At 54.1% G+C, this 70,383-nt stretch overlaps 1 protein-coding gene across 2 annotated transcripts; it reads right to left on the bottom strand.

Moving 5' to 3' along the window:
* Nucleotides 1-12,417: 12,417 nt before the first annotated feature.
* RALB (RAS like proto-oncogene B) lies at nt 12,418-52,812 on the bottom strand. Of its 2 annotated transcripts, none has more exons than XM_051848758.2 (5): nt 52,629-52,812; nt 31,675-31,825; nt 21,976-22,184; nt 16,219-16,396; nt 12,418-13,761 (listed from the first exon to the last, which is right to left on the bottom strand). In XM_051848758.2, exons 2-5 carry the CDS (start codon nt 31,786-31,788, stop codon nt 13,642-13,644), a joined length of 621 nt encoding a protein of 206 aa, XP_051704718.1. In that variant the 5' UTR covers nt 31,789-31,825; nt 52,629-52,812; the 3' UTR covers nt 12,418-13,641. The 2 variants fall into 2 exon arrangements, with proteins under 2 accessions (XP_051704718.1, XP_069927133.1); XM_070071032.1 differs by lacking the exon at nt 52,629-52,812 and adding an exon at nt 51,969-52,567.
* Nucleotides 52,813-70,383: the final 17,571 nt, after the last annotated feature.

The raw sequence follows: 70,383 nt of genomic DNA, 5'->3' as shown, positions 1-70,383 counted from the left end.
CCAGAAGGCCGGGGCCGCTGTGGACACCAGCGGGAATGTGTGTCAACGTCAAGGTCTCCGTGCTTTTTCGAGGCTCCCGTTGCACGTGGAGGAAGCGGTCGCCTGTGGAGCTCCTGGCTTCCTCTCCGCTTTCCAAAGCCTTTCTCAGTAAACAGAGCTGAGTGTGGGAACGGCTTCCTCTCAATTACAATGCAAATTGATTAATGCCGTAAAAATGCGAGCGAAAACCGCCGGCCCTCCGCAACAGTGGGGCTTATGTTGTCTGCCCAGCTTTGCACGGGGGGAAACTTCCTTAAGAGAGCCTGCATTGTTCACCCTTTTTCTTGGCACACCCACTGCACCCAAAGCCTGTAATAACGCAGGTCATTAAACCAAACAACTGCACTTGGAGCCTTTTCAAGGCAGTGATTCAGGCAAGCGCTGTCCGCACGGAACCGGTTTGCAAGGTGCGATCCATCGGATGCTGCTGCCCTCACCACCCAGGGGGAGACCGGCCCCCACCACATTTGCTAAGCCAAAAAAAAAAAAAAAAAAAAAAAGGCGCTTTCTCGAAGCCGCTAGGTGGCGCTGGGTGTTTACCCAAAAAAGGGCAGGCTGTGCCTGGGCGTAGCTCCGACGTGCTGAAATGCCATTTTCCTGTGCAATGACCCTTTACACCAAAATGAATTGGAGGAGGGGTCTCTGTGCTGAGAAACACCTGAAAGTTTTCGACCTGGGAGAACCCCCTAAAGTGTGGCCAGAGATGCCCGTCTCTCACTTTACAGGAAGCGGTGGGAAGGGGTCAAGCAGTGTGTGTGTGTGTGTGTGTGTGTGTGTGTACGAACTTGGGAAGGGGCGGCCAGAATCCAAAGGGAGAGGTCTGCCTACAGAGCTCAGGAGAAGGGTTAGATGACCCTGAAGCACCTTCCAGCTTAGGAAGCTCTGTTTGCTAAAATGGCATTTACTTATTCTATTTATTTGAAAGGGAGAGGGAGAGAGAGAGAGAGAGAGAGAATCTGCCATCCACTGGTTCCCTCCCCCCAAATGCCCACAACAGCCAGGGCTGGGTCAGGCCAAAGCCAGGAGCCAGGAACTCCATCTGGGTCTCCCACATGGGTGGCAGAGACCCAGGCACTCAAGGCATTGCCCACTGCCTACCGGGGTGCGCATTAGCAGGAAGCCGGCATTGGGAGCAGAGCCGAGACTTGAACCCAGGCCCTCCGACACGAGTTGCAAGCATCCCCAGCAACGCCTTAACCGCTACTGCCAAACACCCACTCGGTTTTCTGGCCTATCTGCCGTGAACTGAAAGAGGAAAGCTAGTGCTTCTGTTCCAGACAAATCATGCAAACGTAAGGAGCGAGAAGTTTATATCAAAGCAGCAGATGTATTTCTAAAAGCAGTCTCCTCTTAAAGGAACCCGCTCCCTGGGTTTAGGCAGCAGCATCCAGCAGCGGGGCCTTTCCAGGGCTAACAGAAACTCCCAGCATGAGCCGCGCCTGCGCACACACACAGCGCTTGCCAAGTACTGTTATCTATAGGGTGTTCACGTCTTGCTTCCATTTTTTTCTTAATTAAAAAAAAAATAAGTTTCCTGTTCTAAGTGCTCAGAAAATGCTGGATTAAAACGCAAATCTTCTGGGGGCAGGCGTTGTGGTGCGGCAGGTTCAGCCACCACTTGTAACACCGGCACCCCCCATGGGGAGTCCCGGGGCAGCTTCGAGTCCCAGCTGCTCTGCCGCCAATCCAGCGCCCCATAACACGCTTGAGAAGCAGCCAGTGCTGGCGCGAGTGTTTGGGTTCCTGCCACCCACACGGAAGCCCGAAGGATGCTCCTGGCTCCTGGCTTCAGTCTGGCTCGGCCCCAGCTGCTGTGGCCATTTGGGGAGTGAACCAGCGGATGGAAGGAAGACCTCTCCCTCTGTCTCTCTGTGACTCTGTCTCTCGAATAAATAAATAAAAATCTTTTTAAAAAGTACATACATACAATGGTCCGATGAGCTCTCTGAACAGCCAAGGGGTGGACTCCGGCCCTCAGTTTCTGGAAAGCCAATTAGCATTTCTGAGAACCAGAGTGTTTGTGAGGAATGCAACATTCCGGCCAGGCCAGCGTTGACTGGAAGTCCCGCAGCCGTCCCGGTGAGTTCCTGGCACTTGGGCAAAAATGGCCAGCCCAGTTTGCTCGCACCCCGAGGGCAGGGGAAGGGCGGGGCCCAGGGGAAGTGCACTGGGGGGCAGGCACTGCCCCAGGCACTGAGCGATCCCCCCCCAGGCTGGTGTTGGGTGCCTGTCCCTGTCCGGCAGCTCTCTCCGAAGCCATAGAGCCACAGAAGCAAGTGCCTCCAACAGAAGGAAGTCTGGACGCTGCAGGAGCCACGCGGCTTGTGAAGGGCTGCGGTGGCACCAGGCGGGGCGGCTCTGCAGTGCTCGCCTGCGTCGCAGCCCCCAAGGCAGAGCCTTCCCCACTGAGGGAGGGGCTGGCGCCTCCCTCCTTTTCTGAGATGAGAAGACCCAGGTGACTCTCCGCTTGAGAGAGGGGCAGAGTCCTCACAGGCGGCGTCAAACTGCCCTTCCTGGTCCGCGTCAACAGGTTCAACTGCAACCTGCGATGCCTGCAACCCATGAGTGCCGGTTCGAGTCCCGGCTGCGCCACTTCCTATCCAGCTCTCTGCTATAGCCTGGGAAAGCAGTGGAAGATGACCCAAGTGCTTGGGCCCCTGCACCCATGTGGGAGACCCAGCTGGAGTTCCAGGCTCCTGGCCTTGGTCTGGCCCAGCCCTGGCCGTTGCAGCCATTTGAGAAATAAACCCAGATAGAAGATCTCTCAATCTCTCTCTCTCTCTCTTTCTCTCCCCCCACCCCTTTCAAATCACTCTGCCTTTTAAATAAATAAATCTTTTTAAAAAATCCTTTTTGTTGCTTCAGAAAACTGAGATGCCAGACATTTTCAAAGAGCTGTCAAAAACTCTTTTCAGGGTTAAATGTTAAAAAACCGGACTGGAAAATCCAGTGACCATTGTGGGGATGGAACCTGAGAAGGTCTGCAGAGCGTGCAAGAACTCCCATGCAGATCGCTGAGCAGGGCGTCCGGGTCCCCATGGGCCAGAGAAGGCGAACCTAAGAGTGGCTCACCACGCTATGGCGCTGACTGCTGTGTGAGATCAAGCTGAGGGCTGTTCCCCTCTGAGCCTCAGGGTCCAGACACCTGAGCCTGCAGCGCCAGGGACCCACCGGAACAAATGCCCAGAGGCTGCCACGCACTCAGCTAGATGACTTTGCCACTTCTGGCCACGGATCAGCCGCCGTGGCCCACGGGTCTGCTGGGCTCGGGAGGGTGACGTAGCCGAAGGCGGTGCTCACGCCTGTTCTGGTGCAGTCCTGGCCCCACCCCCGAGTGTAAGCGGGACCTGTGCCTTGCTACTAACCAATAGGGTCTAGCCATTGGTTGTCACTCCAAGTGACTCCCATTCCACCGTACACCTGCAGGCCTTGGAGACGCCGCAGTGCGAGCTGTCCAGGGAGAGGACCACCTAGCGGGGGACCTGGGCAGCCCTAGACTGTGAATGTAGAGTCTCTGTTCCAGCCAGAAATCCCCGCAGCTCTCACTTTTCCAGCCACAAGGCGGGAATTCTGCCGACAGTGGGGAGGAGCTTGGGAGTGGATTCTGGCGCAGGCGCCACCGTTGAGCGCAGTGGATAACCAGTACGCCCGCCGTGCAATCAGCAACTGGAGAAGTGGTTGGGGGCAGCAGACTGGATGAGAGCGAGGGGCTGCTGAGGGGAGGGCGGCGCCAGCCCTGCCCACCTCCCGGGGGTCTCTGTCGCCAGAGGCAGCTCACCAGCCTTGTGATCACCCACAGCGGGAACTTGGAGGACAAGGCCAATCCGTCTTCTTCACCCCTTCCCCCCTTCCCTGCGGCTGTCACAGGGTACCCGAGGCTGGGTGACTTAAAGAACAGAGGTTTATTTTGGTTCATGTGACTGGGCACTGGCCAGCCTAAGAGCACGGTGCCAGCTTCTCCAGCTCTCTGCAGAAAGCAGAAGGAAAAGTGCGGAGGAGACAAAACACTAGGGTGGCAGACTTGCTTTGTGCAAACCCCTTGCGGTAACTGACCCAGGCCCACAGGAGCGGCGTTAATCCTCTCAAAGGCCCCACCCCGCTCGCTGCACCGTCACAATGGCCCTCGGTTTTCAGGATGAGACTTGGCAGAGATAAACCACAGTCAAGCCAAACCACAGCAGCCCCGATCCAACACCATCTTTCTGATTTGCCTCTTTTTTAAAAAGATTATTTATTTGAAAGGCAGAGAGAGAGAGAGAGAGAGAGAGAATCTTCCATCAGCTGGTTCACTCCCAGATGGCCACATCGACTGGACCTGGGCCGATCCAAAGCCAGGAGCCAGGAGCTTCTTCCAGGTCTACCATGCGTGTGCAGGGGCCCAAGGCCTTGGGCCATCTTCCACTGCTTTCTCAGGCCATAGCAGAGAGCTGGATTGGAAGTGGAGCAGCTGGGACTTGAACTGGCACCCATATGGGATGCCAGCACTGCAGGCGGATGCTTTGCCTGCTACACCACAGCACCGGCCCCTGCTTTTACCTCTTAAAATTGTCTCAAATTCAAACTCTTCTCCATCAGCCACTGCTTTTCCAGGATGGCAGTGAGCTCCCTGCCTCCATCTCACTTCCTTTTACATCCTGCTGATGAGCACGGACGTCATCGGGGCCGTTTGTCCCCGTGTCTGCTGTAAGCTCAACACGAATCTTTCCCAAGACTCCTAGAAAGAAAAGTGCTGTCCCGACCCGAAGCTGTGCTATTCAGCACCTGTGTTCTTGTTTACCCCGCCCCCAGATACAAGCCATTCTCACCGCCTGGCCCAGCAGCTCTGGAAGTCCACCCTTAGGATGGAGCCGTGCCAGTGGGTGGTGGCTGGAAGAGGGATGGGGACTGCAGGGCTTGTCACCAGTGCCCCACTGTATGTGGCCTACTTCAGACCCAGAGGCATCTCAAAACAGGGGAGTCCCCAGGGGCCAGTACTAAAGCCACCGTCTGCAGCACCAGCAGCTCAGATGGGCAGTGGTTCAAGTCCCGGCTGCTCCTTTCCCATCCAGCTCCCTCCTGCTAATGGCCTGGAAAAAGCAGCAGAAGATGGCCCAAGTCTTTGAGCCACTGCACTCATGTGGGAGACCTGGATGAAGCTCCTCACTCCTGGCTTTGGTCTGGCCCAGCCCTGGTCATTGTGGCCATTTGGGGGGTGAACCAGCAGAAGGAAAATCCTTTTGTCTCTCCTCTCTATATACCTCTTTCAAATAAACAAATATTTTTTAAAAACCAGGGGAGTCTGCCACAGGGCGGCCTCCTGCAGAGGCTCCCAGCTACCCACCTCCCCATTTTCCCCGGGGTCAATGCAGTCACTTGTAGCTGCCTGTACACAGCAGACTGTTTCACTGTTTCTTTCATTTTGCTCGTATGCTGCCTCTGTCTCGAACACACTTTCTCCATTGGTTTGCCTCGCCCTTTCCTTTCTCATCCTTCAAGGCTCATCGCCTCATCACCTCCTCCAGGAAGCCTTCCTGAGCAGTCCAGACGGCCTTCCTCCCTTGCAGGGATGCCCACAGCCAGAGCAGTGCATTACCGCACGGTGTCACATGGTGGCGCTAGCATGGCGTATCCCTGCCGCTGCAGCTCTCACCTGTGTGCGTGATGCTGGGACTGTGTTTGCATGTCCCCCCACCCCGTGCTCAGCCCAAAGCTGGGGGGACAGAGCAGGAAGTAGTGCAATTGATGGCTTCTGCCCGTGAACTCACTGTCCACGGCTGCCGCGCCAGGAACTAGAAAGTTGATTAAAAACATAGCTCAGGGTGGGTGTTGGGTACAGCACAGAAGTCACCACTTGGGGCGCCCACATGCCACATCCGAGTGCCTGGTTAGAGTCCTGGCTCCTCTGCTTTGGGCCCAGCTTCCTGTTAATGCGCCTGGAAGGCAGCACAAGATGACCCAAGTACCTGGACCCCTGCCACGCTATGTGCGAGACCCGGATGGAGCTCCTGGCTCCTAGCTTTGACCTGGCCCAACCCCGGTTTTAGTGGGAACCAACAGATGGAAGTGCACTCACTTGCTCTCTCTCTCCCTCCCTCATCCCCCGCCATTCAAACAAAATAAAAATAAATTAGAAAGCAATAAGCAAAGCTCACGCTTCCTTATGTGTCGCTCACGTGAGCACCCACGTGGCACAGGAGCTGCCACGAGTCACCACCGGAGAAATCTCAGTTGCATGGCTGACTCTACTTCCCCGGGAGCTGGCCGGGCTCCTGGTCTCCCTTCCAGTGAAGGGGAGTCCACAAGTGTCCCTGCAGCCCCGAGCACCTCCACACCTGCTCCTCTTGCTGTGGAGCTGGGGGCCCATCCTCTGCTGCTTTCCCAGGCACATTAGCAGGGAGCTGGATTGGAAGGGAAGCAGCGCTCCGACGTGGGACGCCGGCATTGCAAGCAGCGGATTAACCCACGGAGCCACAACACAAGCCCCATAGCATGGATTCTAAGAGGAGGAGACAACACCCAGAGCAGGGACACCCAAAAAGACGCTGGAGCACTTGGGCTGGCCAGGTGGGCGCAGGCTGCCGTGCACAGTGCATGGCCACATCTGGCCAGAGGGAAGAGGATCCTTGCAGGATGGAGGCCTTGAAAGGATGGGGTTGGGGGGGACTTGGTGAGAACCTGGAATAGCAGCAGAATGAATCATAGGAGAACAGAGTGCAGAGGGGCAAGGGAAGGGCCCTGCTGAGCACCTGTCCCGCCCCCACCCCACCCCCCACGTGCCCCGCCACAAGGTGTCCGGGGCCACAGCCAAATCCATACAGAGGTGCACGTGAGCCCCAGGCGGGAGCCCCCTATCCACAGGTGCTGCGGCAGAAGAGCAGGGTGCAGGTCCAGGGGACGGAAGGTCACAGGGTAGTGACAGGGGTGCCCCAGAACCCCCAGGAACAGCCGGGGGGCTCAGTTGAAGCTGAGTTCTCATGGTGCCAGTGTACTGCAGCTTTAACTTGGGGTGTGTTTATTTGAGGCAGGGCTGCCGCCTGCTTGGAGACCAGTGACCTGCTTTGTGCTGACGTCTGCAGCCTACAGGGACGGCGCCATCTGGAGGGCGCTGGAAGCCAGCTGCAGGGGCAGCAGTGCCTACAGTGGATGGTGGGGGTGGGGGGTGGGGGTGGGAACCACCAGGACCACCACAGCCTGGCAGAAAGCTCACAAGGAAGAGGAACAGAGCCGCCTCTGGGTTTAGAGAAATAGAACTAAGCCAGACTTCTAAGGTAACCGAGAGAACTTTGAAAAAAAAATTATTTATTTATTTGAGAGGCAGAGGCAGATAGAGGTCTCCCATCACTGGTTCACTCCCCAAATGGCTGCAACAGCTGGAGCTGTGCCGATCCGAAGCCAGGAGCCAGGAGCTTCCTCTGGGTCTCCCACGCAGGTGCAGGGGCCCAAGGACTTGGGCCATCTACTACTGCTTTCCCAGGCCATTAGCAGGGAGCTGGATCAGAAGAGGAGCAGCTGGGACTCGAGCCAACACCCATATGGGATGCTGGCACTGCAGGTGGCAGCTTTGCCCACTACGCCACAGCACCGGCCCCAAGAGAGAACTTCTCAATTTGCTCCGACAGCAGCCTGGACTGGGAGGTGGGTCCCTGTACCCTGACAATGAACCAGCAGACTCAGCTGCTGCCCAGAGAAGGAAGCACCACTTTGATGGAGCTGACAACCAGCCCACATGCATTACCATCCAGTGCCAGGCGCCTGCCAGGGTAAATGAACTTCCCACTGGAGCAACGTAATTTGGTTTAGCAAAGCACTTGGACAACCCTGCAATGAGCCCCAAATGCTATCGGGCCCTGGAGACAGAGGGCGCACGCTCCTATGGGACAGGACTGTGACTGCACCCCAATTTCAAGTGACCCCTGCGTGAGGTCAGAGCGATGGGTTCCCTCTACCCTTCATCCAACAGTGATTTGCCAAGAAAAGGAAGGATTTGTGGAAATGAAATCAGGTCAAAATGGAAGACAGACCTCAAATGCAGGTCTCTCCTGAAACTTCCATTAGATAAGTTTGGGAAGCTCCAAGAAGGCAAGAGAATGGGGGGAGCCGTTGGCTATGGCTCAGTCTGGTGCGCTGACGAAAGCTGAGGCCGGGAGAGGCAGCAGATGAGGGAAGGGGCTGCCCAGGGACGGGCTGAGCTGCCAGCAGGGTCCTTCCCTCGAAAGCAAGCAGCCCAGGGGGTGAGGGCCAAGGTGGCCACCTCCCCTGGGTCAGGCCTGAGGGGGGTCCCCCATGCCCCAGCTGATTCTCTACCCACTCACCCCAAAATCAACTGCTGTCCCACAAGCCCCACATGTGCACCTGCAGCTCCTGGTCATTCTGGAGGAAACCTGTGGTTTAGCCCAGAAAGAAGTAAAAATTAATCCGAGGGAACTCTGGGATGCAGTTAGAAAGCCCGGATATTGAGCCGCGACGCCAAGCGCAGTTGCCGTGAAAGGCAGCAGCTGGGTTCGAAGCCCACGCCGACTCCCGGATGAGCAGAAGCTTCCCGAGCGCCAAGGACCTGGTCTGTGCTGCTGTATTTTGAGATCCTACCCTGTGCCTGGCCGGTCACCAGCAGGGGAAGACGGAAAGGGAGGGAAGCAGTGACCGTGAACTCCAGAGATGGAAAACGTGGGCAGTGATGAGGCAGACAGAAACCCGGGAGGGTTCAACGCTGCTAACACTGGTTCTAGAAAGGAAGAGAACTCAGCAAGGAAATTTCAGAACCACATTTTCTAGAACAGAAGAGGCGAGTCTTCCTCACAAGAGCGCCGGAGCAGGATGGCTCATGAAGACCCACGGGCAGACCTGCCACCGTGTCCTCGGCTAAGGAGAGGGTCCTGGGTGACTGGGAGAGAGCGCAGGCCACCAGGACGGTGCCAGTGTGGAGGCGGAAGGGAGGCTGGGGGACACAGGACAAAGCCTTCCAACCAAGCGTGAGGGAAAACGATTTTGGCCTCAAAACTTCTAATCCACGCCAGACCAGACGTCAGACAGAGAGTAGCAGTGGCAACACTCACACACGCCCAGGGACTCTCCAAGCCTGCTCCCTGCGCCCGCTTCCTGAAAATACACCAAGAAAGAGATGTGAACTTGGGCCGGGCTCTGGTGCAGCAGGTGCAGCACTGCTTGGGACGCCAGCATCCCATACAGGAGCGCTGCTTCACGCCCTGGCTTCCCTGCTTCCAATCCAGCTCTCTGCTAACGTGCCTGGGAAAGGTTAGAAAATGACCCACGGCCTTGGGCCCCTGCCACCCATGTGGGAGACCCAGATAGAGTTCCCGGCTCCTGGTTTCAGCCTGGACCAGCCCTGGCTCTTTGCAGCCATCTGGGGAGTGAACCAGGGGATGGAAGATCTCTCTGTCTTTCACTGTCTCTGTCACCTTGCCTTTCAAATCAATATTTTTTGAAAAGAAAAAGCAGTTCAATTTCAAGACCATGGGAGGATAATGTCTAGAAAACAGTCTAAAAATGAAGGAAGCCAAAATGTGGCATGATGGGGCCATCAAAGGAAGAGAGCAGAGCTCAGGGGCACCCTCGGGGCAGAGGGAGACGCAGCGGTGGCACTGTGCTGGGCTCTGCTGAGTCTCATTACGGAAGCTGGAATAATTACATCACTGACTGGTATTCAACTTCTAGCCATCATTTACAGAGAAAACATCAAAGTCTGAGTTATGGTCCCAGAGTGGGATAAACGTGTCACTACCAGGGGACGTCAAAGTACAGGTGTAGCAGAGAAGGAAGATCCCACACAAGCTGGAGATGGCCAAGGCACATCCTCACCTTTCAATGTGGGATAGTGTTGACGCTGATTAAACAGGAAGCGGAAGTTTAAACACATAGCTGTAAAGTATGGGGGCGGGGAGGAGCGGCGCTGTGGCTTAGTGGGTTAAGCATCTGCCTACTTTGCCGGCATCCCATATGGGCGCTGGTTCGAGTCCCGGCTGCTCCACTTCCAATCTAGCTCCCTGTTGATGGCCTGGGAAAGCAGCAGAGGATGACCCAAGTGCCTGGGCTCCTGCACCCACATGGGAGACCCAGAGGAAGCTCCTGGCTTTGGATCCGCTCAGTTTCAGCCATCTGGAGAGTGAATCAGCAGGTGGAAGACCTCTAACTATGCCTCTCAAGTAAATAAATCTTTTTTAAAAAGGAAAAAAAAAAAGGTATAGCAGGGGCCAGCGCTGTGCCACAGGTTAAGCCGCATCTTGGGACAGCCACATCCCATATCAGATAGTTCGAGTCCCGGCTGCTCTGCCTCCGAGCCAGCTCTGCTGATACAGCTGGGAAGGCAGCAGAAGATGGCCCAGGGCCTTGGGCCCCTGCACTCACTTGGGAGACCAGGATGGAGTTGCTGGCTCCTGGCTTTGGGCTGTTGAGGCCATACAGGGTGTGCAACAGCCGATGGAAAATATCTCTGCCTAGCCCTTTGTGTTGCTCTTTCAAGTAAATAAAAATAACCATTTTAACAAATAAAAGAGGTACAGCAGTCACCAAGAAAGCAAGCCATGATTGTGGTGATGGGGGGCGGAGGAGTGAGCAGAGCAAGGGAGCTAAACCCTCGTCGACTCCATCCTGTAGCCACTGGGAATGTTTGAGACTGAAAGCCAAGAACTAGTGGCCTTGGAATATGATTTAGAACCATGGGAGGACCAATGAATGACCTGGGAGTAGAAACAGTGAAATGTGACTTTTGAAGGCGAAGGCTGGAGTAGGGAGGCGCGAGACCACACACTTTTCATTGCAAATACTTCTCGACCATTCCAACTTAAAGGATGGTCACAATGATGGACAGTGTTCATGAGTTTTAACAATCAAATACCAAAGTCGTTGACTAATGTTAACATATTACATAACATCAACCTTTCCACTCTAAGATTTATTTCATCTATTTGAAAGTCAGAGTTAGAGTCAGAGAAAGACAAAGAGATCTTCCACCTGCTGAGCTGGACCAGCTGAAGCCAGGAGCCAGGAGCTTCATCCGGGTTTCCCACATCGGGGGCAGGGGCCCCAACACTTGGACCATCTTCCACTGCTTTTCCCAGACACATTAGCAGGGAGCTGGATTGGAAGTAGAGCAGCCAGGACATGAACCAGTGTCCACATGGGATGTTGGCACTGTAGGCAGTGGCTTTACCTGCTATGCCACAGCGCCAGCCCCAACCTTTCCACTTTTCAAACTTGCCCACCGTGAAGTCCATGGTGCTTTATTAGAGGGTAGCTTCTAGATAACCAGAGTAAACCTTAAAGTCATTGCCATTTAACTGAAATTAAACACCATAATTCACCCATTCTAAAATATACATTTCCCCCCATGTTTTTATGGCATTAATATCAAGGCAGATTAGTTTTTCTGGGCAACTACAAATTGCAAAGCCGTGGTCTTGCAGGCACTGATGGCTTAGAGTCAATACGGCAGGGATACCTACTGTCTATGCTTAGGCATTTCCCCTAGGCCACTGTACGGAATCATGGACTATTGCTTCTTTTCCTAATACTCTTCCAATGCCTCACTGTACTCCAGCCACACGCAGGTCCCTGGGTACACCCCACTCACACCCCTGCTCCCCACCTACTGGCTCTTGCAGGTCCTGCAACCTCAAACGTCACCCCCCTGGAGAGGACGCCCGGTCCAAGCCTCTCCACCAGCGAGAGACGCCTCCTTTATTTTGCTGCCCAGCCTTATTTTCATCAGAGCCCTCACCCTGCTATTTTCACTTAGTTGTCTCTCTCCTCACTGGGGCCTAAGCTCCAGGGCAGTGGAGGAATCGCCTGTACTCGGTGCCTGGAATTGAGCCCAACACCAAGCAGCGACTCAGATGTTTCTAGAATGAACACGCCAGGAAAATGATGCTGAGCTGTGGACATTAACAGTTCATCATTTAGGAAACACTGACACACAGCGCTGCTTCCTGGTTTTCTACAGCAAAGTGCCTCCCAGGCAGAGTACCACAGCACCTTCTTTGGTTGGGAAGGCTTGGTTTCCACTGCGACCCGGCTGAGCATCACGGTAGAGGATCGCAGCGTGCAGCAGTGGCAACTCCTACGACGTACACGCCCATCACACGCACACACTCGCGGCCCACAGCCGCCACGGCAGGCATCAGAGAGGTGGCACAGCCGGGATGAAAACAAGAGGACACTTCAGAAATTCCCGAGTGGTTCCCCACAAGCGACCTCTCCCGAAGGAAAGGTGACGTTGAAAAATCACTGTTGTAATTTACTTCCCCAGCTCCATTCCAAGGCTGAACTGAAGGGAACTGTGCAACATTTGACAAAAGCAGATACTCGGCTGGGGACTCCCTGCATTCTCACATTCTCTGTTCGTGACCAAAGAGTAAAATAAATAGGCGGAAGCCCCCCAAAAAGTATATCTGTCTGCTTTTTATTCCAAAAAAAATAAAAGCCCATGATCCTTTGGGAGGTGATACAAGATTGTTTGGCCACCGGCTCATGATGTCTGCAGTCTCCGGGGCAAGTTCAACGGTCCCCAGGCTTCCCCACCCCCATCCACTTTTGGCACCTGTACACCAAATGGCACTTCTGAAAAACAGGTGATGATGTGCTGAGAGGCCAGGTTTCGCACGGCGTGCCCTTCCCGACTGCCGGGCCTGGGACAGGGTCACCAGGAGAAAGACTAGGGAGAACCTTCCCCTACCTCACCAGGCAGGGCGACTAGATAAGGAATTAGACTAGCCCCAGCAGCCAGTGCTCAGGGGTTGGCAGCCGCGGGTCTCGCTTATCTTTCTCCACGGGTTCCTGATTCTTCTGGGAGGTAGCAGAGTGTGTGGCCCGGGGTTTGGCTCCGTGATTCGGGAATACAACTGTATCTGGTCACGGGGTCCTGGAAGGCTCCTGTGATTTGCTTAAAGAAACAGAAGCAGCAGCTCGGTGAACCTGTGCAGGCAGAGAGAAGCTGAGCAGGAAGGAGGCATGGAGGCCCCGGGGCAGGGAGGAGGTGGGGGCTCAGCCCGATGGGGAAACCGTCTCATCCATGAAGTGTGCCACTCTGCGCACACTGGAAAAAGGGTCCCCGCCCACAAACCAGAGGCTGTCGGAGAAAACCAGCCAGCGGACGCAGCCGCTAGCCGGTCCACGTTGGAGACTGAGGAGGAGTCACAAGCTCGGCGGTCGCCTATCTGGCCTGATTCAAGTTCATTTTCTTGAGCTGCACTCCGGACCTGCCGTGCAGTGCCGGCAAGCTTCTTGGAACACCTCTTGGAAACACCTCCAGGTTTCCCGGAGTGGATTGCTGTCTGATTAGGGGGAGTGGGGAGCCTCACCTCGGCCCCCTCTTCCAAAACCCTCATAAGGCATCTTCATTTCAAAACAAAAGATGCTAATAGTAAAAAATAAAAATTAGAAAAAGAAAAAAAAAAACTAGGGAAAAGATGCTAGGACGCCACTCCACTGCAGGGCAAGGGGGCGCTTCTTCCGGCAGCCACTGCCTCGCCCACGCCAGCATGTTAGGGCAGCACGCGTGGGCGGGCTGGGGAGAGCAGGGAGGGAGCAGGACGAGGAGGGCCACGCTGGTCTCCTGTGCGCAGAGCGCGGAGCCAGCCCGGGGTCCTGTGCGGCGGCTGCGCGCGGCGCTCACAGCAAGCAACACCTCTCTTTAAAGCTCTTCTTGTTCTTGCTGCTTTTCTTGCCGTTCTTCTCCTTGTTTTCCGACATCTTCTTGGCTCGGATCTCTCTCATGAGGTCAAAGAACACCTAGGGAGGGCAGGAAGGGTGCAAGGAACAGGGAGGGGAAAGTCACGTGAGGGTCAGGGGGGAAAACTCGACCAAGCCGGATGTGAGTTAGCGCCGTGGAGGCACGCAGGGAAACTGCTGCGTGGACGTGGGACCTCGGAGAGAAAGCGCCCGGAGCAGGCGAAACAGGTCCTAACTCCAGCAGGCACACGTGTGGCCAAGCCAGGGACAGAGCCCTCGCAGTGTCCCCGCCACACAGCAGCTCATCTCAGACAGTGAAATCTGCTCCCCCAACGGCTGTACTGACGCCACAGCGGCCAGTGCGACAGGCGGCACCAGACTCCGCAGCGTCTCCAACCACCAGGCGAGGGCGGGCTGGTAAGGGCACTGTCTCCTGGTGCTTCGTCACACGTCGGTCTTCAGAACGCTCATGGAAAAGGCGTACCATGGAAAACAAACTCTGCACAGATTTCAAGAACGCTTTGCTCCAAAATAAACCAGGCTTTTCATGCCATCTTCCATGAACTTTTTGAAGACCCTGGGGCCCCCCGTGTGTGTCACTTACACCTTACAGTGGCCCTAGCAAGGCTGGACTATTGCCTTGCTGCATACCAGCAGCCGCGGGAAGGGGGGACGGGGCCCCTGCTCTGGGAAGCTGGGGGCGGGGCGAGATGCCCATGACCACAGCCCTGGCCTCGCAGCCCCCGGACCCCAGAGGTCGGGAGCAAGCTCTCACCCCTGTGAGTCCAGTGGGGAGCGCTATCAGGGGCTGGTGAGCTGGCGAGAGCCGGCCGTGTCATTCAGATAGGGATTATCATGTCACAGTGTTTGGGTTCTGCCCTCTGCTCCCGGCAATCGTGCCAGAGAACTGATTGCACTCCCGCAGACAAAACATGCTCCTACAAGGAGACATCTGAGATGGCATGGAGACAACCGCGGAGATGGGGAGTGGGAGAGCGGGTGCGGGCCTCACCTCGGCACCGCCACACACCCGCCACCAGCTCCCCTCCTGTATTCTCGGTGGCAGGCAAGATCAGTGTTCTGGACCGCTAGGAATCCACCTGCTTTCACCTCCAGCTGCAGGCACAGACAAGGGCCCCCCAGGCTGGCTCGGACTGGCCTACCCAGCCCTGGTGCCACCTCTCAGGGAAGCCTGTGGCCCAGGTGGGCGCCAGCAAGAGCTTGGATGGTGCAGGTGTCTGTCTGCACAGCGCACAGCGAAAGGCCACAGCAAAAGGCCATGATCTTATCAAAAGTCTCCCTCAGGGCAAACTGCTTACAAGAGAATACGATGCTCCCAGTCCTAAGTTTCTACTGCTTTCCTGTGTGGCAGGTCCAGCTGGCCCGAGGAGGAGGGCAGAGGACAACCGTGCCCGGCCCCTTCCCCACCCCACCCGCCTCCTCAAGAAACACACAGGCTGGGGGAGCCTTCCAGGGGTTTCCAAGTGGAGCAGAGGCCTGAATTTCCCATGTGTCTTCCACACACGGCTGGGAAACAGCGTGACGGAGGCGAGCCTGAGTGAACACTGCACACACGGGGTTGGCGGCCGTGTGGCAGCTGCGACTCGACAGACCAGGGTGCAGGTGCACGGGGCGCTTCTCAAATGGAAGCCTGCCTCACGCCAGCCTCCTCCCAGCGCTGCTGCCAGCTCCAGGGAAGCCCAGCTAGGGGTCTCGCCTCGTCAGGTAGGGGGCAAAGGGGAATCATGGCTCCACCGCAAAGACAAGAGGGGACCTGAAGCTTGGGGTGCTGACGCGGCGTGGCATGCTTGGGCAAGAGCGGGCGCCACGCACTAAGGAAAATGAACGGGGTGACGGCAGACGGGGAAGTGCCACCGGCACCGGGGGCTCAGCCTTGGGCACATGGAAGCCTGGAGAGGAGACCGCACCATTGCTGAGGGCACCCTTCCGTTAGCTTCAGAGGTTTGGAGGGGGACGCATGCTGCGGAGGGTGCGAGAGAAGAGACTCAGAGAGGCGAGTCTTGAGAGCATGCAGTAATTAGAGACTAAATTAGAGAGAGAGCACCAGCCCCGCTGCTGGACAGCAAGCTGAGAAGACTAAATGTAGCCAATAACCCAGCGGCAGCAAAAGCAGAAACATTAGGTTTTGTCCAAGGCCATCGCGGGCACCCGGGAAGCAGCCCCCACTCTGCACAGCCTGCCCTGTGTCTCAAGGGTGACAGGGCTGTGGACGAGGGCACCCAGGAAGGGTGTTTCCGGCACGGTCTGCAGACCAGCAGCCGAGTGCTGCCCGGCTTCCAGGTGCTCCCCCCGGCACAGCGCGAGGGCTCCATAGGCACTGAAGTGCGGGGTCAGCCCCCCACCCCCACCCCCCGCAGTGCGTCTCACTTATGATGGCTTAGGCTTCCGGAAAAAATTGGGAGTCCTCATCCAGTCCCCAGAAATGGTTCCCTCCGAAGCACCCAGGGACCCGCACACAGCCCCTTCCCGAGGGACACGTGCAGAGCATGGGCCCACCTTGTCCACATTGGCCCGCGTCTTCGCCGAGGTCTCCACGTACTGCACGCCCCACTCGTCCGCTTTGCTCCGTGCCTCCTCGACGGGCACCTGCCTCCGCTCCTCCAGGTCGGACTTGTTGCCCACCACCAGCAGCGGGATCTTATCTTCTTCCGACTTCACGCGGAGGATCTGTTCCCTGAGGCGCGAGAGACAGGGCGGTTCAGAAAGCCACCAAACCTAATGGCCTCCCCGATGCGGACACAGAAACCACCCACCTACTCGGGCACACAGCTGCCCCAACGGGGCCAGGCGGGCAAAGCCTGCTCCCCTCAGTCCACCTGTCTCAGAACAGCCAGGGCGGCCCGGCACAAGGCAGACGCTGGCCCCCACGGCCCTAACAGAAGCAGGGATCTGGATAGAGCCCTGGATCAGCCTTCCAACAGCGTCCGCAACTTCCACTGATGACAACAACACAAAAAGAAAAAAATGTGCCTTTCCGGGATAAAAACACGCTAAAAGAAGTATTTCCGTAAATACATAATTCCCCTGGGGAAATGACTTGGTTTTTTTCTTATCACCATAAGAGCCTCAAAATCCTGTGCTTTGCACAAGGAGGGTGGCGCCCGTGAGTGGATCATGAAGTCATGCTCAGCAGGGGATTTCCCCCAGTGCAGGAGGACAGGACAGACAGCATAGACCAGAACAGAACAAAAACAGCCAGGGGCCTCTCGGGAAGAAAGGTGAGTCTGCCTTTGTAAAGTGCCGCTTTGATTAGATCTGTGCGTCTGCCGACATCCCCGACACCGTCCAGGATTTCCACACAGAATGCTGGGCGCTAATCACGTCTCAGTGCATATCACCTTTGTATCGTAAAGTGAAATAACAAATAGACAAAAGGAAATGCTCCAAGGCCATGGAAAAGCATTTCTTCTCTGCACAAAACCCGTTACCTGTAGCACCAAAAATTCCACCTCTGCTAAGAATCACTAGAAGCAGGCATCAAAACCAGTGGCAGGCAGTTAGCCAGCGGGGAAGAGCCCACACCCCGCAGCAGAGTCCTGGGCTCGGTTCCCAGCTCCGGCTCCCGACTCCAGCTTCCTGCCAACGCAGAGCCGGGGAGACAGCGGTGAGCTCAGGAGCACTGGGCTCCTGCCACCCACGTGGGAGACGTGAATTGCATTCCCGGGGCCTGGCTACTGCAGGCATCTGGGGAGTGAACCAGACGGTGGGAGCTCTCTCTTTTCTCTGTCTCAAATAAGTAAAAATTTTGAAGTTATGTTAAAAAAATGAAATTGTCTTCAGCCATTATTTTGGTTGAGAGAGACATTTCTAGTTCTATATTCCAAAAAGAGCCCTGTTCAAAAAGTATTTGAGGGAGTTCTGCACTGACAGTTCTACACACCACAATAACGAGAAGAGCTTTTCAAATTTCCAGAGTGTCAATTTAGTACCAGATCTCAAATATCTTATGAAAAATGAAAAGAAAGTAAATGCTTGAGAATGGCCTCTGAGTAGCTGTGTTATCCCCTACATTTAAAAAAAAAAAAAAAGTGTTTTACTTATTTAATGAAAGGCAGCACGAGAGAGACAGAGAGAGAGAGAGAGATCCACCTGCTGCTTCACTCTCCAAATGCCCACAACAGCCAGGGCTGGGCCAGGCCAAGCCAGGAGCCCCAAACTCCATCAGGGTCTCCCTCCCGTGTGGTGGCAGGGACCCCAGTTACTTGGGCCAACATTTGCTGCCTTCAGGCATGTTAGCAGGAAGCTGGATCGGAAGTGGAGTAGGCAGGACTCAGGCTACCACTCTGCTCTGGGACGCTGGCATCATAAGCAGCGACTCAACCTGCTGTGCCACAACATCTACCCCTCCCCTACCTTTTACTAAATGCTTATTTATTCATTTTATCTATCTGAAAGGCAGAGTGACAGAGAGAGAGACAGAGAGAGACAGAGACAGAGACAGAGAAATCTCTTCCATCCATTGGTCCATTCCCCAAATGCCCACATAGTCGGGGCTGGGCCAGGCTGAAGCCAGGAACCAGAACTTCATCCAGGTCTCCCTTGTGGGTGGCAGGTACCCCAGTACTTGAACCACCATCTGCTGCCCCCCAGGTACAGTAGCAGGAAGCTGTATGGGAAGCAGAGGCAGGACTCAAACGCAGACACTCCTATATGGGACACAGGCTTCCAAAACAGAGTTTAACCCACTGGGCCACAAGATCCACCCCATATCCTCTCCTTTGAACAGGGTCAAAGAGCCTGATACATTCGGAAGTCACTTGATTAACACAAACTATGAACAATAAAGACTGGTAGCTTTCTGGCTCATGAGTCTTGCAGAGGTACGTAAAGTCACATCATAAACAAACGTACTGGAGGTAGGAGCTTGGCCTATTTAAGACGCCCCTCGGGACACCCACATCCCATATCAGCGTGGCTGATTTTGAGTCTCGCTCCACTCCTGGTTCCAGCTTCCCGCTAATGCACACCCCAGGAGGCAGCAGGTGATGGTTCAAATACTCGGGTCCCTGCCAACCACTTGGGAGACCTGCACTGAGCTCCAGGTTCAGTCTTGCCCAGCCCTGCCCATGGAGGACACGTGGGGAGTGAACAAGCATATGTAAAATCTCCCTCTCTCATTCTGTCGCACTGCTTTTAGAATGAATGAATCAATGAATGAATGAGTAAAAATAAATCTTTAAAAAATTTCATGGAAGAAAAAGTGTATTAAAAAAATCCAAAGATAGGGCTGGGATTGGGGGGCAGCCGTCTGCAACACCAACATTCTACATCAGAGCACAAGTTCAAGTCCTGGCTGCTCCACCTGTCCCAGTGCCCTGCTAATGTACCTGGGAAGGTCACACAAGATGGTGCAAGTACTGGTCACCTGTGTGGGAGACCTAGGATGGGGCTCCTGGCTCCCGGCTTCAGCCTGGCCCAGCCCTGGCTGCTGCAGGCACTAGGAGAGTGAACCAGCAGATGGGTGCTGTCTCTTACTCTCTGTCACTCTGCCTCTCAAATAAATCTTTTTTAAACATTTCAGAGAAGCTGGTGTATATCAGCATTTATTTTTACGGTGGCGCTTCTCCATCTGGAAGAGAAGTGCAGAAAGGCCATGTGTGAGGGCTGCTGACAAGCATGAAGGCGACTGCGTTCGCCCACAGTGGCCCTGACGACCTAGGAGAGGATTCTGGGTCCAGCGGTTGAGCTGTCGGCTGGCACGCCCACGTCCCACCTCCGAGGGCCTGTGTTCAAGTCCAGCTTCATTTCTGAGTCCAGCTTCCTGCCGATGCGCGTCCTGGCAGGCAGCATGGGATCGGACCCCAAGCACCCGGACGGGAGACCTGGACTGACCCAGCCCCGGGCAATGCGGCCGTGGAGGGAGTGAGGCAGCAGATGGGAGCTCTGTCTGTCTCCCAAACAGAGTTTTAAAACAATACTCTCCTGTTTCCAGTGTCGTAAGACCCCCAGGCAGCTCTGAGACTTGCTCGCCAGTTCAAGTCATCAGGGCCAGCTTCTCCCTTCTGTGGTCGGAATCCACCTCTGTGGCTTCTCCTTAGGGCCCCTGGTCTCACACAAGGACGGAGACCCTTTCCCAAGGCGAGATCACAGGGCTACCCGCTGTGTGCATGCGATAGTCCAGGGCCAGGCCTAGGGCGCCCTGCCTACACTCCGGAGAGGACTCTGCCGCCCAGCACCCCCCATCCTGGGGAGTCACGGGCGATGGGAGATAAAGGGTTCATTCCGGGGAAGAGGACAAGGCAGGCTGTGCCTCTGTCCCGTTTCCCTCTCGAGACGGCAGGAGGACGGGACGGCATGGATGCCACTGTGATGGCGTCCGAGCCTAGGAAGCCCGAGGCATGTCTGAGAGGTCTACGGGTCACTAGTGCTTCTCACAATGTTCCCAGTCATCACTGATGACCACCCGCACACCGCGGTCCCGGAGAGGTGACACGCTCGGCTCCCTTCAGGCCGAATGACCACCGAGGCGCTCCCCTGCGACCTGCCACGCTCGCTGCTGCTTTACCTGCGTTCAGCCCTCGAGAGGCCGCCTGGCTCAAGATTCTTCCTTCCGAGTCTTGGGGGCGACACTTAGCTTCCCCACTGTCACCTCTGCCTGATCAACCTTACTTTCCGATCAGCTTGCTAAAGAATGAAAAAAAAATCCACTTGGTTTTCGGTGTTTTCCTTTTTGACCTCTTTAGTTCCCAATTAGACTGAAAACAGACAAACCTTCAGGACAGATGCGGATTGGCAGGGTAGCTGAAAACTACAGCTGTGTAGGAGTGACGGGAAGGGCAGGGGACGGCGTGCAGAGAAGGTCGTGGAAGACAAGAATTAGGCCACGACCACCCCACCCCCCCGTTTCCTAACCACCAAGTGGACTTCCAGAGTGTTCAGGTGCCACATTTGCACGGCAGTCATGGTGGGGAAGATGCACCTACTCGGACAGTGGGTCAGGGGCACAGGGAGGGGCTGTGGTTCCCACCCCCTACAGAATCCACAGCCTCCTGTGTCCTTGCGTTCCGCTTCTCAGCTCCCAAGTGCACTGACAGAGGAAGAACCCGAGGTACCAGGCTGAGTCTCGCGTCCGCGGTCACTCGGCTGGGAAGCAGCAGGGCAGGCCCATCTGATTACACAGGCAGGTTCTCTCCTGCCCCCATGCTAACGATCCTCCCAGGGGTAGCGAGGGGCTACTCCAATGCATGTCCCTCATTCTCCTGCCCACAGTTCCTAAACCTCAGGTTTTATTATTTATTTATATTTATTTTAGTAAGATGTTAAAAAAAAAAAAGATGATTAGCTGTTTTCAAACCCCATGTTTCAGGATTATCTGAGCAAAATGGCAGGTTTTGGCTGAGCGTCATCTCTTGACAAATAAGATCCTTAACATTATTTTTGACATCAGCAATCGTAAAGCAGGGAGCCCTGGGAGCTCATGATAACAGCAGAATGAAATATCCTAGGGGCCAACGCTGTGGTGCACCAGGTTAATCCTTTGCCTGCGGCCTCGGCATCCCATATGGGCACTGGTTCGAGTCCCAGCTGCTCCTCTTCAGATCCAACTCTCTGCTGTGGCCTGGGAAAGCAGAAGATGGCCCAAGTCCTTGGGCCCCAGGGCGACCTGGAGGAAGCTCCTGGTTCCTGGCTTCGGATGGTCCCAGCTCCGGCCATTGTAGCCAACTGGGGAGTGACCCAGCAGATGAAAGACCTCTCTCTGTCTCTCCCTCTCACTGTTTATAACTTTACCTCTCAAGTAAATACATAAATTCTTCAAAAAAGAAAAAGAGGCCGGCGCCGCGGCTCAATAGGCTAATCCTCCACCTGCGGCACCAGCACCCCGGGTTCTAGTCCCATTTGGGGCGCCGGATTCTGTCCCGGTTGCTCCTCTTCCATTCCAGCTCTCTGCTATGGCCCAGAAGTGCTTGCGCCCTGCACCTGCAAGGGAGAACCAGGAGAGGCATCTGGCTCCTGCCATAGGATCAGCGTGGTGCGCTGGCCACAGTGCACCAGCCGCAGCGGCCATTGGGGGGTGAACCAAAAGAAAAAGGAAGACCTCTCTCTCTGTCTCTCTCTCTCTCTCTCTCTCACTGTCCACTCTGCCTGTCAAAAAATAAAAAATAAAATAAAATAAAGAGAAAAAGAAAAAGAAATGTGCCAAGGTTCAGCAAGGCCCAGAAAATCCTTCAGAAAGAATTCCACCTATCACCAAGCTCAAGCCTCAGCGCAGACGCCAGGCACAAGTGCGAGGTGGTTCCGTCCTGCCCCACGCACCTGAACTCAGCTGTGGCCGTGAAGGACTCGTGCTCGGTGATGGAGAACAGCAGCAGGAAGCCTTCCCCACTCCGGAAGTAGTTGTCTCGAATGGCCGCGTAGTCCTCCTGGCCGGCCGTGTCCAGGATGTCTATCTGCACCTCCTCGCCGTCCAGAACCACTTTCTTCCTGTAGCTGTCGGCCTTCGTGGGCTCGTAGTCTTCCACAAACTGGGGAGATAAACAGCATCGCGAATTGGGACGCAGTGGGGCAAGATCCGCTACAAATGCGCATCGGTGCCTGAGTACTTGGCTTCAAATCAGCCAAGTGTGGGCTGGGTGCCTCTGTCACACGGTGGCTAAGATCCAAGAAAAGGACACGAGACCCTTCGCTTCTCTACTGCTCCATCCTGCCGTGCTCCGTGTTGTCTGTGAGCCACAGAGACAGACAGGCCCAGTCTACAGATGAGAAGACTGAGGACTGAGCAGAACATGTGGCGATATGACTGTCAGCACAGAATCTTAACACGAGCAGTGGAAGGTGAGAGCCAGGTGCCGGCACTCAGGGTTTCCAGGGATTCAAAAACCGCCTGAGAAGTTAGCAAGAGGCCCCAACAGGTTTCAATTACTACATGACGAGATCCACCCCAGATGGGGCAAGGATTCAATGTAGAAAACACAACCGCCCAACCAGCAAAAGGAAAATGGGCGGGGTCCTTTCATTACCTTCACGAAGGGAAGGCCTCTTTAACTACGGCTCAAAATCCAGAAGCCACGTAAGAAAAAACTGATAAATTAGACTACATAAAAAGTACTTTAGCCGGCGCCGCGGCTCACTAGGCTAATCCTCCACCTAGCGGAGCCGGCACACCGGGTTCTAGTCCCGGCTGGGGCGTCGGATTCTGTCCTGGTTGCCCCTCTTCCAGGCCAGCTCTCTGCTGTGGCCCGGGAGTGCAGTGGAGGATGGCCCAAGTGCTTGGGCCCTGCACCCCATGGGAGACCAGGAAAAGCACCTGGCTCCTGCCATCGGATCAGCGCAGTGCGCCGGCCGCAGCGCGCCAGCCGTGGTGGCCATTGGAGGATGAACCAACGGCAAAAGGAAGACCTTTCTCTCTGTCTCTCTCTCTATCCACTCTGCCTGTCAAAAAAAAAAAAAAGTACTTTATATCTTCAGTATGGTATAACAAAGGCAAATGACAAAGAGGAGACACTGGACCCCATTATCGCAAAGAGCCAACCCCTCTAATATCCACAGAGTTCCTAGAAATGGGAGGGGGGCACAGCAGCAATGCAGTGCCGAGGGTGGGCAACACTCATGCACAGAAAAACACAAATGAGCAACGCGAAACACAGAACATATTCAGGCCAGGCACCTGGTCTACCTGTTGAGACGCCCACGTCCCATCTGGGAGTGTCTGACTGCCTCTGACTCCCAGCCCCAGCCTCCTGCTAACGCAGGCCCTGGGAGGCAGCGGTGACGGCTCAAGTAACTGGGGTCCTGCCTCACCCAGGTGGGAGACCTGGATTGCGTTCCCAGCTCCCAGCTTTGGCACCAGCCCAACCACAGCTGTCGAACACAGGGCAAGTGACCCAGCAGATGGGAGCGCTCACTCACTCTCTCTCTCTGCCTCTCAAATTTAAAAAAAAAAAAAAAAAAAAAGAGAGACAGAGAGAGATACTCATCCTCATCAAGAAAATTAAAATTAAAGCTCCACTGGGGTACCATTTTTCACCTGCCAGACTGGCAAAAATCCCACAGTCGGCCAACGCGCCCTGGGGAAGGATACCTGTCCACTGCCTGTGGGAGCAGAGACCAGGACAGTCCCCCTGCGGAGAGGGATTCAGCAGTCCCTTGTCCCAGCTCTCCAGCTCCTGAGAATCTAATCAACAGCAACTCCTGCCCAAGAACAGACCAGGTAACTCACGGAGGCGCTGCGTGTTAACAGCCACAGATCAAAGCCCTGTGTATTTTTTGCACAGGGAAATTAGGGAGAGTAAAGAATAAACTTCTTTATATATGTATGAGTTTGCCAAAAAGACATCAAGAAGAATAGACTTAAAACTTAAAAGCTGTTCAACAGAAAACCCAAAGCAAATGAGGCTAACAATATTACATGGGTAATGAACCCACATAGAAAAAGAATGGAATTGGGGCCAGTGCTGTGGTGTAGTGGGTAAAGCCGCCATCTGCAGCACCGGCATCCCCTATGGGCGCAGGTTCAAGACCCAAGTGCTCCACTTCCGATCCAGCTCCCTGCTAATGTGCCTGGGAAAGCAGCGGAGGATGGCCCAAATCCTTGGGCCCCTGCACCCACATGGAAGACCTGGAGGAAGTTCCTGGCTTCGAATTGGTGCATCTCCGGCCGTTGTGGCCATCTGGGGAGTGAACCAATGGACAGAAGACCTTTCCCTCTCTCTCTCTCTCTCCCTCTCCCTCTCCCTCTCTCTCTGTGTAACTCTTTCAAATAAATAAATTAATCTTTTTTTCTTTTGACAGGCAGAGTTAGACAGTGAGAGAGAGAGACAGAGAGAAAGGTCTTCCTTTCCATTGGTTCACCCCCCAAATGGCCACTACAGCCAACGCGCTGTGCCAATCCAAAGCCAGGGGCCAGGTGCTTCCTCCTGGTCTCCCATGCGGGTACAGGGCCCAAGCACTTGGGCCATCCTCCGCTGCACTCCCGGGCCACAGCAGAGAGCTAGCCTGGAAGAGGAGCAACCGGGACTGAATCCGGTGCCCCAACCAGGACTAGAACCCGAGGTGTCAGCACCGCAGGTGGAGGATTAGCCAAGTGAGCCGCAGCGCCGGCTAATAAATTTATCTTTTCTAAAAAAAAAGAAAAAGAATGGAATCAATTCAGGAGATTGTATTCTCCAGATGGAAAGACTTTTTCTTACTTTTTATTTCTTGTATTTATTTGAGAGGCAGAGAGACAAAGAGCTCTGATCCACAACTGAGATGCTCACAACAGCGGGGGCCAGGCCACAGTGAAGCCAGGAGCTGGGAACCCACCCCAGGTCCCCCAGGCAACACAGGCCCAAACCCCCAAGTCAGCACTGCTGCCCCACAGTGGCGCACATTGGCAGGAAGCTGGACAGGAATGAGGCCAGGACTCAAACCCGGGTACTCCGACAGGATACAGGTGTCCCAACCCGCATCCCATCTACGGGGCCCCACACCCCCACTCAAGAGCTTTCAGAAGAGAAACTTTTCATAGAATGCATCCCACTAGAAAAAGAGGAAGGGCAAAAAAAATTTTTTCTGAAGAAATGTTAAACCCCTTTCAGTAACTGAATTATTTAGAAATAAGGATATTGAAATTTCAGAGCTCTTTGTTATACAGCAAGTAAGAAATGTCAATGATGCTAAAAAATCAAGAAAATCAGAAAAATGGTATGGAAATGACAACACAGCACTACTGAACTGGTGCTGGTACAACTGGATACCTACACATAACAAAATGAAACTCGGGGAGCCGGCACTGTGGGCAGTGGGCTAGGCCTCCACCTGCAGTGCCAGCATCCCATACGGATGCTGGATCGAGTCCCGGCTGCTCCTCTTCTGATCCAGTTCTCTCTGCTTACAGCCTGGGAAAGCAGTGGAAGATGGCCCAAGTGCTTGGGCTCCTGAATCCATGTGGGAGACCCAGAGGAAGCTCCTGGCTCTGAGCTTCAGATTGGCCTACTCCAGCCATTATGGCCATTTGGGGAGTGAATAATTAAATGGAAGACCTCTCTCTCCCTCTATCTCTGTAACTCTGCCTCTCAAATAAATAAATCTTTTTTTTAAAAAGAAAGTGTCCTGATTAAAAAAAAAAAAAAAGAAAGAAAGAAAACTGGATCCATGCTTCACACTAACATACAAAAATGAACTTAAAACAGGTCAAAGACCTAAATGTAAGAGTTTAAAACTAGGGGCCAGCATTGTGGAATAGAGGGTGAAGCCGCCGCCTGCAGTGCCAGCATCCCATATGGGCGCCGGTACAAGTCCCACCTGCTCCACTTCTGATCCAGCTCTCTGCCATGGCCTGGGAAAGCAGTAGAAGATGGCCCAAGTCCATGGACCCCTGCACCTGCATGTGAGACCAGGAGGAGACCCCTGGCTCCTGGCTTCGAATCAGCACAGCTCCAGCTGTTGCACCCATCTGGGGAGTGAACCAGCAGATGGTAGACCTCTCTCTCTCCCTCTGCCTCTCCTTCTTTCTCTGTGTAACTCTGAATTTCAAGTAAGTAAATAAATCTTTAAAAAAAGAAGAGTTTAAACTATAAACTCTTAACCCTTAGAGGAAACAGGCAAGCCTTTATGACCTTAGATTTGGCCATGGGGTCTTAGACATGACAGCACAAGCAACAAGGAAAACACAGATACAGCTAGACGCCATTGAAATGAAAAACTTTAATGCTTCAGAGGCATTTTCAAGCAAGTGAAGAGACCACTCGGCGGATATCTGCATCCATCATGTCTAATAAGGCACTTGTATCCAAGAATATATAAAGAACTCTTAAAATGCGACACGGAAGATACAAACAGGTGCAGGAAGGAGTCTGACCCAGCAGTTAGGACACTCAGGTACCATGCTGGAGTGCTTGGGTCCTCCGCTCCCGACTCCAGCTTCCTGCTACTGCAGATCCATGGGGGCCGTGAGACGGCCGTGAGATGGCCCAAGTGACAGGGTCCCTGCCGCCCACGTGGAAAACCCAGGCTGAGTCCTCAGCTCCGGCTCAGCCTGACCCAGTCTCCACCACTGCCAGTATCTGGGGAGCGAAACAGTCGATGGAAGCTCTCTGTCCACTTCTCAAATACATGGCTTTTTCAAAAGACAAATGATGGAAAACAGACAATTCTCCAAAGACGATATACACAAATGGCCAGTGGGGGAAATGTAAGTCAACACCACACCAGATATCACTTCAACCCCCAGGATGGCTGTCCCTGAGAAGACGGACAGCAGCAAGCGCTAGGAAGGACATGGGGAGCCTAGAGCCCACTGACAGCTGCCTTCCCACCACCCGTGCAGGATACTGGCATTGCGTTCCGGGCTCCTGGCTATGGCTCCCATCCACCCTCCGCCACTGTGGGCAGCTGGGGAATGACCCCATGGGTGGGAGCTCTATTAGTGTCCCCTCTCTCTCTGCCTCTCAAATTAGAGACAAAAAACAAAAATCCGGACGCCTGAACCCCACTACACTGCACAGTGGTGCAGCTACCGTACAAAGCTATCCTTCGGTGCCTCACAGAGTCACACTCAGAATCTCGTGGCCCAGCACTTCCATGCCCAGGTATACAGGACCCAAGAGGACGTGAGACCTGTGTCTGCACAACCACCTCTGTGGAAATCTTTGTCGCAGCTTTATTCATAACAACCAAACAGCAGAAGCAACCCAAATGTCCATCAGCTGATGAATGGAGAATAGAACATGGAGTGTCCAGGCGACTGGAATATTCTTCAGTCATGAAAAGGAATGACGCACTGGTGATGGCGACAATGAGGATGAACCTTGTCAATCTACAGTTAGGTAAACGAAGCCAGGCGCCCAAGGTCATATACCGGCTAAGCCTGTATGTAGGTGAAATATGCGGAAGAGACAAATCTGCAGCTGCCCAGTCTAGCCGGATGAGGCTCAGGAAGTGACTGCTCCTGTGCACAAGGTACTTTTTGGGTGATGAAAATGTTCTGGAATTCCACAGTGCTGAGGGTTGTACAACCTTGTGGATATGCTAAAATCCCGCTCAAAGGTACACTTTCAAAGGGTAAATTTTATGCAAATCCTGTCCATTTTTTCCAAAAGAGAATGAAGCATAGTTCCATGCTCCAACACGGATGAACTTCCTAACACCGTGCTGAGTGAAAGGGAGCCAGGCACGGAGGTCGCACACCGCACGGCCCCATTTCCTGGAAATGGCCAGGACAAAGCCCTAGGAGCAGAAAGCAGCTGCCCGGGGCCAGGGGCGGCGGAGGCAGACACAGGCATGGGGCCCACTGCCAGTATGGGAGTTGTGCTGATTGTTTCAGAGTGATGAAAAGTGAGTGATGGGCCGGTGCTGCAGCTCACTAGGCTAATCCTCTGCCTTGCAGCACCAGCACACCAGGTTCTAGTCCCAGTCGGGGCGCCGGATTCTGTCCCGGTTGCCCCTCTTCCAGGCCAGCTCTCTGCCGTGGCCCGGGAGTGCAGTGGAGGATGGCCCAAGTCCTTGGGCCCTGCACCCCATGGGAGACCAGGAGAAGTACCTGGCTCCTGCCTTTGGGTCCACGAGGTGCGCCAGCCATGGCAGCCATTGGAGGGTGAACCAACGGCAAAGGAAGACCTTTCTCTCTGTCTCTCTCTCTCTCTCTCTCTACTGTCCACTCTGCCTGTAAAAAAAAAAAAAAAAAAAAAAAAAAAAAAAAAAAAAAAAAAAAAAAAAAGAAAGAAAGAAAGAAAGAAAAGAAAAAGAAAAAGAAAAAAGAACATCCCAGCCTGGCAACTTACCCAGGCCTAAACATGGGAAACCACCACAGCCTTCGCATCTGTGCCCCGTGGGATTCCCTCTCAGACGCTCAGGGCAGATGGCTCTAACACACCCTGAACCACAATTTGAGCTGACTCTGCCCGAGACAGAAGTCGCTAGCACTTGCTGCTTTAGAAATCTGCTTTCCCAGGGGCCAGTGCTGTGGTGTAGTGGGCTAAGCCTCTGCCTATAGTACTGGCATCCCACATGGGCACTGGTTCGAGTCCAGGCTGCTCCTCTTCTGATCCAGCTCTCTGCTACGGCCTGGGAAAGCAGTGGAAGATGGCCCAAGTCCTTGGGCCCCTGTACCAGCATGGGAGGCCCAGAGGAAGCTCCTGGTTTTAAATTGGCCCAGCTCTGGCCATTGTGACCATTTGGGGAGTGAATCAGTAGATGGAAGACCTTTCTCTTTGTCTCTCCCTCTTAACCTCTCAAATAAATAAATAAATATCTAAAGAGAAGACGAAGAAAAGAAATCTACTTTCCCAAAGGAGACAAACAGCTAAGTCTCTGAGAGTTGGACCGAAGACAAAAGGATTAAAATTTCTGATCACTGCCCGCACTGGCAACTCCCCCCAGATCTTCTCACAGGCAGAAGTTAGGCATAAACGAAGTCTTCTGTGACCGTGGCTCCCACCTTAACCCAGCATTCCTGGAAATCCCCCATAGAAGCTAACTACGCTGTTAGCCTGCGCGTAATGCAGGGGACCAGGAGCAGAGCTTGACCAGCCCAAGGGATGGTCATGAACAAGCATCCGAGCACGGGACTCAGTTTCCCCTTCTGTGTGGTCGGGCTGGACCAGACAGTCCCTCGGGCAGGAGCTGCTACCCCTGGATGTGTTGGCAGCATCGGGAGTACATGATTCAGCATCGTGAGGACATCAATCATTGTTCCAGAAACGTTACTCAGCAGGTATTTTTCAAAACATTCCCCCAGGAGATTCCATGGTCTCCTGGGTTTGGACATTGTTCTAGGGGCTCTTTAAGCTCCAAAGTTATGGTTCGAGAACCGTCCTGTCCAGTAGAGCGGCCAGTAGCTGCATTCTAGTGCTGGGCAGAACACACGACACCCTCATCACTGCAGAGGGTCCCACAGGGTGGCGCTGTTCCAGAAACCAACTCAGGACAAGCACAGCTACTTCACCCCGTGCCTGCCCCGCCCAACTGCACCTTGCTCTTTCCTCGCAGAGCTGGGCTCTGGGGCTGAACGTGCCCTCGGCTCTGGCATCCTGAGGCCTCGCCATCGTCGCCCCCTCCCCTGATCTGCCAGGGTTCTGCCCCTGCTGTGGTCTGGATGTGGCCCGTGTGGAGAGCTGGCTGCCACTGCACCCAGTGCTGGGAGGTGCTGGGGCCTCCCAGGGCAGCCACCCTCAGCAAGGGGTGGAAGTTCCCGCGAGAGCCAGTTGGTGTTCTGTCTTTGTGCAGATGCCCGCGTGTCCTGTCTGCTGTCCGCTGCGCATGGAACAGCACGGCTGCTGCCGACAGAACACAGCGATGGGGAGCGCCCGCACAATCCCATTTCCTCACACACGAGCCGCCTCCGCACCCACGCGCTCTGCATCTGTGGATTTAACCAGCACGTGGATTAAAAACGCAGTTAGACCAACAATGGCTGCATCTGCATACACGTGCACACTTTCTTGTCATCACTCCAAAACGGTTATAGGACAGCTACTTACGTGGCATTACGCTGTGTGAGGTATCAGAGTAATCTGGAGATGACACAAGCTCTGTAGGAGGATGTGCGCAAGCTTGTGTGCAAACACCACAGCACCTTACGGAAGGGCTTGAGCGCTGTGGAATCTGCAGTGTGCAGGGCACCCCTCCCACGGATAGGCAGGGAGAGACCGCTGGACTACCAAGTTCAGGATGCCTCTATCAGGTTTGCTGTGAAATCTGAAAGAACTGTCTGGATGGCTCTCTAGCTCCCCACATTTCTTCCTTTGTTTTTGTTTGTTTGTTTGTTTTGTTTTGTTTGTTTTTTACAGGCAGAGTGGACAGTGAGAGAGAGAGAGACAGAGAGAGACAGAGAGAGAAAGGTCTTCCTTTGCCGTTGGTTCACCCTCCAATGGCCGCCGCGGCCAACGCGCTGCGACCGGCGCACCGCGCCGATCTGAAGGCAGGAGCCAGGTGCTTCTCCTGGTCTCCCATGGGGTGCAGGGCCCAAGCACTTGGGCCATCCTCTACTGCACTCCCGGGCCACAGCAGAAAGCTGGCCTGGAAGAGGGGCAACCGGGACAAAATCCGGTGCCCCGACCGGGACTAGAACCTGATGTGCCGGTGCCGCTAGGTGGAGAATTAGCCTAGTGAGCCGCGGCGCCAGCCCTTCCTTTGTTTCTTCCCTGTCGCCCCCCACCCCTGCAGTGCCAGGTGCCACAGGAGGCGTTCACGCCTGGATCCACCTGGCCCTGCACATCACAGTGCATTTGAGTCAGCACAGTGGGTGGCAACTTGGCCACACACTAGAGGGACTGCAAACCACATACAGGCACCCAACCACCCCAGGCCAACTCAGCCCCTCATCCTACTTCCCTTGGCTAGATGCCAAAAACGGCCAGGGCCACTCCAATAAAAGAGGAAGCAGGCCCGGGGCAGGGGGAGGGGGAGTCTGGGGGACAGAGATGCGGATCTGCAATCCCACCACGGCTCCGCCTTCTTTGGCAAATGTCCTGAGACATACATCAGTGCAGACATGACGCAAGGGAGACGCCCTGAAGCGTAAGCCCTGACCCAACACTGCCTTGGCTGCGGCAGCAGCTATGGCCGGCCAGCAGGGACCCTGGCTGTCACCGTGGACCCGATGCCAGTCAGTCACATGGCCCACACTCAGTGATGGGACTTCAGGGCAGCGGGGTGCAAGCTCTTCCATGCTGCACGGCGACAGCCTGACGTCACCACCTGGAGAAAGCCTGAGCTCCCCACTCGCTGTGTCCCCAAATGGAGAGTCACAGAGCTGGACAGCTGACGCGTTCCGCACAGACACCCGCACACAGGCCTCTCTCCCCGCCTGTGCCCGGCTCACAAAGCAAGCTCCAAGCCTAACAGTGGAAAGAACACCAGCAGAGACTCCTGGAAACCCCCCCACTCACACCCCACCAGGGCTGAAATTACCACCTGGAATCAGCAATCCAGGTCTTAACGCTGGTTAGCACTCCCCGCTCCCCGCCGAGAAAGCTAAACAGAAACCACTGGACACAGAGCTGGCGGGCGGGCGGGGTGGCTGGCGCCTCTTACCTCGTCGTACATGAACTGAAGCGTCAGGGCCGACTTGCCGACCCCTCCACTGCCGACCATGATCACCTTGTGCAGGGCCAAGGAGCTCTGGCCCTTGCTCTTGTTCGCAGCCATCCTGCCGGTCGTCTGCACAGGAGACCCAGGTGGAGAGCTGTTGACGACAGGGAGGCAAGACTCAGGCTGTGTGCTGGCAGCCCCACTGAAGGCAAGTGTCGTTCCTCCATCGCGCCCGCCAAGTCACACCTCTCAGCCCCTCCCAGCGTGGAGAAAAAGCCCGCCCGCCGAGGCCGAGGCTGGAGAGAAAAGATGGGCGCCCCAGCCCTAGGGAGGGATGAGCGGACACCCCATCACCAACACCCCATCTGCCCCCTACAGGGCCTCACGAGGTACAGGGGCCAAGTAGCTCCCAGGCCCGGCTCTCTACCTCCACCCCGAGCCACCTGGGGCCATGGACACCAGCCCAGAGACCTCAATCTCCAGCTCTCCATTTTCCCGCCCCTCTTTCCCTTGTACCTGTAGCCCCCAACATGCACGCGGGCCCAACCCGCACCCAGGCACGCATGCACACAGCCCTCCCGCAGAGCCAGGAGGCGACCGTCAGGGGGCTGTGTGACTGCATGCTTTGTGATAAGCCCCGCTTTACAAGACATACCAGAGCTAAAAGAGGGAGAAGCAGACAGACTACTTCCCCGGGGTTTAGCCGAAGTAATGAACTTTCCTAAAACCACAGCCTCTCGGTCAAAGCCAGTGAGTACAGCAGCGCTGGCATCGTGGGAGGAGGAGGTACCCTGAGTAAGTGAACTGAACAGACACCCGGCACCTGCTCTAACCGTATGTATGAAGACAGCGTCTCTCCGTATTTCACATACGTCACAGCGGAAGGAGAAAGGGCGGGCAGTGAGCGTCTTGTGGGCCTGGGTCTGATCCCGCCACTTAGGAGTGTGTGACCTAGAGCTAGTCATTGTGTTTCTACCTTGATGTGTGGTCCTGTGCCACAATGAGCGCACGCGGAAGGCCTAAGCGCAACCCATAGCACATAGTAGGACCGCCAGGAAGGCTGGTCTCCTAGCCAATTTTAAGAGGATGTTTTTTCTAATTACCTAATTATATTCTAATTACCTAATTGCTAATTGTAAGGGGCTTCTCCTTCCATTGCTGCTGATAAGGTAACTTGAAGACACACTCAGTGGAAAAAAATAAATATACCCCCCCCACACACACACACACTTGTTGGGTAAAACACGCCACTGTAAGTCAGTGCTTCCCCTCCCCAGCTGCACGTCATGACCCGGGGTGCTTTCCAAGGTTCCCCTTGCAAAGATTCTGATGGGACTGGAATCTGAGCAGCCCTTCCTGTAATCCTGAATGGTTGCTTTCTTATGACTCTACACACACGGCGCTGGGAGACCAGACACCCACCAACGTAGGAGGGAGCGCTGAGACGCCCAAACAGGCCAGAAGACACCTGTCCACCCACAGGGGAAGATGACAACCGTGCTTATTCCCCCGAGTCCTGGCTGTGGGGGAAGGGAAACATCCCCTGAAAATCTGTGACCACAATACTCCTCCAAAACCATTAAAGGAGCAGGCACGGTGGCCCCAGGCTGGCGGAGCAGGAGAGCCCCAGGGTGCCAGGCAGAACATGACACAAACCTCTCAGGGGTCAGCAGGCATGGAGACCGGGCAGGAGTCTCACCGCCCAAGCCCACAATACCAATTCAAGAAACACAGTGGGGCCAGCGTCACGGCATGCCACATAGGACCGCTGGTTACCGCCCTGGCTGCCCCACTTTTGATCCAGTTTCCTGCTAATGTGCCTGGGAAGGCAGCAGGTGATGGTCTAAGTGCTTGGGCCCCTGTACCCACCCACGAGGGAGACCCACATGGAGCTCCTGGCTCCTGACTTCAGGAGCTGTTACACCCATTTGGGGAGCAAACCAGCAAACGAAGCTCTCTCTTTTTAAAAATATTTATTTATTTATTTATTTGAAAGTCAGAGTTACAGAGAGAGGGGGAAAAACAGACAGAGATCAGTCTTCCATCTGCTGGTTCACTCCCCAGACAGCCACAATGGTCAGGGCTGGGCCAGGCCAAAGTCAGGGGCTTCGTTCATGTCTCCCATGCGGGTGGCAGGGGCCCAAGCACGTGGGCCATCTTCTGCGGCCTTCCAGGCCATTAGCAGGGAGCTGGATCAGAAGTGGAGCAGCTGGGACACAAACCAGCAGGGACACAAAAACCAGTACCTCGTATGGGACTTTATAGCGACTTTACCTGCTATGCCACAACATCTGTCCCATTTCAAATAAATAAATCTTAAAATACACACACAGAAAAACTGCCATACATGGCAGTTAGCACTTATAATAAGATTTTTCAGGCTGATCCCAAATTGCACATCTCTTCCCTCTCTTATCCCCACTCTTATATTTAACAGCGATCACTTTTCAGTTAAGTTTCAACACTTAAGAATAACTGTGTATTGATTACAGTATTCAACCAAAAGTATTAAGTAGAACAAACAAAAAAAAATACTAAGAGGGATAACCTATTAAGTTGTTCATCAACAGTCAGGGCAAGGGCTGATCAAGTCACCGTTTCTCATAGTGTTCATTTCACTTTAACAGGTTTCCTTTTTGGTGCTCGGTTAGTTGTCACCGATCAGGGAGAACATATGATATTTATCCCTTTGGGACTGGCTTATTTCACTCAGCATAATGTTTTCCAAATTCCTAATAGGGATCACTTTTCAGTTAAAATTTAAACACCTAAGAATAATTGTGTGTTAATTACAGAGTTCAACCAATAGTACTAGAACAAAAAAAATACTAAAATGGATATAATCAGAGTCGGTGAACTCAAAAGGCTTCCATAGCCTTGGAAACTCATGACAAGAGCCTAGGGTGATTACTGATGCCATAAACAAGAGTGTCAATTTGTTAAGTCAACAACAGGAGTCACTGTGCACTTACTCCTCATGTAGGATCTCTGTCCTTAATGTGCTATACATTGTGATTTAATGCTATAACTAGTACTCAAACAGTATTTTTCACTTTGTGTTTCTATGTGGGTGCAAACTGTTGAAATCTTTACTTTATATATGCTAAACTGATCTGTATATAAAGAGAATTGAAAATGAATCTTGATGTGAATGGAAGGGGAGAGGGAGTGGGAAAGGGGAGGGTTGCGAGTGGGAGGGAAGTTATTGCGGGGGGGAGCCATTGTAATCCATAAGCTGTACTTTGGAAATTTATATTCATTAAATAAAAGTTAAAAAAAAAAGATTTTCAGGCTGGTATCATTAAAAGGATAATTTGGTCCATTTTGGCATGAACAAAAGCAAAATTTGAGAAAAAAAAAGGAGATTATCAAAAGACTTGATGGTGTTGAACAAGGAAGCACTTAATATCCAGAATATTTTAAGTTGATAAAATAAAGTCATGATGCTCAGTAGCACATTTATAAAATACATAAAAACCATCTTTAAAATACACACCCAGCGTCTGTGGCACCTGCGACCCTGCACCTGGGGACAGTCCCTATCCACTGTGTATTTGCTCCCGGTATTTCAATCTGTATCAAGATCATCCTTGTGGAGTTCTGCAAGTGAGCCGTCGTGTGTTCTGTCCTCTGATGCAGCACACACTGAACATGCTCGAGGCTTTGCGTGACAAGCGGAGGGCCAACTGAGGGCGTGCACGTGGGTTCCGTGCCTGGCCCTGGGCTGCTCGCTCCCAGCCCTTACGCCTGACCTGCAGTTCCCCTGCCTACACCAGGCATTCTTTCCACTCCCCTCTGTGCGAATTGCCAGCTTTTTACTCAATGAGCTGAACAATTAACTAGAGGATGAAGTGCCTCTGAACTGGGGCACTGGCGTCGAAGAACTGGGCGGGAGAGGCACAGCCTCTCCGAAAGGCTGCACTTAGGCCCGGGAAGCTCCTCTCAGCCTTGCTTCTGGTGCACAAGTGTTTCCCACAGGGCTGGGGTGGCGAGCGAGGGTGCCCCTCGCAGACAAGCGGCTGTCACGGTTGCTCCTGGGCCGCCTTGCTAGGAAATGCAGAAGTATTTTCCAGGCTGCCGATAAGAACATTGTAACTGCTGACGCCACTGGCAGTCTAGTTACTGCTGTTCGTCCGGTGTTTGCTTGTGTGGAAGGCATCGCAGGAACAGAGCCGCTGCCCTAAAGAAACAGCCTGGTGACTGTGACAGGTTAGTAAGGCCGTAGCTGCGGTCCAGGGCGACTGGGAACACGGAGCAGAGACAAGGTCTGTGGCCATCTCCTGGGGGTGGAAACGCAGTGAACTGAGATGGAAGAGGAAGAGAGATACCAGGAGGAAGAAACCTAATCAGGGAACCACGGCAAGTCACGTTCATGATTCAAGGTTTACAACAGATCCTCTTCTGAAACAATGCAGGTGTCCTCCCCCAAGCACATCACTGTGAAAATCTGCAAGCATTCGGAAAAGTGGGGAGAACTTCATACTCCCCCATGTGGATCCCACAACCAGCATTTGCTCCGCCCACTCCTCCCTCCATCTCTCAATGCACCCGAGTTTTTGATGCATTTCAGCCTACGCTGCAGACATCAGCACACTTCATCAGTTCATTGCCAACTTCAGGACAGGCGTCTGTTTTTCCCAAGTTGCACTCTCCCCACCAGCTTCACCAACAGCCTCAGAACTGTATCCCGGGGCGGAGAGCAGGTGCAAATCTTCTAATCCAGTCACGGAGCTACTTGGGTTCGTAGCCACTCGTGACAGTCAGCACACAGACCTTCCAACCAGAGGAAATGGGACAGAATAGCCATAAAAATGGAAAAAACCCTTTGAAGAGCAAGAGAGGATGATAAGAAAGACGGAAAGACAGATTGGGGCAAATACTGGCTATACATGACAAAGTAATATACCTAATATGTTTATGCATTAAATAAAAGTTTAAAAAAAAAAAGTAATATACCTAATATGTAAAATGCACCTGCAAAGTGATGACAATAACCTAATTTTTTAAGTGGGAAAGAAAAAAACTGCAGTAATTCACAGAGAAAGTGAACACAGATTAGCCAATAGATATATGGAGCCATACCTAATTATTCTAGTAGAAAAGAAATGCAAATAAAACATCTCCTTTTTAAGATTTATTTATTTTGGCCAGCGCCACGGCTCACTAGGCTAATCTTCCGCCTTGCGGTGCCAGCACACCAGGTTCTAGTCCCGGTTGGGGCGCCGGATTCTGTCCCGGTTGTCCCTCTTCCAGGCCAGCTCTCTGCTGTGGCCAGGGAGTACAGTGGAGGATGGCCCAAGTCCTTGGGCCCTGCACCCCACGGGAGACTAGGAGAAGCACCTGGTTCCTGCCATCGGATCAGAGCAGTGCGCCGGCCGCAGCACACCGGCCACGGCGGCCATTGGAGGGTGAACCAACGGCAAAGGAAGACCTTTCTCTCTGTCTCTCTCTCTCTCACTGTCCACTCTGCCTGTCAAAAAAAGAAAAAAAATATTTATTTATTTATTTGAAAGTCAGAGAGGGAGAGACAGAGAGAGAGAGAGATCTCCCACATGCTGGTTCATTCCCCAGATGGCCACAACAGACAGGGCTGGGCCAGGCCAGAGCCAGGAGCTTCTTCAGGGTCTCCCACATGAATGGCAGGGGTCCAAACACTTAAGCCATCTCCTGCTGCTTTCCCCAGGCTGTTAGCAGGGAGCTGGATCAGAAGTGGAACAGGCAGGACACAAACCAGTGCCCATACGTGATGCCAGGCATGCACGTAGCTTTATCTATTATGCGACAACGCCATCCTCTAAAACATCAGCTTGGCCAAAATTTAAATGTGCTATCAAGAGTTTGGGACAACTAATGGTGTTGGTAATATTAAGTGCTATAACTTTCTGGGAAAAAAGTAGACATTGACTAAAAAAATTAAAAATTAAAACATGCATTTATTTTAGGAATTTACTCTGTAACAGTATAAGGATGTACTTACCAGAATGATTTTTTGGTGATTACAGATAGTGCTACAATAATATGAAAAATAAACATCAATAGGAATACTTCCATAAATTACAATAAGATAGATTAGATAGCTTCTGACTTGGAAAACTGTCCAAGATGTATCATTAAGTGGAAATGAAAATCAGGTTGCATAAAACATGATGCTAGGCTGGCGCCGCGGCTCACTAGGCTAATCCTCCGCCTTGCGGCGCCGGCACACCAGGTTCTAGTCCCGGTCGGGGTGCCGGATTCTGTCCCGGTTGCCCCTCTTCCAGGCCAGCTCTCTGCTATGGCCCGGGAGTGCAGTGGAGGATGGCCCAAGTGCTTGGGCCCTGCACCCCATGGGAGACCAGGAGAAGCACCTGGCTCCTGCCTTCGGATAGGTGCGGTGCACCGGCCGCAGCGCGCTGGCCACGGCGGCCATTGGAGGGTGAACCAACGGCAAAGGAAGACCTTTCTCTCTGTCTCTCTCTCACTGTCCACTCTGCCTGTCAAAAAAAATAATAAATAATAAATAAAATATTATAAAAAAACATGATGCTATGTGCAAAAAAATTCTATATGTATAAATATAGAAAAAATCAAGACAGGCTACATGCTATTAATACTGATAACAACAGTCAGATTGCAAGTGGGGTAATCTCCGTTTTACTTACAATTTTATATTACCATGTGTTGCAAGAGGAATTATATAAAATCAATGGAATACTAAAGTTTGACTTAAAAAGTTACAGAATTGGGCATTGTATGAAGTGACCAGGAACTTTGTCCTGACGAGGTCCATAAGGCCAGGCGAGATGAGTTATCACCCATGTTCACGGTCAGGGCTTGGTCTGTGTGGCTGAAGTTCTTGCCACTTGAAGTGGGGCCCAGCAACCACGACCCTGAGCCACACCTTGAAGTAGTAGGAATTGCAGACCCTCCAGCTGTCCCCCTGACCCAGGAACCAGAATCTGTAAGGCAGTCCCGGGCCAGGGCAGTGGGGGTGGGCAACTGCAGAATAAAGTTAAAGCAGCACTATGCCAAGGGCCAAGTCAAATCCCCATTTTTATACCACTTCCTGTGTGCAATCCAAATTAAGAACGCCTCGGTCTTAGTGAGGGCCACGAAGGACTCTCTCAAACAGGAAGTACCCCAGCAAACAGAAGGGCTCCAGGGTTTGCAAATGCTGCATAATTTAATAGTTAGAAATTTCTGTTAGTACAGCACTGAAAATCGACACGGAGTCTGTTTTCTTAACATCTAAAACCAAATTATGAGAGCGTTATCACAGTATGAGCAAACCTGGGGGGCTGCCCCTGTGAGTGTGCAACAGCACGCCCCTCCTTGGCTGGCTCTCTATGGTGTCATCCTGATGACACACCAACTCCTGTCGTGTGAACATCTGTCTTGTGCACTCCCTGGGCATGGATTATAGCTTGCTCATTTCTGAGTCTCCAGGAACTCCAACTCTGACGTACAGGGTGTTAGGAACCCGGGAATGCCCAGAGAATAAATAAAGGGGTGAATGAATGGTGACGTGAAGAGTTACAATAAAAACGAGGACACCTCTCCAGCGATTTTCTGTAACACATGATGCCACATTCCTCACCCACAATCCATTAAGGAAATGCTGCCTGGAGGTAAGCTATTAAAGTAGCAGCCTCCCTTCCAAGTGCTTTGTGTGGTTTTATAGTAACTGCTAATAGCTACGAAAATTTAAAAGCAGCACACGTGCCTACACACCCATGCTCAGAAGCCAACTGGAAGAAGTTGGTGGAAGACAGGCAATTAATAATCGATAAAGTTAACTGCAATGGCTTGGAACACGTCAAATTTGTTTATAATGATATTTCTCAAAGCTCCTCATCAGTCCCCTTTGGAGAACCAGAAAAACAGTGCATTATTTTGAGAACTGGTAAATAAAGGCGAAGAATCAAAGATGTATCTTACTTCCGCTATACAAACCGTACTAATGGGGAGCCAAGTTTCTCTTCCCAGAAATATTCTAACAAACCAAGGGTGGTAGAATTTGGACTCTGACTCTTCTGCATCTTGTCTGAAATTAAGAAATCTAAGCCCCGAGCATCCAGGGCTGCTACCATCACAAGTTGGGGGGGGGGGGACAACCTGACATTATCAGTATCTTGGAAAAGACACGTGACCACCAATGACACAACCTTGCCCGAAAGCATCCAAATCTAACCTGTTGCAGGAGGGACAGGGAACAGAAGGAGGAGACACGGACCATCAGCGACACAGAAACTCTAGGAAGTCCTGTGGAACAAACCACCCTGTGTCTTCAACAAACCAACTCCAAGGAGAACAGAGAGATGGAGGAGGAGCCTGCGCATCACGAGCCATACCAGACCCATCAACCAACGGAATCAGACCCTCCTGTGAACCAACACAATCTGAACGGATAACACAATGGACAATGGAATCCTTGATGTAATTCCTTGGTGATATTGTGTTTCACTTGATAGGATTCTCAGGTAATGTTAAACAGCCTCATGACAACATGGTTAAATGACACGTGAGGTGTGCGCCACAGTGATCAGGGAGGCAGTGTCGAGCAGGGATGAAGGCAAAATAAGGTCGGCCACAGATGGTTGTTGAGGCTGGTGATGGGGACAAGGGAACTTGAAAAAGGGCATGGAAAAAATGGCTTTACAAGGGGAGCTTATTTGGGGGCCTTTTTGAAATCCATGCATAGTTTCTTTCTTTCTTTCTTTCTTTCTTTCTTTCTTTCTTTCTTTTTTTAAATTTATTTGACAGGTAGAGTTACAGACAGTGAAAGAGAGAGACAGAGAGAAAGGTCTTCCCTCTGTTGGTTCACTCCCCAAATGGCCGCTATGGCCAGCACTGCGCCGATCTGAAGCCAGGAGCCAAGTGCCTCCTCCTGGTCTCCCATGGGGTACAGGGGCCCAAGCACTTGGGCCATCCTCCACTGCTCTCCCAGGCCACAGCAGAGAGCTGGACTGGAAGAGGAGCAGCCGGGACTGGAACCCAACGCCCATATGGGATGCTGGCGCCACAGGCAGAGGATTAACCAAGTGAGCCACGGCGCCGGCCCTCATAGTTCCTTCATAACACACGTTTCTCATGAATTCTCTTGAAGATTCCCGGTGCTTCGGGATGTGTTTTCAATTTCCCACTATAAAGAAACAAGGTGAACAAGCTCGGGCCATGCAGGGGATGCGTTGGGGGAACACCAGTGTATGTCACTGGCACAAAGAAGAAAAGGGACGCCACGCCACGGGGCGGCGGCCGGGACGTTGGGGCAGCGGTGAGCGGGCTCTGAAGGCTGCCAAGACCGTCACTGTGTTTCTCCCCACACGCTAGCTCTCTCTGCCCTGCTATACAGAACTAGAGCTGCCAATCTGTAAGACGTGGTGGCCTGCGGACACGCTGTGTCTGCTCACATAGTGCTTAAAAAAACTGATGGAGTTAGGAACATTAAAAAAGGAGATTGCACATAAAGTCCAATTTTCTGGTGTCTTTTGAAAAAAAAAATCCAAAGTCTGATATTCCCAAGGAACTCCTGCAAGGCGCACTCACTGCCCGCAAGGCTGTGGTCAGCCAGCCCTTCTCCTTCCACCTGCTTTGCTCATGCGCAGAACCTGGCCGGCTCCCTGTCCCACAAGGCTCCCAGCCCTCTCAGTCTCGTACCCAGACCCCAGCTTGGGTCAAGTGCTCTGCTCAGTCAACCTCTCTTCTCTTGCATAGCTACTGTGTTATCAGCATCAGACAGGAGTGTTGTGGTATGTGTGTACATGTATGATTCAGTTTCCATGTCTATGAAAATAAGGAAGCTGGGGCCGGCACCGTGGTATAGCAGGTAAAGCCACCACCTGCACTGCCAGCATCCCACCGGTTCGAGTCTCAGCTACTCCGCTTCCGATCCAGCTTTCTGCTATGGCCTGGGAAAGCAGTAGAAGATGGCCCAAATCCTTGGGCCCCTGCACTCGAGTGGGAGACCCGGAAGAAGCTCCTGGCTCTTGGCTTCAGGTGGGTGCAGCTCTGGCCATTGTGGCCATTTGTGGAGTCAACTAGCGCATGGAATACTCTCTCTCTCTCTCTCTCTCTCTCTCTCTCTGCCTCTCCTTCTCTCTCTGTGTAACTGTGACTTTCAAGTAAATTAAATAAATTTTTTAAAAAAAGGAAACTAAGTCAAATGATCTATGTGTCTTTTCAGGTAGAGGCTAATTTTTTTCCTGAACTTAGATCTGCAAAACAAAACAACTCAAGTGAGTGTGCTTCTGTATCTATGGAAATTTGTTTTAGGGATTTCTACTCCCTAATCTGCCTCCCCCACCAAAAAATTTAAAAAAAAAATTCCAACACTAAATTAGCTAACTAAGACACAGAAGGTTGTGACTTCCCTTATCAGAAGCTCCTGGCTTCCGTGTGCACCTCTCTGTACAAGCTCTGCCCCTGGAGAAGGACCCCCTGTAATTTCCCCGGCAGCCATCATAATACTTCCTGCACCCCTCAAGCTGTCCCCAGCGGCCCACTAGCCCAGGCTCAGCAGGCCGCCTGCCAGTCCATCTGCCTCCTGCTGCTGTGGAGGCAACAGGTCATTTGCTCCAAGCTGACCTCTGACCCTCCCACCACACAGCTGCCCATCATCTTCGCATGCCTAGAGAAGCTCAATACTTGGATAAAAACCCCAGAGCCAGCGTTCTCCATCGAGTCCACGAGCCTTCGGGAGACGAGCGGCAAGTGGCAGCTCTGAGACACCCGCTCACCCTCCTGGTTGACTTTCCTGGGCTACGCAGCAACTAAGAAAGGGCCAGGAGTTATTTGCAAGCTCGGATTTTCCGTAGAGTGGCTCTTTCGGACATTCGGTCCTCTCACACAATAAGCCCCCACCCCAGCCCAGGGCTTCTGAGGTTACCAGCCTCACAACTGAAACGCATCCACTCGGGGCCGGCACTGTGGTGCAATGGGCAAAGCCTGCAATGCCAGCATCCCATATGGGTACCGGTTCTAGTCCCAGCTGCTCCACTTCGATTCAGTTCTCTTCTATGGCCTGGGAAAGCAGTAGAGGATGGCCCAAGTCCTTGGGCCCCTGCACCCACATGGGAGACCCAGAAAAAGCTCCTGGCCCCTGGCTTTGGACAGGCCCAGCTCTGGCCATTGCAGCCTTCTGGGGAATGAACCAGTGGATGGAAGACTTCTCTCTCTCCCTCTCTGTAACTCTGCCTTTCAAATAAAGAAATAAATCTAAAAAAAAAAAAAAAAAAAAAGGACAGACAGACATCCACCCTCAAGTTCCTCCGACTGCAAAGGCAGCCGCAGCCTGGGCCACATCCGAGCCACTTCATCTCTCAACAGGTGGAGGTCAAATTTGGAACTGGCACCTGTGTCCCTGTTTTCTGAGTTACTTATCCCAACACTTAAACAGACGCGGCTACTACTTCTACTTACAGCCTCACTAGCACACTGCGTGCATTCAACAGAACCTGTACTGCTTACCCAAGGTCGCCTAACTAGTGGAGGCAGAGCTGGGGTTCGAACCCGCAGCAGCGGCTTTGGAGCCTGTGCTGAGCCACTCACTACCTCTGGCGTGGACCGGGGCGCAGTGGGGAAGATATCAGAGGAGGTGTGAGGGAGCAGGCATCTGAGCTGGTGGTTAAGACACCCGGGACCCCCCGCGGAATACCTGGGTCCAATTCCCAGCTCTGGCTTCCAGCTTCCTGCAGCCCCTGGGAGGCAGTGCCGAAGCTCCGGGGACTAGGGGAGACCTGGATTGTGCTCCCAGCTCCTGGCTTTGGCACAGTCCGAACCTGGCCAGGGTGGGCATTTGGGGGAGCACCAGCCCTTTCCGTCTGTCTCTCTCCCTCTCAGATTTTATAAACAGTGTGAACTACTGAAACTTGTTTCAAGGACATGGACCTACGAATCTGAAAGCTCATTAGATACAGAAAAACGCTTAGGTAACACAGAACACATGTTCTAAGCGAAGACCCTGGAGGACCAGAACAGAAGTAGTGACAGTGTTTATACCCAAAAGAATAGAAAGCAGGGACTCAAGCAGCTATTTGTGCACCCATGTTCATATCAGCATTGTCAATGGGCAAAAGGTGGGAAAAAACTCAAATATCCATCAACATAAATAAAAGGTGGTACATACATGCAATGGAATATTACTCAGCCTGAAAAAGGAAACTGCCACTTGCTCCTATGTGGATGAATCCTGAAAACACCCCACTAAGTGACACAAAAAGCCAATAGCTGTGTGGTTCTGCTGGCATGGGGTACAGGGAACACTCACACTGAGAGAGAGAAGGAAGAACAGAGGTTACCAGGGCCCGGGGAGTTGTTATGTAATGGATACAAAATGTTCACAAGGACCTATGAAAGAGTCAACAGTGTGAATACATTGAAGGCCCCCCAGAAGGGTACAGTGAAAGCAGGTCAAGTTAACATTCTTACTCCACCAGTTTTTACAAGTAGTTACATGGACCGGAAGTGTGCCATCAGGAAGCTAACAGCTTTGTTTGGTGAAACTATTTGACAGCTTCCTGGCGCAGGTCGGCTCTATGAAAACACAGGACAGCTCCATCCGCAGGGCTGCGGGCGAGAGGGAATAAGGAAGCCCCCTCCCACGCTGAGTGGGCACTTACCTTTCTGGACATCACTCTAAAATTCTAGAAAGTCTTGAGAGGAAAACTGGCCGGGGTGCCAAACCTTCGCTACAGCGGGATGGGCCCTGAAGAAGCAAGAGCTGAGGCGAGCGAGATTTCCACGCTCAGAGCGTGCACTGGCAAGGGGGAGGCCTGGCTTCGCGTCCCCACCCAGTCGCTACAGGACAAGGCGAGTCAGACCACTCTCCCTCGGGGCTTCGGCCACCACCCGAAGCTCAGGGCCAGGATCCACCTTGCCTGTCTCACGGGGCAACTGGCCAGATGGGGAAACAGGCGCCAAAGGGCATTTCAACGCGGAAGCCAGCGCAGCACCCTTCCTCTCCATCACCCCAAATCACGGTGTCGCTGGCCTCCAGAAGCTCCATGGTCACGAGGTAGGCCCGCCTTGGCCTAAATCTGCCCACGGCCCCTGAGCTTGCTCTAGGCAGAAGGTGTCTCCCCTCCTGCCTCCAGCCAAGAGGAACAAGATAACAGTCCTTCCTCCCTCCACCGGCACTGGGTGCCTCCCTCTGTCCCCTCCCTCCCTCGACACAAGTCCCATTATGTCAAAGGCTTGGGTTTTCCCTGCCCCTCGCCTTCCTGTCAGCCCCACCGCCCTCATTTACTGAGGACACCTGACACTGGTTCCAGACCCTCCTCGGTGACTTCCATAAGCACGACCCAGCCTCGAGCCCTCTACCCTCACTGCACCAGCACACCCAGAACATGTGCTTCCAGCCTCTGCCTCCACCCTTCTAACTCAATTGCTCAAACCCTTCCCCCGCCCCTCAACCTCCGACTCCCCATGCATCAGGCCCCTGCAGGCCCCACTGCCCTCCCTCACCTGCTGAGATCCCAACTCAGGAAAGCCTTTCTGTAGGTCCGTCACCTCTCCTGCCCCTTTCTCCTTCCTCACACGCACCCCTGGCAAGCGAATGGTGCTGCTGCTGGAAAGAAGTTGTCAGGACCAGGGCTGTGGCGCTGTGGGCTAAGCCTCCACCTACAGCGCCGGCATCCCATGTGGGCGCCAGTTTGTGTCCCGGCTGCTCCACTTCTGATCCAGCTCTCTGCTATGGCCTGGGAAAGCAGCAGAAGATGGCCCAAGTCCTTGGGTCCCTGCACCCGCGTGGGAGACCCAGAAGAAGCTCCTAGCTCCTGATTGGCAGCTCCAGCTGTTGCAGCCATTTGGGGAGTGAATCAGCAGATGGAAGACCTGTCACTGTCTCTCCCTCTCTGTAACTCTGCCTCTCAAATAAATAAATAAGATCTTTAAAAAATAAGTCACCCGGTGCTACGGAATGCTCTTTAGGTGCATTTATGACCACAAACCAGGACTGGAAATCTCACCTTGATGCCCTCCCCATGCTCACTCCTTTCTTATTTTATTTATTTCTACTTATTTGAGAGTCAGAAAAAGGGAGCTCCCACCTGCTGGTTCACTCCCCAAATGCCTGCCAACAGTTGAAGCTGGGCCAGGCCAAAGCCAGGAGCCCAGAACTCCATCCAAGTCTCCCATGTGAGTGGTAGGGACCCAAGTACTTGAGCCATCACCTGCTGCCTCCCAGGGTGCTCGTGGTAGGAAGCTGGAATTAGAAGCGCAGCTGAACCTCAAGCCCAGGCATCCTGAGTGCTGACATAACAGCTACGCCAAATAGGGCCCAGCTAGGATCACTCTTCTTCTTCTTCTTTTTTTTTTTTTTTTTTTTTTTTTTTTTTGACAGGCAGAGTGGACAGTGTGAGAGAGAGACAGAGAGAAAGGTCTTCCTTTGCCGTTGGTTCACCCTACAATGGCCGCCGTGGCCAGCGCGCTGCGACCAGCGCACCGCACTGATCCGAAGGCAGGAGCCAGGTACTTATCCTGGTCTCCCATGGGGTGCAGGGCCCAAGCACTTGGGCCATCCTCCACTGCCCTCCCGGGCCACAGTAGAGAGCTGGCCTGGAAGAGGGGCAACCGGGACAGAATCCGGCGCCCCGACCGGGACTAGAACCCGGTGTGCCAGCGCCGCAAGGTGGAGGATTAGCCCAGTGAGCCGCAGCGCCAGCCAGGATCACTCTTGACTCTTAACTCATTATCCCCCCAAAACCACAGAAGCCATCAGGCTCAAACTCCCACCAGGGCCCTCCACCAAACCACAAGCCTACTAGCATCCACGCCCTCTTCCTGTCTCTGACCACACGGCCACTCCAGACCCCACGCCGCCCAGCCCTCTGTCCAAGAACTCCATTCCTGCCGCTCTCCTTTCCCCGCAGCACTAATCAGTCTCCAGCCCAATCTCCCACACGGTTGGCAGGGACCCAAGCACTTGAGCCTTCATCCACTGCCTCCGAGGGTGCATTAGCAGGAAGCTGGATCAGAAGCAGAGCAGCCAGGACTTGAACCAGCACTCTGATAACAGATGTGGGTGCCAAGCAACGACTCAACCAGCTGGCACCACACCGCCCACCCCTATAATTTGAGACTTTAAAAAGGCTTGACATGGCCGGCGCTGTGGCTCAACAGGCTAATCCTCCGCCTTGCGGCGCCGGCACACCGGGTTCTAGTCCCGGTCGGGGCGCCGGATTCTGTCCCGGTTGCCCCTCTTCCAGGCCAGCTCTCTGCTGTGGCCAGGGAGTGCAGTGGAGGATGGCCCAGGTGCTTGGGCCCTGCACCCCATGGGAGACCAGGATAAGTACCTGGCTCCTGCCATCGGATCAGCGCGGTGCGCCGGCCGCAGCGCGCTGGCCGCGGCGGCCATTGGAGGGTGAACCAATGGCAAAAGGAAGACCTTTCTCTCTGTCTCTCTCTCTCACTGTCCACTCTGCCTGTAAAAAAAAAAAAAAAAAAAAAAAGGCTTGACATGGGCCAGCGTTGTGGCAAAGCAGGTTAAGCCATTGCTTGTGACAGTGGACCCCATATCGGAGCGCAGGTTGAAGTTCCGGCAGCTCCCTGTTAATGTTCCTGGGAAAGCAGCAGGAGATGACCCAAGCGCTTGGGCCCCTGCACCCATGTGGGAGACCCGGAAGAAGCTCCTGGCTCCTGGCTTCGGCCTGGCCCAGCCCCGGCCATTGCAGCCATTTGGGGAGTGACCCAGAAGATGGAAGATCAATCTCTCTCTCTCTCTCTCTCTCGGACTCTCTCTGTCACTCTGCCTTTCAAATAAACAAAAATGAATTTTTTAAGGCTCAATATGTAAGCATTACGAGAGGCATCTCACTGGCTAAAATCATTCCTAACAACCAATGACTGGCCACGAATCCTTCCCGGTGGCAAGAAGGAGGGGGACTTATGGGAGAAGGAGGAGGAAAGAAAAGAAAGAGACTCTACCAGCTCCTAAATCAGGGCAGAGCATGGGAAAAGAGCCAAACACAGGAAGCAGAGGAAATGCAAATTGTGCAGACTTTTCCCTCTGGCTGATGGGGACTCTAACAACCTTCAACTGGCCTGGGATGAACAAAAGCGCTTCTCAGGAGGTTCTCTGAAGTTGCAATTTAGCATGATTAATGGAATCTTTTGCTTCAAAGGGTGTTTGTCACATAAAAATATCAGAACCAAAGAACTTTGGGAGACAAAAGGAAGCTGGGGGGTACTTGGCCAAGCTCCAGAGTCCTGGGCCCTCCTTTCCACCTGCAGACATGTCAGGGCATCCGCGCAGGGGCCTCTGGAGACTGCAAGAACAGCACCCTTCTACCGGGGGGGATTAAAATGCATGAGAATCCTGAGAGCTGAACAACTCATGGGCAAATAAACGCTGCCCAGATTTTAAAATAATGAGGGGGCGGGGGGGAGTTAGGTTCTCTAAAATTGTTTCAGCTACTCTGCCAATGAGTTTCATTTTCTGAGAATTCATAGATCAGTAATGATTAATTTTAAGCTGTTCATCAAGGAGACCGTTTTGGCAATAATTTTTTACCAATTTGTTTTAGGATTAAAAAAAAAAAAAAAAACAACCTCAGCTGTTCCATTTGGTTTAAGGACCAGCAAGATTTAAATTTCTAATTTCCAAAGCTACTGCATATTTGGCTAATTAATTCTAGCATCTGATAATGAAGAACCAGAAGAAAGAACATAAAGTTTCACGCGTAATATTCCGTTTCTGGACTAGTAAAAGCTCCAGCTGCGTTTTAATCCTCTACAACACTACATACTTGTACTTCAGAAAGCATCTGAAACAGATTTTTTTAATAAAGTCTGATCTGAACATTTTTAAGAATCGTCATAGCTTGCCTCCAAGGACATCATCAGCCGCCAACCTCTCCTTGCGTAGTCCCTTCCTGCAAGTTTGGCCTGTGTTCTCACAGCAGCCATGTCACTTCCAAGACGAGACAGCCAGACTCTGCAGCTTGATCACTGTCACCGTCTAAAGTCCTCAACTTTAGAAACCGGGGCCAGTGCTATGGCGTAGCAGGTAAAGCCTCTGCCTGAGGTGCCAGCATCACATATGGGTGCTGGTTCGAGTCCCGGCTGCTCCAATTCCAATCCAGTTCTCTGCTATGGCCTGGGAAAGCAGTAGAAGATGGCCCAAGTCCTTGAGCCCCTGCACTCACGTGGGAGACCAGGAAGAAGCTCCTGGCTCCTGGCTTCGGATCCGCACAGCTCCAGCTGTTGTGGCCATTTGGGGAGTGAACCAGTGGATGGAAGACCTCTCTCCCTCTCTCCCTCTCCCTCTCTCTCTCTCTCTCTCCTCTCTCTGTGTAACTCTGACTTTTAAATAATCTTTTTAAAAAAACTTTAGAGACTGTGAGACAACAAACATCTGTGGTTTAAACTGTGAAATTTGAACAAACCGATCACATGGCAACAAAAATTTCATTCCCAAGGCAAACTTCAGAGCTGGCCAGCTACACACAAGCGTACTAAATGTCCTTCAACACATGCCATGTACTACATACAATTACCTGGCTGGGAGTATATCAACTTGTATCAGGCCTAACTTGACATAGACTGTCAATTCCCAATCTAGTGGGTCTAAAATACGCTACATATAAATGGTCCACAAAGTACTGGCCAACACGGTGACACATTTACATTAATAATTCTCAACTAACAACCTTTTTCTGCATTTTAGATTTCAGGACAGGAAGGGAGCGGAGGGGCGGGGGAGGGGAGGGGAGGGGAGAGGAGTCCCAAAGGAACAACTGGAAAAATGTGACCATAAACCTGAAATTGAGACCTGGCTGGCTGATACAGTTGCCACAGTAACCACACATGCCTCCCCTTCTCAACACTCGGCTTTCACACTCTCTCTTTTCTTCCACTCTCTTGTCTGCCAAAAACTCCAAACCTCTCGCCTAAAGGCCCCTCTACTTTTGGAGTACACATATACGCCCACGTTCACATGCCTACATACCAGGGGAACTGAGCAGTTCAATCAGCCAGCTCATGGGCTAATCACCAAGGACAGACACGGGTCCAGCACTGCTCAGATCAGTGGGTTTGTGCCGAGGCGACAGCTGATGCTCACCGTTAGTTTCCCTCTCCTCCTCACCACATCCTAACCCGTGATTAGGGAAGAGGTTCCTTTTCTCTGGTACTCTGCTGTCTTTGATCTCACCATTCAGACTTCTCAACCACACACATTAGTTGAAAAATCCAAGTGTTTTGCACAGCTACAGCACAGGCTGCTTAGCAGGAACTTGGGCCAATGAAAAGCAGGACTCCTGTATATCTTCTTGAAACAAGTTACACTGCAAACTTCTCCAAGGGTTTCCCCAATATCTCCCAGACCTATAGTTCTAGGCTGGCATGGTCTCCCCAGACTTAAAGTTCAGAAAGTGTCTCCAACTTCCATAAATTAGCTAAGAACCTAGTAACTGGGCAACAGGTGTTTAAGCCTAGTAGTGAAGACAACTTCATCCCACACCAGACAGCCTATGCTCTGAACCTAGTTCAGCCTAGCTCTGACTCCAGCTTCCCACCAATGCAGGGGCAGCGGCGTTCTGCCACTCATGTGGGAGACCTGGATTGAGTTCCTGGCTCCTGGCTGTGTCCCTGACACAGCTCCAGCCGCTGCAGGCATTTGAAGAGCGAACAAGCAAATAGGTACTCCTCCTCTCACATAAACGAAAATTTCCAAATTAGTAGCTGAATGCAGAGAGACACAGTGGGGCTGCGGGATGTGAGGCAGGCATTTGGCCCAGTGGTTAAGACGTCATTACTGGAGTCCCTGCATTGGAGCCCTGGCTCCACTCTGCATTCCGGCTTCCTGCTAATGTGCACTCTGGGAAGCAGCAGGTGAGGGTTCAAGCGGTTGGGTCTCTGCCACGCACATGGGAGACCTAGACTGACTTCCTAGATCCTGGTTTCAACCTGGCCCAGCCCTGACTGTTGCAGGCATTTAGGGAGTGAACTAGTAGATGGAAGATGTGTCTGTCTCTTGGTGCCTTTCAAATAAATTAATAAACTTTTAAATAAAAGATTTTATTTATTTGAGAGGTAGAGTTACAGAAAAAGAGAGGGAGAGAAAGAGAGAGAGGGGTCTCCCATCACTGGTTCAACTCCCCAAATGGCTGCAAAGGCCAGAGCTAGGCTGATCAGAAGCCAGGAGCTTCTGCCAGGTCTCCCATGTGGGTGCATGGGCCCAAGAACTTGAGCCATCTTCTCCTGCTTTCCCAGGCCATAGCAGAGCTGGATCAGAAGAGGAGCAGCCGGGACTTGAACTGGTGCCCAAATGAGATGCGGGCACCACAAGTGGAGGCTTAACCTATTACACTACAGTGCCAGCCCCTTAATAAAAACTTGTTAAAAGAGGATTTGTACAAGTTAGATTTATATTAAAAGTTTGCTTGTTTTTTCATGGAGTCTCAAGTTATCTTCAAGACGAGCATTTAGAACTTTTCCACTTCTCCCATCTTCTACCAAGAACTCTCCAGGTCGGGATCTTAAGGCTCTAATTCTTATTTTCCCATCTTTATGTGTTCCATATTCTCCAAAGATACCTAACGTCGGACACCCATGCTTTTTCCCACACAAAATCCTGGGAAAGTGCGGGGGGGGGGGGGGCGCAGGGAAATCGCTGTGAGATTTCAGATAAGAGTACCGGCTGTTTGCAACCGGAAATCACGTGATCAGCAAAGGAAGGAAAGACAGAGATGACCAGAAGAAAGCCGACTAGCTGACACAACTGAAATCAGGCACAGGGGTGTGCAGCCCTGGCCTCTCCCCCCACTCCCTGCCACCGAGAACACTTTGCACATTCCTCATGTCACTTAATCCTAAAAATTAGGATAACCATGTTCACCTTTTTATACTTGACTCTGGAGTTCAAGGGCAAAAAAGCATGCTCAAGAGCCCATGGAAAGTTTCGGAACCAGTATCAAACCCAGCTCTCAAACGCAACCCTCCTGCTGTTGCCAATATCCAATGCCACCTTTCATTATTACTCCCTTCAATATTCTGACTGCTCTAGGCTTCTGGGACATCGCCAGCTTTGACGGCCAAAAATATCGCTGCTCTGCTTGGAACATCAGCAGTTACACACCTGAAAGGCGGGCTATGCCCTCTGATAATCAGTGCCCCCACGGTCCAGCCCCAACGCCTCAGGAGAAGAAATGAGGTTAGGGAAATAGGGCAGCGCATCAAGTGTGGAAGTCAAGTCGCAGGCAACCCCGACGAACAATCAGGCGAGTCTGCCACTGACAACATCAGCTCCCCTGGTGCTCCAGCTGCTCCCCAGAAGTCCCACCTGGTAACAAGATCAAAGTCCCAACACTGCTAGTATTCACCTTGCAAGGGAGCGCAGGGAGGTCGCAGCGGTGCCTGCGACCGGCAGTTCTGAGCCAACCTCGCAGACCCGCTAGAGGGCAGGAACGCAGGTGTGGACGCCCGGCCTGAGCAAGCAAAGTCCAGGGCGCTGCCCGTCGGAAGCCACCTTCCGCGCGAGCCCCTACCGGCAAGGAGCCGCGGGGGAAGGGCGCGGCAAACAACCCTGCGCTGGTTTGCGAGACTGGACCCAAAGCAAGCACACCAGGAAACTTCTGGGGCGCGGCCCCAGCTCCTCGCAAGTCTCAGTTCCCACGGCGACAAGGAGTTTCTGCAACACTCCGCAGGAACTCCGACCCTGCGCGAGCGGCCACCGAGGGCCTGAGGAAGTGGCCCATCCTCGGGCGGGAGGCCCGAGACGCCAGGAAGTGGAAGCCGAGGCCATTTGTGGGGAAACAGAAGGGGCTGGGGCACCGCCCCCACTTTCTCAGCTCCAGACTGGACTGGGAGGTCCGAGGCTTTCCCCAGGGGACCTCCCGGGGGCCCAGCGCGCCGCCGCCCGGAAGGCGGCCCCCGCCGGCCTCAGGGTACGACGTGCCCGGCGCGGACACCACAGGCCGCCGAGCACCGGGGGGCGCGCCCACTCCACCCCGAGGGACCCAGCCCGAGAGCGACTCCCTTACCTGGGACCCGTCCCGCTCCGCCTCGGCCGTCCGCACCCAGCCCCAGGCTCTTAAGTGCGCCCCGCCCCCTCCCGGGGCCGGACCCCAGCCGTCCCCAGCCGATTTGTCATTGAGCAGCCCGGGCTCGCGTCCCCACCCCACCCCCGAGCGCGCGCCCCGCGTCGTCCAGGCAACTCCGCCTCTCGAGAGCGCGCCCTCCTTTCCGGCCTCGCCCCGCCCCCGGAGGCCACGCCCATCGCGGCCCTTCCAGTCAATCTAATGAGTAGCTTTCAGTCCGCGGCGGGGGCGTGGGAGAACACTTAGCCAATGAGAAGCAGCCTCCGGCAGAAGGGGCGGTCCCGGCACGTCTGCCCCGCCTACCTCCAGTTCCGTCTTTCCCGGGCCGGACGGGCTGCACGTGACCGCTGCTGCTGCAGTGGAAGCGCCGCGAGCCGGTCTGGGGACGCTGGGCGTGGGCGGGCGGAGTGGGGCTCGGGCTGTGGGATTCAGGCCAAGGTGAGTGCAGAGAAAAGCAAAAGTAAGGACAGGGCCGGCCAAGGAAGTCTATGAGGCGATGAAATATATGCAGTTACTTTCCGGACGCGGGGACCCAGGCCCCCTGCAGCGACCGAACCCTGTTCGCGCCAGAGCCGCGAGCTGCGAGCCGACTTACAACCACAGGCTTTCTCCCACTCACTGCACCCGCCAGGCCGAGCCCCGCAGCTGGTAATTTTCTGTGCAAACAGAGCTTCGCCTCCTGTGGCCCTGTGGCGTCTCCTACTTCACCGCCCTACTCCGAATCTTAGCCATTTCCGCCCCATAGGCCTGCGTCCGCACCGACCCCTACACAAACCTCAGGGCCCTCATACTGGGTCGAAATTCATGGCTAAAACGCCAGTCTCTCTCCTCTGTCCTGTTCACTGTGACACCCACAGCAGCTGGCAACAGTGCGATTAATTCTTGCCTTCGGGGTGAGCGTATGTTAGGATACAAATGTGTTACGGTGGCGACTTTGTGACTTGATTAGATTTTCTGTGTATCTGCTACTAACCCATCCAGACCCTCGCTCAACATATGTCTCAGATGCACTTCGTCTTAAGTTGCTGGCTTAACACGCAGCCAGAGACTCCTGGTGTTGTCCACTGTCTGAAGTATTGTCGTCACCCTTACCCTTTAAGGACTGTCACTGAGCGCGGCTGGTGTGGTAGGAACTCCGGAAGGGGCTGTGAGGGAGTCTGACGCGACTCAAAGAGGAAGCTCTCTGCTGTGCACAGCCCAGAAGGGGAATCAGACCCAAGCCTCTTCCTGTGCAACAACGGTGAAGTTCAGGTTTGCAGTCAAGAGGCACAGGCCCAGAGGAGGGCTCTACCATACACCTAGCAGCTAATTAGGAGGTTGCTTAACCTCTGTGGCCTCAGTTTCCCCACTGTCCACTAGGAACAGCACCTCCACCCTGTAGGTGTAAGAGATTCCAGGTAAAGCCCTCGGTTCAGGGCCGGCAACCGGGCAAGCTGCCATCCTGATTGTCACCGGGGGCCATAGGGCCAGCCAAGCATGATACAAGCAACCTGGCACAGCCTGTCCTCCAGAGGCCCATCTGTATCTAAGTGGGATACCTATGTGCAGCCTGCTGGACAGGCCTCTTATCAGATCTGAGTGTAGACAGGACAGTGCCTGCAGCAGTCTACGCAGGTGAACTGAGTGGTTCGGGGAACAGGGTCAGAAATCAGATCCAGGTCAGTGTTCTCCTGCCTCTCCCCACACCCAGCACCCACGGCAGCCCCAGGAGGTTTGCCCACCGTGCCTGGAGTGAGTACCTGCCATTCCTCTGTGTTAGCTAACAAGATGCAGGGTTTTCTGAGAAACGCCCGCTCATTCTCTGCCTACCCCTCACCCCTAGAACTCTTGGGGTTCCTGCTGGGACTCTACCGGCAGCTTCGTGACACTCTTCAGGGCAGCCAGGTGGGGACCAGCACGGTGGTGCAGCAGGTAAAGCCGCTGCTGGCAACAGCAACATCCCATATGGGCACCAGTTCAAGTCCCAGCTGCTCTACTTCCAATCCAGCTCACTGCTAGTGCACCTGGGAAAGGAGTAGAAGATGGCCCAAGTCCTTGAGCCCCTGCACCTGCTTGGGAGACCCAGAGGAAGCTCCTGGCTCCTGGCTTCAATTGGTCCAGTTCCGGCTATTTCGGCAATTTGGAGAGTGAGCCAGTGGTTGGAGGACCTTTCTGTCTCTCCCTCTCCCTGTCTGTAATTCTGACTCTCAAATAAATAAATCTTTTAAACACACACAGCCAGGAGGCCTGGAGCCGTACAAGGCTGGAGAAGGAGGCAGGTGTCCCTCATGCAGGGACTTCTAGGTTGGAACTGACGCCTACTATGATGGAAGCTACAGAGGCCATGTAAGCCAGAAAGCTGACATACTTCATTTAGGTTTTAGAAATAGCTGGCTGTTGTGGGGCAGATGGGCTGTGGGGGAAGCTGTGGCAGTGCGGGTTAGGAGAGCATTCCTGTGGGACCCACAGAGTCAGAGCTGGAGTCCGCGCCACGGGCGTCTCCTGACCAACCTGAGGCCCTAGAAGCCAGGCTTGCAGTCCAGATGCCCAGAGGTGGGCTGTGTGCTCAACAGCCAGGCAGGAAACGGGGCAGCCGTGCAGACGGATGACTGCCCACTTTCCTCGAGCGCCCGCCACCGTGAGCTGGCAGGGTTATATAAATAGCCAGTATTATTAGAAAGAGTCCAGACAAGCACCGGCAGCCCTGCGGGCACTGGGACTTGATGGCTGCCTCAATTAGATGAGAAAGGAGGTGGCCCATCTACAGCTGGGAGGTGGGGGAGGGGAAGGCTGTTCTCACCTCTCTGGGAAGAGCCGCTCTGCCCTGCCCAAGCAGTGGTGTTCTTTCTGTTGTCTCAGATGGCCTCTCCCTGCTTCCCACTATCTAATCCTACTCTCAGGAACAGGTTTCGCAGGCTCATTCACCAGCAGGAACCACTGACTAATGGCAGCCCAACACATGGACACTCCTCCCCGGACATGGGCGTCATTCCGCTGATCACCACCCGCGTCCTGAGCCAGACGCAGCAGTCAGCGGGAAGCCCTGCGAGGATTGTTCGTTTGCTTCATTTCTTTGAAAGGCAGAGTTACAGAAATCTTCCACCTGCTGGTTCACTCCCCAGATGTTGGCAACAGCCAGGACAGGACCAGTCTGAAGCTAGGAACTGGGAATTCCATCTGGGTCTCCCACATGGGTGGCAGGGACCCAGGGCTGAGCCGTTACCTACTGCCCACAAGGGAGCGCATTAGCAGGAAGTTGGAATCGGGAAGGGGAGTCAGGACTTGAACCCAGGGACTCCAGTATGGGGTGTGACGCCCCAAGTGACAACTTAGGCACTGTGCCAAATGCCCACCCTGGGCCCAAGATCTTTAATTCATGCTACCAGGATGGAATGACTCGTTCTTCCTCTGGGAAAGGCTCCAACTCCTGGGTCTTCACCCAGCGTCCCAGATAAGGGCGCTGTGGCGTTGGACTCCTCCCCAGCCTGGGCAATACCCCTGTACTTTCTGCACTGGTAGCCTTTTGCCAGCAGTGACGAAGACAAGCTCCTGGCATTCACTTATTCCCAACACAGAAAATCTGGGCTTCGGAAGTGGGTGTCATGGTACAGCATGTTAGACTGATGCTTTCAACGCAGGTATCCCAAATCAGAACGCTGGTTCAGTCCCGGCTGCTCCACTTCTGATCCAGCTCCCTGCTGATGGCACCTGGGGAGGCAGAGGAGAATGGCCCAGGTATGTGGGCCCCCTGCCACCCATGTGGGAGACCTGGGTGAAGCTCCTGGCTCCTGACTTCAGCCTGGCCCAGTCCTGGCTGTTGAGGCCATTTGGGGAGTCAACCAGCAGATGGAACATCTCTTTGTGTTGCTCTTCCTTTCAAATAAATAAAATTAATTTTTTAAAAAAGTAAAATCTCGACTTTGTTGCTCTGGTTCGTAATTGTCACCATAACAGACTTACTGGAGGTAGGGGGGTCTTAAATGCCACTTTTCTGGTGCCTTATGGGGGGAGTTTGCTTTCCTCCACTGTGGTCTTTCTCTAAGGCCCCTGCGTCCCCACCAGCCAGCAGGAACCAGCCAGATGCTCCTGGGAATTTTGGCCCTGGAAGGTCAGAGGCCTGGGTAATTAGCTGGAGGGTGCGTTTTCGTCTTCCAGCAGAAATGAATCTGCTTGCGCAATACCTCGGAAAGAAAAAACTGCCATTCATTCCTCCTTTCACATATTGAATTAGCTGGACTCATCATTCTGCCGTCCTCAGAGTGTCTCCCAGAAATGAGGCGCAGTCTGCCTTGGGATGGAGTCATAAGAGCTGATCCCCACCCCTGGCCGGCCTGCTCCGGGGCTCCCCGCCCATCCTCATGGAGACCCCTGCTCTGTGCTCCCCGAAATCCGCACCTCCTTAAGCAGCTGCGCAGATCTGCTACTGACCTCCAGGGGACCAAGAAGGAGCTGCTGCAGACAGACTGAGAGAAAAGTCTGGATCCTGTGTGGCGCTCTCTCCAAAGTGAGATGCGACGCGCCGCCTCCCGGGAAGTCCGCCTGGTGGAGGAGCCTGAACACAGCCCTCGGGAGGTCAAGGGGATTTGAGGATTTGACTTGCTCTGCCCTGGTCCTCGTCTCAGCAGCCAGAGCCAGCCCAGGTGGCCCAGGGCTCCCCCTGCCCTTCATGGGACCCGCAGTTCAAGGCTGATTCTGGCACCAAGGGGCCGGGTGTGGCTGCCTCTCAGAGGCAAAGTGCTCTCCTAGCCCGGACCCCCGGCTGGCTGGGGATTGCTCCCTGCCTCCCCCCCCCCCCCGCTCCATCCCCATGTCCCCAGATCATCCCCCCTACCCCAGTCCTGGCCCAGCAGCTGGGAAGGAGCAGCGCCACCTGCCACTCCTGGGGTGTGGGGTGGCCCCTCAGCCCATGCCGGGCAGGTGGCCTCGGTCACTTTGTCCCTCTCACCCATGAGTACCAGACCCCTCCTTGGAAAAGTCTCCATAGCTGTGTGTGTGTGTGTGTGTCCATGTGGCTTTTTTTTTTTTTTTCTGGATAGCCTCTTTCCATCCCTGTATGTGTTCCAGGCCAAGGATCAGAGATCGGAGGAAGACAGGGTGGCTCTCGGGAATGAGGGAAGCCCTAAGCCAGGGGTACCCTGCTTGGCAAAGTAGGCAGGGGCCGGCACCGTGGCGTAATGGGTAAAGACACTGGCAGTGCTATATGGGCACTTGTTCAAGTCCCGGCTGCTCCACTTCTGATCCAGCTCTCTGCTATGGCCTGGGAAAGCAGCAGAAGATGGCCCACGTCCTTGGGCCCCTGCACCCACGTGGGAGACCATTAAGAAACTCCCAGCTCCTGGCTTCGGATCGGTGCAGCTCCGGCTGTTGCAGCCAATTGGGGAGTGAAGACCTCTTTCTCTCTCTCTCTCTCTCTCTCTCCCTCTCCCCTTGCTGTATAACTCTGACTTTCAAATAAATAAATAAGTCTTAAAAACAAACAAACAAAAAAAAACGAAGTAGGCATAACTGTTACTGTGCAAAACTACACAAGGCTGCACATCTGGGGGTGGGGGGGCTCAATGTGGACCTGCGGCCCTTCCCTCCCATCTCTTTTTCCATGGGGTCTAATTCTTTGGCCAAGACGAAACTTGGGGTCAGGAATAAAATTAAGGCAGCAGCAGTGGGGTCTGAGTAGCCTGCGGGTGGGAGAGCAGTGAGGATCCTCCGCAGGCCCCCCCGGGAGAGCTCCAGCAGGGTCAGTGCTCGGGGGTCCCTCTCAGCCACACTCCTGCACCAGGGGAGGGGTGCACGCGAGGTCTCCCGATGCAGCTGTGCAGGCCGCAAATCCAGCGTGGACACTCAGGGCCAGGAATCATAGAGAGGGCTGTGTAGCACAGAGCTGTGATGTGGAGGCAGAGCTGCCCCAGCCTTGCAGGAGGACGGAAGGGACAGCCAGCCAGAGCCACGTTCCTGTTGTCTGCACCTTGGGGTGCCTGGACAGGTAGGAGGAGAGGGGCAGAGCACAGAGGGCCCAAGGGACATGCTTGGAGCAGGCGAGGTGGTGGGGACCCTCGCCCCTCCCCACAGCAGCTCAGGCCCCTGCCAGGCCAGGTTCTGTGCCTAGCACTTTGTAGCACCCTCTCACACACAGCCTAAGAGGAAGGCGGGACTTCCTGCTCCCCGTGCAGGCCGGTGTGGAGGAGAGAAGTGAAGGCTCCTTCCAGAGTCGTCCAGCCTCCAACCATGCAGGCCTGCTGACAGACTCCGGGCTCTTTATCTGTCTCCACCATCTTTCCCACCACAGCCACGAGGCTGTGGGACCTCAGACGGCTCACTTCCCCCCGCTGGGCCTCGGTTTCTCATCTGCAAGTCCTGAGCACCTGCTGTGGGCTGCCCCAGAAGAGGGCTTCGAAGGTCCCCAGGCTGTCACCCCCCACTCCTGGTGGACACTGGGCGCCAGGCCCCAGGACAAGATGGAGGAAGCACCACACACACCTTTGGCAGGGCCCCCCTCAGCTCCCTGAGAGCGGAGGCCTCTGGGGACCTCAGTGTCCATGTCCCCATCTTAATCGTGGTCCGTAGCCATCGCCAGGAACTTTCTCAGACAAGTGGCCGTGTCTACGGGTTGCGTCCAGAGAACCCCGCCCCAGGGCACCTGCAGCTTCCGCGTGGGGAGGCTGGGCCCTCCGGGCAACCAGAAGCCACAGCTGCCGCTGTCCTCACTTCAACATGGATCCTTCAGTTCCCTTGGCAGCCAGGATGCTGTGCATCCAAGTGCCTGGCCCACAGTAAGCCTGGCAAAGAGCAGTTGGTTGTACGAATGAATGAGTGGACGGATGGGAGGGTGAACGCATGTTCTCTGCAGAAACCCATTCGGCTCACAGGTCCGGAGGCTGGGACGTATAAGGGGTCTTCTTGCTGTGTAAAAACATGGGGAGGGGGCTGTTGCCTTTTTCAACTCACCCACCCCTGTAGTAACAGCCTTAACCCACTCGTGAGGCTGGGCCCCGTGACCTAATCCCCTCCTCGAACCCTCACATTGGCCGTCAAGGTTCAGCCTGGGCTTTGGAGGAGACAGACCACAGCAGGAACGGCTTGGAGGAAGAGTGATGGGGGGGGGCTCAAGGACTAGGGGTGCCATTTGTGAGCTAGGGGTCCGTGGTGGGGCTGGCCTGAGGTGGTGGACAGAGGTATGGGCAGGAGGTGGGAGAGGCACACGGAGAGAGCACACCGAATCTGGGACACGTGCCTACCTTGGTGGTAGTGCCTGTCTCCCACTGCAAGGAGCCAGGTCATTACAAGCCCCTTGCTGTCTGCCCGGGCAGCTCAGCTCACACTGACTAGCAACTCAATTCTAGGCTGCCCTGGGTGTCGGTGAACATGGGAAGTGGGATGGGCCAGGACCTTGATGGCAGCGTCTGTGGTGGGCCCTGGCTCTGTGGCCTGGAGCACCCAGAGTGTCTACCCACACGCTCCTCCTCTCGCTGGACACACCTTAAGTCTGCAGCCACCTCCTAGGCAGTCTCAGGGACCTACTTATACTAAAAATGCAAACACAACTGGGCATCTTGTACTTGGTTTTGCAAAATCTGGCAGCCCTCCCTAAGGCTCCAGGTGCGCAAATGTCAATGGCCCACCCACCATCGTTATCATAGCATCCAGCTGCAGGGGCCGCCACGAGGGGAGGCTGGAGTGGCAGGCACAAGACAGGAAATGTCCCTCCCCCAGGACAGCTGGGGACTCAGATGAGAAGACATGGGGCAGTGCTCCCCAGGCCCTCCCCTCCCCTTCCATGTCCTTCTGCAAAATCCCACCCAGCCTGTGCCCACTCAGCACAGGGCGCTGAGTACCTGCCAGGGGCCGGGGAGACCGTGATGGGTCAACAGCGGCCTCTAGCCCTACCCGGTGCCACCTCCTCCTCCGGGAAGCCTTCCCCTGACTCAGGCCTCCCTGATCTGCCCACAGATTGTCACAACTCTATGCATCCCTGTGTTGTGTGTCTGACGGCCCCAGCTGATGTGGGAAGACCCTAGTGATCTAAGTGCTGGAAACTGTCACCCAGCGAGACACAGAAAAACCCGCCCTCGCCAAGACGCAAGGCCCACGGAAACCCCGGCCCTGCCACCTCCTAGCTGCAGGGCCTTGAGCAAGCCACGCCATGCCTCTGAGCCTGTTTCCTTGTTTGCCAGCAGAAAGCTCTCTTAGGATAAAATAACACAATGCAAAGTCTGGTCTGTAGGAACCCCTTGGTTCAAATCCAATCCACTTATTTTTTTGCTTTGAGTTACTTTTTTTAAAGAGTTTATTTATTTACTTGAGAGGTAGAGTTACAGACAGAGAGAGGGAGAGACAGAGAGAAAGGTCTTCCTTTCGCTGGTTCACTCCCCAAATGGCTGCAACAGCCAGAGCTGGGCCAATCCAAAGCCAGGAGCCAGGAGCCTCTTCCCAGTCTTCCATGCAGGTGCAGGGGCCAAGCACTTGGGCCATCTTCTACTGCTTTCCCAGGCCATAGCAGAGAGCTGGATTGGAAGAGAAGCAGCTGGAACTAGAACTGGCGCCCATATGGAATGCTGGCACTGCAGGTGGAGGATTAACCTACTGCGCCACAGCACCAGTCCCTAATTTTATTATTTTTAAAAAGTTGTGCTAAAAATACATGACATAAAATTCACCATCTTAACGTTTTTTCCTAAATATTTCTTTTATCTATTTGAAAAACAGAGTTACAGAGAGAGAGAGAAAGAGAGCTTCCATCTGCTGGTTCACTTCTCAAATGGCTGCAATGGCCAGGGCTGGGCCAGGCTGCACTGCCAGGAGCCAGGAGCTTCCTCTGGGTCTCCCACGTAAATGCAGGGGCCCAAGCACTTGGGCCATCCTCTGCTGCTTTCCCAGGTGCATTAGCAGGGAGCTGGATCAGAAGTGAAGCAGCCAACATTTAAGCCTGCACCCATACGGGATACTGGTGTCACAGGAGACAGGTTTACACACCATGCCACAATGCTGGCCCCATCTTAACTAATTTTTTAAAGATTTTATTTATTTATTTGAGAGGTAGAGTTACAGACAGTGAGAGGGAGAGACAGAGAGAGAGGTCTTCCCACCGCTGCTTCACTCCCCAAATGGCCGCAACGGGCGGAGCTGCGCTGATCCGAAGCCAGGAGCCAGGAGCCAGGAGCCTCTTCCAGGTCTCCCATGCGGGCACAGGGGCCCAAGCACTTGGGCCATCTTCTACTGCTTTCCCAGGCGACAGCAGAGAGCTGGATTAGAAGAGGAGCAGCTGGGACTAGAACCGGCGCCCTTATGGGATGCCGGCGCCACAGGTGGAGGATTAACCTACCATGCCAGGATGCCAGCCCCAATCTTATCTATTTTTAAGTGTACAATTCAGTGGCATTAAGTATATTCACACTGTTGTGTAACCATCACCACCACCTAATCCAGACCCCAATTCTGCACCCACTAAACACTAACACCCTCCCCCTGCCCCACCCCCCAACACTCATTCTTTCCATCCCTTAGAACTTGTGTGGAATCACACAGTGTCAGTTTTCTTTGTGACTGCGTATTCCAACTTAGCATAATGTCCTCGCAGTGCGTCCACGTGGTGGCCTATGTCAGAATGCCCTTCCGGGGCTGGTACTATGATGCTGGCATCCCATCTCGGAATGAAGGGTCGAGTCCTGGCTGCCCCACTCCCAACCCAGCTTCCTGCTAATCTGCCTGGGAAGGCAGCAGAAGACGGCCCAGGTGCCTGGATGCCCGCATCCACGCAGGAGACCTGGGTGGAGTTCCCAGTTCCTGGCTTCAACCTGGCTCAACCCAGGCAGTTGCAGCCATTTGGGGAGTGAACCAGTGCGTGGAAGATCTGTCTGCTGCTCTGCCTTTCGAATAAATAACTAAATCTGTTTCAGAAAGGACGCTCTTGCTTTGTAAAGCTGAATGCCCTTCCATCCTGGGTGTGCCCGTATCTCGCTTACCCATTCACGCGCTGATGGGCCCTTGGGCGGCTTCCCCCTGCTGGCTACTGTGGCTGGTGCTGCTGTGAGCGTGCCTGCAAATCCCTCTTGGAGACGCGCGCACCCGGCAGTGGGACTGCGGGGCCAGGTTCTCTGTGGATTGCTGTTCTCCATAACAGCTGCAACATTTTACATTCCCCATAGCCCACCCACTCACACACCCGGTGCCACCCCCGCTGACTCAGCAGCAAACGGGGGCAGCACGGCTGGTTGGACAGCAGGAGGTCATGGACATGGTAAGCTCTGTGTGTGTTTGGGGGAGGGAGGCATGGAATGATCTAGAACAAGTCTGCGGATGGCAGGCTTGCTCTTCCTCCCCCGGGAGCCCAGGTTCCAATAGCAGCTCTGCCAGCGCATGCCTGGGACCCCACCCCACCCCCCCCCCCGGGGCAAGGGCTTCCATATCGCTGAGCTTCCTCTGACACACGAGGACCACACCTGAGTCACAGCTTTGCCAAGTGGCTTCCAAGAGCAGTCTGGGTGCCCCTCCCACCTGGCCGCGGCCGTGGGACCGTCCTCCTCCCACTGCACAGATCCTACACACATCCAGACCCGCAGCTGGAGGGGAGGGGAAAACACATTAGATTCAAGGGCGATGGCCTTCCCGTCTCTGCCCCGAGCCCCACCCCTGCGGCACCTCCGCTCCTGCCCTCCTTTGTGCTCTGGCTGCTGGGGAAACAACAGATCCCGCTGTGGCTTCCTTCCAGGCGCCTGCCCTTCCCTCCAGAAATTCCCCCAACGGCTGCCAAGCCCACTGATAAGGAAAGGGAACCAATGCCAGAGAAAGGACCCCGCCTTTCAGAGACAGCCCGGCCTGGCCCGTGGCCCCACCCATGCATGCAGAGTCCAGGGAGCCCTCTCAGTGGCACGTGGCCTGTGGGGGCAGGGACACTCAGCCGAGGGCTCTGCTCAGTGCTGCTCCAGCCCCTGCCCTGTGTCCTGGACCTTAAGACTAAGGCCCCAAGCAGGGGCCATGGAGGGGCGGGGCCAGTAAAGGGGGAGATGTGTGCTGTGTCCCCCCCGCCCATACACCTGTAGCTTGGAGACACCAGGGCTCCCGCAGGCAGTGGCGATCTGTCAACAGTTCTTCACTGACAGCTCACGGGCCGCCCGGGGCGGTGCTGGGTACATCAAGACCCAACAGTGGGCTGGCACTGGGGCTCACTAGGCTAATCCTCCGCCTTGTGGCGCCGGCACACCGGGTCCTAGTCCCAGTCGGGGCGCCGGATTCTGTCCCAGTTGCCCCTCTTCCAGGCCAGCTCTCTACTGTGGCCAGGGAGTGTAGTGGAGGATGGCCCAAGTCCTTGGGCCCTGCACTCCATGGGAGACCAGGATAAGTACCTGGCTCCTGCCATGGGATCAGCGCAGTGTGCGCAGCGGCCATTGGGGGGTGAACCAACGGCAAAGGAAGACCTTTCTCTCTCTATCTCTCTCTCTCACACTGTCTACTCTGTCTGTCAAAAAAAAAAAAAAAAAAAAAAAAAAAAGACCCAACAGTGAACAGAGCAGACCCCCACGGGGTGCAGGACAGGAAACCTGAGGAGGGTGTGGATGTCCCCCAGTCCTCCCTGACCCCCTGGGCACAACGCTGACCAACCCAGAAACTGAGTGGGGGTCCTGAGTCCCATGGGGACAGCTGCCTGGCACAGGGCGCATGGGCTGTGGGGCAGGACCAAGAGTGGGCGGTCCCAGGGAAGGACCCACCCATCCGCCTCCTCCAGGCCAAGTTCCACGTCACCCCGAGCGGCAAGCTCATATTTTCCACCTGTTGTTGCAGGAAGGGCGACAGGGCTGCAGGGAGCGGGGCGCCCAGAACCAGGGTCTGTGCCTGAGTCTAACTCAGGGCCTGCCCTACACTCACCGGCTCTGAGCCAGCCCCTCCCGGGGTTGGTTTCTCCCAAACCTGCTCCACACAGGAACAAGCCCAGGTCCAGCCCTCCCCCACCCCCCGCCCTCATGTCCAGACTCAGCCTGGCCTTGGAGCCCAGCTACAGGCCACCCTCCCTCATGCTCCCCAGGCAGCGCCCTCCACCCCAGCCCCTCATCTCCCACCCTCCTGCTTTCCTATTCCTGCCCCTCAGGGCCCATGGCCCTCTCTACCTGTTCACCAAATGCAGCCAAGTATCAGAGGTCTTCAAAAAGTTCATGGAAATGCCTGTTATTAAAAACTACATCTGAATTTTACAAACTTTGCTCTCACACATCTTTTAATTCTATTTTTCCAGGATTTTTTTAAAAGATTTATTTATTTGAAAGTCAGAGTTACACAGAAAGGGGGGAGAGAGAGAGAGAGAGAGAGAGAGAGAGAGAGAGAGGTCTTCCATTGGCTGGTTCACTGCCCAGATGGCCACAACGGCCGCAATCTGAAGCCAGGAGCTTCCTCCGGTCTCCCATGCGGGTGCCAGGGCCCAGGGACTTGGGCCATCCTCTAGTGCTTTCCAGGCCACAGCAGAGAGCTGGATCGGAAGTAGAGCAGCAGGAACTGGAACCGGTGCCCGTTTGGGATGCGGGCACTGCAGGCAGCGCCTTTACCTGCTATGCCACAGCGCTGGCCCCTCCATGATTTTGTTTTGTTTTGAGAAACAGAGAGCTCCCATCTTCTGTTTCTCTCCCCAGATGCTGGCAATGGCTGGGCCTGGGCTTAAGTCTCTGGGAATTAGGGACCCCATCCAGATCCCCCACAGGGGTGCTAGGAACCCAGTGAGTGGAGCCATCACCACTTCCTCTCAGGACCTGCATCTGGAGTTAGAAGGCACAACTGGGGCTCGAACCCAGGTGCTCTGTAGTGGCTCATCCATAACATGGGATTGTCCCATTATACAGGTAGGAAAATTGAGGCTTCAGGAGAACAGAGGATTGTGGAGGATTTGTGAACCAAGAGTAATCCTAATAGGGCTATATAGGCAACCAGATGTTTCCCAGGAGAGGTGCAGTTTGAATTTGAATTGGGCTTTAAAAAAATGTGAAGGGGCCAGCGCTGTGGCGCAGCAGGTTAAAGCCCTGGCCTGCAGCCCTGGCATCCCATATGAGCACTGGTTCGAGTCCCAGCTGCTCCACTTCCAATCCAGCTCTCTGCCATGGCCTGGGAAAGCAGTAGAAGATGGCCCAGGTCCTTGGGCCCCTGCACCCGCGTGGGAGATCCAGAAGAAGCTCCTGGTTCCTGGCTTCGGATTGGCAAAGCTCTGCTCGTTGTCATTTGGGGAGTGAACCAGCGGATGGTAGACCTCTCTCTCTCTCTCTCTCTCTCTCTGGCTCTACCTCTCTTTAACTCTGACTTTCACATAAATAAAATAAATTTTTTAAAAAATGTAGACAATCCTGACTGGCATAAAAGAGGAAGACAGGGGTGGGTGTTTGACACAGCAATTAAGTTGCTACTTGGGAGTTCCTGCACCCCACATCAAAGTACGAGAGTGGTTTAAGCTCCAGGTGCTCCACTTCTGATCCAGCTTCTTGCTGGTGTGCACCCTGGGGAGGCGGCAGGTGATGGCTCAAGTACTTGGGTTCCTGGCACCCCTGTGGGGACCTGGACGGGAGATCCAGACCCCTAACTCCAGCCTGGGCCAGCCTCATCTGTGGCTGTCTCTGCCTCCCTGCTTTTCAGAGGAACAAAACTAAATAAATAAGCATTTGAATTCTCTTCATTAACACAGAAATAAAGCACTGACTAAATACAAAACAAAAGAAAAAAAAGAGGAAGACAGCGCAAAGGAGGGTGCGCAAGGCTGTGGGACTGAGCTAAGCCAAGGGCCGGGGGCGGGGACTCCCAGGGAGCAATGGGCGAGGTTCACCAGGGCTGAGTAACGGGGAACCTGGGGTAGATTAGGAAAAATCCACCAGGAGCAGAAAGCCTGGGACCACAGGACAAGCACCTGCGGGGGGAGCAGGGAGGTTCTGAGCAGGAGGGGCTGAGTGTTTCAGAGAGGGAAGCCCCTGTGGACATCAGTGGAAAGCCCTGCGCAGGAGGCCGAGGGCCAGCATGAGAGACCCTGTGGCCGTGCGTTCCAGCGTTGGCTCTCACGCAAACGCCCCTGCCACTGGGCAGTGGCTCACTCTTCCCTCCCAAGGCTGAGCGCCCCCTCACCCCCTCACTCGGGCTCCTGCACTGCTCTCCCTGCTGCCAGGATCAGTGCTGCTCCGTGGAGTGTGCGCGCCCAGGGGCTCCCATGCACCTGCCAAGCACACCACAGTCAGGACCTCTTGGTCTCTTGTCCCCGAGACCCTCCCGCGAGGTGAACACAGCTCAGGCCCCCAGTGAGCTTGGCTCCTTGACTGGCTGTGTCCAAATGAACATGGAGCTCCGTGGTCAGATTCAGAGAACTGGATTCAGAGGAGCACCAGTGAGCCTAGCAACGGGCGAGGGGTACCCGGCTCACACCGGCCGCCAAGGCAACCCCAAGGAAAGACAAGAGACACAGGAAGACCTTGAGGGTTACGATTCGGAGCACAACCCAACTCCAGCTCACTGCGCTTATTCCACAGTGACCAGAGAGGACATCTGAGTCGTGCTCTGGCTGTCCCAGCTGCCAGGTGGGCCCCAGGGGCTCCTGTGCTCCCCAGACTCTAGATCTGTGAAGAAGACCAAGGCAGGGGGCTGGCGCTGTGGCACAGGGGGTAAAGCACCGCCTGCAGTGCCGGCATCCCATACAGGTGCCGGTTCAAATCTTGGCTGTTCCACTTCTGATCCCGCTCTCTGCAATGCCTCTCTACTGCTGGGGAAAGCAGCAGAAGATGGCCCAAGTCCTTGGGCTCCTGCACCTGCGTGGGAGACTTGGAAGAGGCTCTTGGCTCCTGGCTTCAGATCGGCCCAGCTCCAGCCGTTGTGGCCATTTAGGGAGCAAACTGGCAGATGGAAGACCTCTCTCTTTCTCTCTGCCTCTGGCTCTCTGTAACTCTGCCTTTCAAATAAGAAAATAAATCTTTAAGAGAGAGAGAGAGAGAGAGAGAGAGAGAGAGAGAGAGAGAAATACCACCAAGGCAGGAGGCTCACCACTGCCTCCTCCCCCAAGGCTCTGCAGGTGCCCAGTTCTGCCCCTTAGAAGTGATGGGAGGCTCAATGGAGATGTTGCATGATGTTTGAGGTATCAGGCCTGGGGGTTGGGGGGACCTATGGAGGAGGTGGAGCTGCCCAGAGGGCACCTTGATCTAAAACATATCCCTCTGCACTTGGGAGGGAAGACACAGCTGAGCAGGCAGGAGGCCCCTCGGAGCTGGCCACAGTGCAACATACAACCTGGATCTTTTGTCTGACCGGTGATTGAGGATTTGGTGTCAGATGGATTTCTCACCCTCCCCGACCCCCCGCAAGCCTCACGTTAATTGGTTTTTGGAATCTACACCCCAAACTGCTGAGCTCCAGTTCCCAGGTGTCCTACGGAGACTCTGACCTTGAAGTGGAAGCTGACAAGACACCTGGGCCGCACCTGCCTGTGTGAAGAGCCTGGGAAGGCAGCTCTGGGGCTGTGCCTGCGGGGCGGGGCTGGCGAGCATCTGAGCTCTCAGAGCCCGGCACGGCAGGCACTCTGCCAGTCACTGGGGGAGGCCGCTAATGAGCGGATGTGTTCCAGGTTGTCTGCCCTGGGGGCCAGCTGCACCTGGGCCGGGAGAGCCCTCAATGAGTGGTGAGCGGTGAGAGGCTGTAGAGTCGGCTCCAAGCTGGGCTGCCTGGGAACCCCGGCTCCGCACTGTGCCAGCTGCCCTAGCCTCAGGGTCCTTGTGTGCAAACACGTGGGTGACAACTGAACTCATCTTGTAGCCTGCAACAGCACCTGGTGCACAGTGTAGACATGTAAGTGCTCCACAGTATTGTTTTTAAACTGTTTTTTATAAAGAATCATTCACAGAGTTACAGGGGGAGAGAGAGGAATCTTCCACCTACTTGTCCATTTCCCAAAGGGCTGCAATGCAACGGCAGGGACTGGGCCAGGCCGAAGCCAGGAGTCTAGAACCCCATTCAGTTTTCCCACAGGAGTGCAGGGGCCAGTGCACTTTCCCAGGCCACAGCAGAGAGCTGGATCGAAAGTAGAGCAGCCGGGACTCCAATGAGCGACCATATGGGATGCCAGCACTTCAGGTGGTGGCTTTACCCACTATGCCACAGCACTGGCCCCACATATCTCTGATTTTTAAAAATTTTTTGGTGAGACAGACAGAATGCCCCAGTCCAGCCATAGCCATTGTGGGCTTTTGGAGAGTCAACCAGCATATGGGAGTTTTCTCTCTCATATTAAAAAAAAAAAAATGGCACCCATTTAAATATAACAAATTAACCCTTGAGTTACCTACTATTCGTTGAACAACATTCTATAACTCAGGACACTTCCAACCCCACTCCACAAAGATAATTCGTTTTAACCAATAGTATTTAATTAAATGTGGATGCCCCAATTTCCCCAGAGGCTCACTCAGCTAGCTCATAGCATGTGGAGGTTGGGATCCGGCCCCAAATAAGCCACTAACTCTACGTGTACACAACTCACAGGAAGCTCAAACTGGTGCTAATTTTGTTTTCTTTTTAATTAATTAATTACTCGGTTTACTATGAATGGCAGAGACAGAGTGATGGTTTCCCATCCAGGGTTCACTCTCCAGAGTAAGCAACAGCCAGGGCTGGGGCAGGCTGAAGCCAGCAGCCAGGAACCCCACCTGGGCTTCTCACGCGGTAGCAGGGGCCTCCGTACTTAAACCACCACCTGCTGCTCCCCAGGGTGTGCACTGGCACTGGAACCCAGGCACTCCGACGCAGGCTGTGGCATCCCAGGCAGCAGCTTACCCACAGGCCAGACATCTGCTGCATCCCCAGTTGTTAGCCGACTTTGACGCTCACAGCCCTGCACGCAAGCCTGTCTTTGACTTCGGTCTGTTCACCTTGTTCATTTTAATTCTTCACCCGTGGAGTTTTCCAGACCAAATGAGCTCCACCAGCTGCTGTCACTAGCGGCAGATTTCCACCCAGACTCGGGGTCCATCCACTCTGTCACTGCCCGCACAGGGCGAATCAACCTACGGGAGCACCAGGCTGTGTGACTCCACCCTCCTTCGGGCGGACAACTCCGTCCCGGAGCCTCTGAATGCCAAGGAACTATGCCCCTTTGGAACAGCAGAGTCTCCGTATCTCAGAGAACAGAAAGAACCCACAAACGCAGCAGGCAGATGGGTGAAGACTGCTCAGGACAACCCTGTGATGTGCTATGGGTGACCGTGAGAAAGACGCTCCCGCGCCTACAGGGCTCGAGGCTGTTTCTACCTCTGCTGTTCCATCGCAGGTAAGAGAGGTGGTGATAAGCCTCGCCCCTATTTCAGGGCTACAAAGGCAGGCAAAGCTGGGGTATCCAGTGAGGCACCTACGTAGAGCAGGACCCCAAAGGGCTACGTCTTTGACGCAGAAAGTCAGCAAGGAAGGGGCCATGTCACCACCTGTGATGCCGGCTTCCCTTAAGAGCGCTGATTGTGAGTCCCGGCTGCTCCATGTCTGGTCCACGTCCCTGCTAATGCACTTAAGGCCGTGGAAGATGGCCTGAGTAGTAACGCCCCTGGGATTCCTGGCTCCCAGCTTCGGCCTGGCCAGCCCTGGCTCTTGTGGCTGTTTGGGGAGTGAACCAGCAGATGGAAGATTCTCTTTTTCTTTCTCTCTAACTTGGCCTTTCAACTGAATAAGTAACTCTTGAGATAAAGAAAAAGGGAGGAGGGGAGGGAAGAGGAAGGGGAGGGGGCAGGTAGTGGGG

This window comes from Oryctolagus cuniculus, chromosome 3 (assembly GCF_964237555.1).
Source record: "Oryctolagus cuniculus chromosome 3, mOryCun1.1, whole genome shotgun sequence".
In the NCBI taxonomy this organism is placed as follows: Eukaryota; Metazoa; Chordata; class Mammalia; order Lagomorpha; family Leporidae; genus Oryctolagus; species Oryctolagus cuniculus.
The sequence above is the reverse complement of the archived record's forward strand: the minus strand, read 5'-3'. Positions and strand labels throughout refer to the sequence as shown.

Bases quoted from the DNA above. Each gene is read 5' to 3' on its own strand.
- RALB (XM_051848758.2), bottom strand. From the start codon at position 31,788: ATGGCTGCGAACAAGAGCAAGGGCCAGAGCTCCTTGGCCCTGCACAAG. The intron at 22,185-31,674 runs GTAAGAGGCGCC...TTATCTCCCCAG, and splicing joins TTCAGTTCATGTACGACGAG to TTTGTGGAAGACTACGAGCC. The intron at 13,762-16,218 runs GTGGGCCCATGC...TGCCCTCCCTAG, and splicing joins CGCGGGCCAATGTGGACAAG to GTGTTCTTTGACCTCATGAG.